This window comes from Benincasa hispida, chromosome 6 (assembly GCF_027475165.1).
Source record: "Benincasa hispida cultivar pf3 chromosome 6, pf3_genome.v1.1, whole genome shotgun sequence".
Taxonomy (NCBI): domain Eukaryota; kingdom Viridiplantae; phylum Streptophyta; class Magnoliopsida; order Cucurbitales; family Cucurbitaceae; genus Benincasa; species Benincasa hispida.
In genome coordinates, this window is record NC_143483.1 from 24,035,035 (window position 1) to 24,104,905 (window position 69,871).

At 34.9% G+C, this 69,871-nt stretch overlaps 1 protein-coding gene and 3 pseudogenes across 9 annotated transcripts; 3 read left to right on the forward strand and 1 right to left on the reverse strand.

Moving 5' to 3' along the window:
- The first annotated feature begins 13,374 nt into the window (after positions 1-13,374).
- On the forward strand, positions 13,375-15,325 carry LOC120079158 (protein FEZ pseudogene; annotated as a pseudogene). Its single transcript, XR_016529953.1, has 3 exons — positions 13,375-13,575; positions 13,665-13,954; positions 14,811-15,325. The product of XR_016529953.1 is annotated as a protein FEZ pseudogene (transcript).
- A 19,510-nt stretch (positions 15,326-34,835) lies between these two features.
- LOC150035524 (pyrophosphate--fructose 6-phosphate 1-phosphotransferase subunit beta-like) lies at positions 34,836-37,761 on the forward strand (annotated as a pseudogene).
- A 2,011-nt stretch (positions 37,762-39,772) lies between these two features.
- LOC150035525 (uncharacterized) lies at positions 39,773-44,181 on the reverse strand (annotated as a pseudogene).
- Positions 44,182-46,483: 2,302 nt separating this feature from the next.
- LOC120080373 (uncharacterized) lies at positions 46,484-58,364 on the forward strand. Of its 8 annotated transcripts, none has more exons than XM_090314510.1 (4): positions 46,484-47,068; positions 47,153-47,371; positions 47,456-47,519; positions 47,992-58,364. In XM_090314510.1, the coding sequence occupies exon 4, from the start codon at positions 53,266-53,268 to the stop codon at positions 54,496-54,498; it is 1,233 nt and encodes a 410-aa protein (XP_090170636.1). In that variant the 5' UTR covers positions 46,484-47,068; positions 47,153-47,371; positions 47,456-47,519; positions 47,992-53,265; the 3' UTR covers positions 54,499-58,364. The 8 variants fall into 8 exon arrangements, with proteins under 8 accessions (XP_090170636.1, XP_090170633.1, XP_090170632.1 ...); XM_090314507.1 differs by having other exon boundaries at positions 46,484-46,763; positions 46,871-47,068; positions 47,153-47,519; XM_090314506.1 differs by having other exon boundaries at positions 46,484-46,763; positions 46,900-47,074; positions 47,153-47,519.
- Positions 58,365-69,871: the final 11,507 nt, after the last annotated feature.

Consider the following 69,871-nt stretch of genomic DNA (forward strand, 5'->3'; position numbering starts at 1 on the left):
TGGGGACTTTATCGGATGCAGTCCACTCTGTAGTAGTTACAATTTGTTGTAAAGTGCTACAAACAAAATGATCCTGATTCGTTCATGTGGAGATATGAGGAGTGGAGGCATGTTATGTAAAGAGTTTTCATAAGATCAGACAAAGAAATAAGTCACTCTTACTTTATAATGTTTTTTACTATTTAAGACTGACTATTTCAAAGTGATGACTTAGGTAATTTAACCTTAATCCTGAGCTAACTATGAACTCATGTTTGCATGGGTGAGAGTTGGCTCAACAACGCCGGCTCAATAAGCCTCCCATTTCAAGGATTAGACCTGGTAGATAGCTGAAGGCATAGGGTGGAAGATGAAATTCACTCCTATTCGCTTTTAGGGATATAGTAGAAAGGTCGTTCACTTGAGTGCTGACTTTGGATCTTAAACAAGGGGTCCCACCCTCTCATTGGCCCGAGAGGGACTCGGTTTGATGATTGAATCACAAACCAATTGTTCATTAGATGATCAGTGGGACTTAAAGAACAAGAGGTAATCTCGGGGGTAAAACAAATATTGACCCAACCATTATTATAAACAACTTGTGAAGGGTTAACTTATGAATCATGGTTATATCGAATGGACACAATATATCTATAGTGAGAGGAGTGCATGACTACTAGGCTATAGTGGAGTCACTCGATAGTTAACAAATGATGGTTAATTAGGTTAAAGAGTTTGGTCGGTTAATCTTATATCGTTGGAGCCCATGATCAGTATAGGTCTATTAAGTCCCCTACTAGCTCACAAATGGAATAAACCTTAGAATAGTGTGATGAGTTAATTTGAAACGTTCAAATTCGAATTAATGGAATTAATAGTTATATGCGATATAATTACTTGTTTTAATTATTGAATTAAATAAAATTGGAGAACTGGTTGGTATTTAAATTCAATTTAAATATCAAATTATATGAATAGGGATTCATGGTTGTGGAATTGATATTTAATTAATTTAATACTTGATATTAAATTAATAGAATTGATTAAATTGTTGAATAATTTTAATTGAAAATTAATTATTGAATTAATTATTGTAAAATTAATAAAATTTCATTTTACTTATAAGAATTAATATTGAAATTTAAATGATTTTGAAAATGAATTTCAAAATTATAGGAATTGAATTTGAAATTAAAAAAATTCAATTTTTGTGGGAAAATCCATTAGTGGATTTATCCCACTTTTTGGTATTCTTCACTCTCAACAATCCACTCAATTCAGAGAAGTAGGAGCTATCTCCATGCTATGCAATTCAGTTGCATGAAGAAACTGATTAAAACTGGGTTTTATTGACCGAAGAATGCCATGCAATAGTGATTTTTGCTTTGATTTTCTGATGAAGAAGTGTTCTTCAACATAAGGATAAACCAATGTGTTCATATCCAAACTTTTCTCTAATTTCAGCTCATTTTGAATTTCACAACTCAATCTAAGATCTTAGAGAATAGTAAGGAAGATTTTTTGGTGGTCCACAAGCTTTTGGAGTAGTAATTGAAGCTGATTTCGTTGATCAAAGGAGCTTATCAAAACCATTACTTTTTTTACATGTGGCCATTTTTTATATGGAACTCCCAAATGGGTCATCCATACAAAAAAAAACCCAATATTAAAGTGGACTCGGTTAAGTATTAATGTAACATATATAAAGGCTGTTTGCGTGCTGTGTAATAGCCATAGTTTTGGGAACATGAATTTGTTGATTTCTATCTTGTGTAAATAATATAAACCAAGACATTGAAATAAATATGGGCTCTTTTTACATTCCATTTGTAGGGGTGTTCAAATAACTCATAATCCGAACAACTCGGACTACTCAACTCAAAATATAAGGGTTGGGTTAGTTTTATTTTTGGGTTGGGTTGGGTTGAGTTAGTTTTATTTTTGGGTTGGGTTGGGTGAATTTTTCTATTTTTATTGGGTTGAATTTTTCTATTTTCGTTGGGTTGTGGGTTCTAAAAAAAATTTGGGTTCACCCAACCTAACCCGAATTTTGTATATATATATATATATACACACCTTTTTGTTTTAAGTTTGATTTCTTTGTATTGATTAATTTTTGAATTTTTGATATTTTTCTTTTAAAATTGTTATGATATTTGTCTTTGTTTAAAGTTTACAATAAATATCGTAGATATTTAGTATTTAACATTTTAATTTTATGTGATTTTAGTTATTAATCATGTGTTGTATAAAAATTTACATATTTTTTTATTAAAAAAAAAGTTATAGCCCGATAATTCAACCCAATCCAGGGTTGGATTGGAAACTTTATTTGGGTCATTTGGGTTGCCAATCAAACAAAAAATATACTCAACTCAATCCAACCCATGTACATCCCTACCATTTTTTACATTAATGACCTATTGAGTTTCATTTTTTCACAAATGTTGGTGACTTTTTACTATTTTAGCCTTGTCCACATTTAAAATAAATAAATAAATAACTGTTCATATTTCATGTCCAAAATAGTCATCTCTCTCCCATTATTAAATAATCATTTATCTCCTACCATTGAAGCAAAAAAATCATTCACCTCCCATCATTGAATAATCATCTCTCCCATCATTAAAAAAAACCATTCCTCTCCCATCATTGTATAATCCTAAAAAATCCATCTTCATCTCTACGCTTCTTCACTCTCTTTTTCCTCTCTTTTTCCTCTCTTTTTCTTCTTCCTTCATTTATGACTTTCTCAAATCATAAAATCATTGTCCTCATTTGAATCAACGAGCAAAGGAGGTTGCAAAGCTAGTCGAAACTGGCAACGAATGGACGAAGTGGAGTCTAAGGTGTTGAGAATCCCACATTGGAAAAATCAAGGGGGCTCACACTCCTGATAACATAGATGGGTTACTCCTCACATAGCCAATTGGTTTTGAGATGGAACCCCATACTATCTAACATGAGGTTGCATGAACAGCGACACTAGATATGGATCTCGATATGATCGTTGGTATACTGTTATACTGTTATTTAAATATAGTTAAGTTAGTGATATAAATATACATTCCAGTATTTGTATTGTATGAAAAAAAGAAGATTACTAACACTTTTTAGAACACTAGCTTAAGAATTAGAACTTTACAAATTTGATTTATTTTATAAATAATTTAATGTTGCTATCTATTTTAGTTTATGGTCTAATTTGTAATATATAATATGAGGCATATATTTGCAAAATACATAAATATACATATGTATATATGACAAAGTATGTGGAGTAACTCAATAGAAATGAATCAATGATACTAAAATTAAAATTTGAAATATATATTATATAACAACCTTAAATCTGTATTTCTTCTAAATGTATTTGAAATAATCTTATATATTTGAAATATCATTCTATATATTTGAAATAAGTCTTGTACATATATATGAAAAGACGAAAAAGAATGAAGATTTGTAACCATAATTATGCAACAAATGCATCCACGAGGGATTCTGCAATAAATACAAGTCACCAAATCTAATAATTGTCATTTTGGAAAAGAAAATCTCATTAATCCCATATTAAATGCATTAAATAGAAATGTATATTTACACCAAATGGTTAAAAAAAACGACTAGAAAAAAATTGAATACATTAAAATAATTAAAAATGTTAGAATTGTCCAAAATGATGTCTAAGAACAAATTTTAGGACATCTATTGAATATATGTCTATAGTGAAGATCTTTTAAGTAGAAGTCTCGCAAACCAATTAACCAAACCCTTGGAGAAGGCCTAACTATCAATATGAAAGTGGGTCTTCTCAAATAATTGGGGAAAAAATGTCTTTCAAATTCTTACCGGTCTTATATTTGCTTCAAATCGGAGAAAAATATAATTTTAGTCTTTAAATTTTATGGAATAGGTGCATTTAGTTCTTACGTTTTTAATTTGATCATTTCGATTCTTCAATTTTGAATAATCTATCATATCTAAAAAGGCGATGAGAGATAAACATTCGTTTTCTTCATTTGCCCCTTTAGATGATAGTTATAGGGTTATTTTGAGTAATTTGACAATTAAATTAATTTAAAAAATCTCATTTTAAATAATTTACTTTATCATTTACTTGGATTTAGGTTCAAAATTGGGTTTTATTTGATTTTTTTTCTATAAAAGAATCTATTGAATTTGGTTTTTCACGTTTTTTTTCTTCTAAATTTAAAAGAAAAAAAAATCATTTTATTTAAAATCATTTGCAATTAATTTATGCAATAATTTCTTGCACCCTCTTGTTAAACTCGTCAATGGGATGCGTAAGCTCAAAACCAAATCATTGCCAGTGACCATATTCGCTGATTTCTCGAAGCTTCTCTGTGTTCATCATCCAACATTTTTTTTAAACTATCTTAATTATTGTTATTCCCTTTAAAATAATAAAAATAAAGGTTATTTTTAGATATAGAAAAATAAACTAAAATATTTATAAAATATAGTAAAATTTTAGAACTATTAATAATAGATATTGATAGACACTAATATCAGTAACGACATTGATAGATACTGATAGAAGTCTATTAGTATCTATCGACGTTTATCATTGATAGTTTTAAAATTTTGCTATATCTTGTAAATATTTTTAACAGTTTTATCATTTGAAATAATTTTTTAAAAATAATCTAATTAATGGAAATAACGACTTTAAAACCTATTATTCAAAACCAATAGATTAAAATAATCAAATTGAAAATATAGGAATTAAATGCACCTATTTTTTTTTCCTTTGAAACTATTCGGTGGTTCTTCAACTAAGGCATTTGTAGAAGTTGAGATGTGATAATGTCATACCCAAAACTGGGAGAGAAGTTTTTATACATTAGAGTTCAATATATATAGGAATAAATGGAAAATTAAACCCTAAATTAAGAGTAGTAAAATTATAATAAAGGGCAAAAGATAAGAAGCTGCAAAATTTATACCTATGACACTTAAGTTGGAGCATATATGTTCTCATACTCATTTTGTTACAAAGGTAACCTATTCGAACTCCATTTGAAGCTTTTAGATATTTGTTAATTGTTTTCAAAGTCTTCACAAAGGTAATCTAAAGCCAACATGTTGAAGGGTCTAATATGTTAGTTAGGAGGTAATACCAATTCACCCCTTATCGATGATATGTCATCGGTATCTCAGACATTTTGAAATAGCAAATATATATAACAATTTTTGTACACAAAATTTCACAAATGTCAATTGTTTCAAAATTATCGACTTTAGCATTTTTCAAATTCAGCTACAATATTATTCCATTATTCCCTTTAGGAGTTGTTTGGGAGGCTAGAACATGATCAGATTACAGGAAATCAAAAGAGTGTTGAAATGCGTGAGATATCGAGGCGATACGAAAATGAGATTGTAAAACATGAAAACAGTGAGTAAGAGAGTTGGGTTGAAAACTGGTGGGAACGGAATGAGTTTAGTATTACAACTCGGACCGAAAATGGGTTGGGTTGAAAACTGTGAAAACGGAATAAGTTTAGTATTACAAATCTAGCAAAAAATGCTTAATCAAAACATGGGTTTTGGTTTACATTCCATTCAAAACCCATCCCGTTCCAGCAAAACAAATAGCCCCTAAATATTTGGAACTATCTTAGTTCTGATATTTTGCATAATAAAATTTGTCACTAGAGGTCAACAATTGTGAATTTCAAAATTTATCATAATATTCTAATTATAATTTCCAAATGTATATGTTGGAAGAGAAACTTCGGACCAATCACGAATCGCCACGTCATTTACTAAATTAGTGACGAAATTCCAAATCATCAAAATTGAGACCAATTAAAAGTTGATATGTGTCCCAAATTGAAGTTAAAATAAATTCTGATGACATCACGAGTGTTGGATTGAGTAAAATTATTTTCGCCCAACTTGATGTTATAATTTGGGTTTTGGTACAGTTGCTTAATTTGGGTCTAAATGCCAAAGTAGACCTAAATCCAATTAATTGGGCTCAAAGGCCAGACTCAAGTCCAACTAATTCGGCCCAAAGACTAGGTCCATGGACAAGCACAAACCCATGGGCCAACCAGTCCCAAGCTCATGAAACCCATCAAAGAGTCCTATAAATAGAGGATCAACAATTATAGAGCCTAGAGAGAATCAACAAGCAGAAGATTTTGAGTCTCCTGATGCTCCTTGAAGACATAAGATCCTTAAATACGTCGCATCAAATCAACATCAACATTAACACCAACTCAAGTTCAAATCCACATATTAAGTTTCTCCAATCTCCAAAAACCTCGTGCGAAGAGTATCATTAAACGCATATTTTTCTTTCTATAAAATACTTTATTTGTCTTTTACGTTTTTAACAATTTTTGTTTAAATGGTTTAATTATCGAAATTTATCATTAAATGCTAATTATAATGGTTTATTTCCTTAATCATGTATTTCAATAATTTTGATTGATTTTCAATAAATTTGAAAATTTATCACATTTGTCGACCATTGACTTTTCAAAATTGAAATTTTAATTTATTATAAAGTTTAATTTTGTACCTTATTCAAAATTAACTTTATGTTATAATATATTTATATACATTATATTAATGGTATCATATATAATTAACGTTATTTCGTTTAATAATTTGAGTATTCAAATTCCTCCAAAATTATTGGTCATTGTTTACCCATTATGAGTTAGCCGTAGATGTAATAGACCTACAAATTAGAAGCTCCAATGACCCAAGGTTAATTAATTAAATTTTTTAATTAAATTAACCAACATTTATTAACTATGGGCCACTCCATTAAAGATTCATAGTTGCACTCATAAGTCTAATTACGTCAAATTATCGTTTTACCCCTATAATTACCTCTTATCTTTTAAGTACCACTGATTTCTCTAATCAATAATCTGTTTATGGTCTTAAAGTCCCTCTCAGACCAGTGAGAGAATGGGTACATTTTGTTCAAGATCCATAATCAGCGATTAAGGGAAGAACTCATCTATTTATCATAAAGGTGGGAAAGAGTGGATTTCATCTTGGTAACTATGTTTTCAGCTCACTACTCATACATGTCGCCAAAATGGTAAGCTTATTGGGTCACTTTCACCTATACAAATCAAAGAATAACCCTCATAGATAGGAGTTCATAACTCAATCAGTATTGAGATCAAGTTACATGATTATCCTATGAAATATTAATCTTTTCAATCAACAATATTGCAAAGAGGTATTAAGTATTTGTGGTTCGATTTTATACAACCTCATTGTATAGGATACCTTCCACTTATGAATCTTCACATGAACAGTTTAGACTACATCGTTTGTAATACTTACAACATTAGTATCACTTACAAAGCAAGTTGTATCCATAGTATTATCAGAATAAGGTACCAAGCCTCATCCATATATTATAGACCCTTTGGGGCTATTTGATGCGCTGAGTTGAGATAGTATGTCTAGAGTTCATATGTTTGTGTTTGGGGTGTAGAGTTATTTGGTCTGACTTTATATGTCTGTGTTTAGGATGCAGAGTTAAGTTCATATGTTTGAGTTTCTAATACAGTTTTTTGAACTCTAAATAATATGTTTTATGATTACTATTTTTGTTTTGAAACTTTTTTATTCAATAATTCTACCAATCTTTGTTTGAATAAAATATGGGTCACAATTTTTTTCTTTTAATTTTTAAAATTTTTCTTTCTTTTTTCTTTCTTTTTTGGGCTATGAATAACAATTAAACCATTACATTTTTTTTTTGTAGAAATATGGTTAAATAAAATGAAAAACTAAAGTGAAATCAAAACTTTTGATTTTAGCTAATTTTTCTTCATGAATTTCATTATTATCTTCTTTTTTTTTCTTCTTCTTCCTATTGTTGCTCTATATTTTTACTATGTCATGATTTTTTTTTAATTAAATCTCCCCCATTATCGTAACAACCAAAGGTATGTCACCACATTTCTTCAACAGTTTCACTTTTATTTCCTCTAAATTTGGAGGATCATTAAAGAAAAAATCCCTATTTATCATTCATTCTTGTTGGAAAATGTTCCAGGAAAAAAAAAATTCATTTTATTGTTTTTTTTATATGTTACATACTTTTCACCTATATACATACTTTTCATCTAAATATTCTTAACACTTGTTTGATATGTAAATTCATTACGTATAAATATTGTACTTAATAGAGACAAAATAATACTTTTTATATAATCAACAACCCTGCAACATACTTTAACAGTCATCAGTCTTATAGTAGTTGGAAGTAGTTGTTGAAGTTGCTTATCAAAGATGATTTTTGCTGGAGTTTGTAGTCGGAGGTGGTTATCGGAGCTTGAAGTTGGTCACATGAAGATGTATTGGAGTTGGTTGTCGAAGTTTGTCATCAGAGGTAGTTTTCGAATCCCAAAGTTGGTTGGGCAAAAGTGGTCGTTGAAGTTGATTATCGAATATGATTTTCGCTAAAGATTAAAGTTAGAGGTGATTGTCGGAGTCTGAAGCTAGTCGCATGAAGGTTGTATTAGAGTTGGATGTCGGAGTTTATCGTCGAAGGTAGTTGTCGAAGCCTCGAGTTGACCGTCAGAGTTGCTCGCTCAAAGAAGATAATCAAAGGTGATTTTCATCGGAGTTTGTAGTTGAAAGTGGTTGTCGGAGCCTACAAAGGTGGTTGTCGAAATTGGTCATCGGAGTTCGTTGTCAAAGCCAATTGGTTGTCGGAGTTGGGTCACCGGAGATGGTTGTCGGAGGCCAGAATTGGTTGTCACAATTTGTCACGCGAAAGTTGTCGGGGCTCATAGTTGGTCGCCGGAGTTATCATCGGAGGTGATTGTCAGAGTTCAAATTTTCGTCATCGAAACTGTCATCAAAGGTGGTTGTCGGAGCCTAGAGTTAGTCGTCGAAGTTGTCATCGGAGGTGGTTGTCAGAGTCCGGAGTTAGTTATCGAAGTGTGACAATGACCAATGGTTGGAGCCATTGAAAACATGGAAAGAAGGGAGAGTTGGGGTGAGTTGATAAAATATACCAACTCAACTCCACCAACATTTAAAGTTGGTGGGCCAAACACCCCCTTTAAGTTATTAATTGAACATGACCCACCTATATGTCCACTATATACTATTCAAGTTGTCATGAAATAACCTTGAATTTTTCTCGTAATGGATAACTCATTATTGCATATTTTAAATAATGAATTACTATATCAAATAACTAATTACAGGACTTTAGGGCATAAATCCCAACATGCATGTGCATAAATCTCAAATTTCATAATGCGATATATGGTGTAATCGAAGATGAGAGAGCAAATTACTAGTGTGGGAACAAAGTAAACCAACATCAAACTTTGTAACTTGCTAGACTTTAATCGTATAAAGAATCACCAACAGAAGTAAAAATCATGAAAAACACTAAATCTTGAGAAGTTTATATTATAGAAGGCCATTCATCTAAAAATATTAACATCTTCTAAAGTTTTCATCATGTCTGTAACCCTCCATGAATAAATAGAGCTCTCTTGAAGTAACTTGAAATGTAGTTCTATTAATTCATGCTTGAATTACCTTTGCATTTTTGTTTATTTAATGTAGGGTTAGATTAGGTTGGATTGAGACCGTTTTTTAGACCCATCCACAAATTCGAGTTGGTTGGGTTAGCAATCCCAAGGACCAAAATAAAGTCTCAATCCCAACCCAATCAAACCATTAAAAAATGTAATTGTCGGATTATGACTTAATTTTTCGTTTTAATTAAAAATATGTAAATTTATATACAACGCAAGGCTAATAACTAAAATCTCATCAAATTTCAAATGCTAAATACCAGATATATATGATATTTATTGCAGATTTTAAATAAAGACAAATAACATAACAATTTTAAAAGAAAAATATTTAAAACTCACAAATTAATCAATACAAAGTAATTAAACTTTATATATATTTAAAATTCGGATTAGGATGGTTCAACCCAAATTTTTTTGGCCAACACACGACTCAATTCAATTCAACAAAAATAGAAAAGTTTAATCCAATTTAACTCAAGAACAAAACTAATCCGACCCATTCTTTACGATTTAGGTTAGGTGTAAGTTCAAATTTTTGAAATGGTTGGGTTATTTGGTTATTTTGAACACCATTAATTTATTGCAACTTGACATCAACTTTAATGCAATATGACTTCATTAATTTAATGCATCTTGACTTTAACTTTTTAACTGGTTAAAAATGAGCTTGAGTGCATTTAAATACAACTCCATTTTAAAGTTCTTCTTGGCTTAACAAATTCAACTCCTTGAACTCCTTTGGAAAACCTTGTTGGATAATTCATATAAGTTGCTCATATGCATATGTGTCATGTCTTTAGAACCACTTCAGTATTTTCATTAAAGATTTAGAACAATTTATTTAGACCCTCTTGGGTAACAATTTTATTTTTTATTTTTTGTTTTGAAAATTAAACCTATTTTCTTCACATTTGTTATAATGATTTACATTTTTCTTAAATATAATGGTTGAATTCTTAGTCAAATTCAAAAAACAAAACAACTTTTTAAAAGCTACCTTTCTTAATTTTCAAATTTTGGTTTTGTTTTTTTAAACCATTGCTAAAAAGTAGATAACAAATGAAGAAATTTGGAGTTAGAACTTAATCGATACGCTTAATTTTCAAAAACAAAAACGAAAAATAAAATAGTTACCAAATAAGACCTTAGTTATACGATATTTTTTCCCTAACCATTTCCTTAAATAAAACTAAATTTTTTGTAGGTTTTATTTTGAGAACCATCACGCAATTCCTATTAAAGGTCTTAAAACAGTTTGAATCGTTACACTATTGCAATTTGATTAGAGTGAATATTTAAAGTGAAATAACTAATACAATTTTCTTTTGAAAATGGTTACGATTTACAAGTTTAGAGGTTAAATAGATTTTTTTCCCGAATTTCATGTATTTCAAGATTAATTAATTTTTATTTTCCCTATTTTAATACTTAAATTTTAAAACACTACATAGTAAAATGCAAATAATATTTCACAATTAGTTTAGAGTGAATATTTAAAGTGAAATAACTAATACAATTTTCTTTCGGAAATGGTTACGACTTACAAGTTTAGAGGTGAAATTGATTTTTTTCCCCAATTCTATGTATTTCACAATTAATTAATTTTTATTTTCCCTATTTTAATACTTAAATTTTAAAACACTACATATTAAAATGCAAATATCAAGTCATGTAATTAAAAAGACATAATATATATTCCCAAAAAAAGAAAAGATTAGTATATATAAATATATATTCTTAACATAAATACTAAACCCTAATAATTAGTAATTAATAATTATTAAAAAAATGTTACATATCACAATGTTTAAATGAACCATGCCCAAAATTACTCCTTGAATCCAAATGAACAGTTCTCAATGTATATATATATATATTTTTTTTTCTTTTGAATGAAACAATATAACTTTGTTGATATATTTATTAAATTTGAAATTAAAAAAAAAAAAAAAAGGTTAATATCTGACAAGTCAGTGGAATAGAAGCTGAAGGGGGAATGGAATAGAAACTGAAGAATACCAGCTAAGATTGCCAAAATTTACAGCTATAATTTATAACTTACAAAATTGAATTTGTATATAAGTGAGAGCTTGCATTGGAACTTGGTTCAGGTCAACGTTTCTATTTATTATGAATCGAAATATTATTATTATTTATTATTTTTGAAAACAGAAATCAAAATAAAATTAATTCATGGGAGAGCGTGGATTAATAACATAAAGGGGAAATGAAATAGTACAAATTTTTTAAACATCCCAAGAAACTGGCTGACTTGGTTGACGCTCTTGAGATTCTTCTTCTTCTAATAATAATAAATAAATAAATAAAAACTCTCCAAGTCAAATCAAAGATGGGTTTTTTAAGTTTTGTTGCTAACCTCAATTTTTCTTGACTTTGAGAGTTCATATATATTCCTTGGTAGTTGTTTTGAAATGAAGAGCTTTTATGACATGGATATTCAAAATGACCGATACTCTATGTATTTCATTATTATCATCTATATCAAGTTGAATTAAAATATTTTAAAAAATAAGTATGATAAATTATGATTGAACAATTAGGTATGATGTATAAAAATGAGTGTGGATCCATATCCGTAAGAGAAAAACTTAGAAGGTGTTTGGCCCCCAACTTGAAGTTGGTGGAGTGGATCTCCAAATATAATAGTTGATTTAACTATAATAACTAACTCAGCACCCAAAACGCCTTCTTAGGTGCTACTTTATCTCTAGACACAATTGTCCAATAAAAAATTGTCATGTGGCAGTTTTTAAAAACAAAGGTGTTGTAAAAGAAAGGAAAACATGGGATTAGGTGGGCGCTCACTCTATACGTAATTTTTGTATAGGTTAAAAATCACTTTTAATCCCTAAGCTTTCATAAAAGTAATAATTTAGTTTATGAAGTTTGGTTTGTAACAATTTAGTTCATGCACTTTTAATTTTGTAATAATTTTGTTATTGTACTTTAAAATTATAATGATTTAATCCATATAGTCGAAATTAGTTTTAAGATTTAATAAGATTTTTTTTATATAAATAAACCAACAAACTAATTAGACACTCAATATTTTTATAAAATACAAAGTTAACATAATAAAATAATAAAAATTGACATCAAATTTTGATAAAAAATTTTTAGGTTAGGGACTAAATTGTTACAAATTTGAACGTAGAACTAAGACCTCGTTTGATAATCATTTAGTTTTTAGTTTTAGTTTTTAAAAATTAAGTCTATTTCATCCATATTTCTTACAATGATTTGCATTACAATGGTTGAATTCTTAGCCAAATTTTAATAACAAAAAAACTTTTTGAAAGATACTTTTTTAAAAATTTGTCTTAGTTTTTTAAACATTGATGAAAAGTAGATACAAAAGAAGAAATTTAGAGGTGGAAGTAGTCGGTTTAATTTTCAAGAAAAAAAAGTTACCAAACGAGCATAAATTGTTACATATTAAAGTTCAATGACTAAATTGTTAAAAAACTAAATATACAGTGACTAAATCATTATAAACAAAAATTCGAAGACTAAATTATTATTTTCATAAATATTTAGAAACTAAAAGTAATTTTTAACCGATTCGTATCGAAAATGTATGGCTATATTCTTATATATATATGACGGACGTTTGTAGTTTGTGTAAAAAGGCAAAATAAAGGGGGTCCTCGCAAGACACAAAAGTTAGCATTAACACCCACCTTGAAACTCGGCTGATCCTTCGGAAGCTCTCTACACAAAATCAAAGGCCCATTAAAACATTGTATATATATTATATACTGTTGTAGGCCATATAATTAGAGAAAGTGAGAGAATAATTAGAGAATGGAATTAGAGAGAAATAATGAAATATTAGTTGGTAGTGAAGAAGAGGATGTGATGCTTCCACTTCCAGGGTTTAGGTTTCATCCAACAGATGAAGAACTTGTTGCTTTTTATTTGAAAAGAAAGATTCAAAATCACCCCATCTCCATGGAACTCATCAGAGAACTCGATATCTATAAATACGATCCATGGGATCTTCCAAGTAAGTTTAAGTTTTTAATTATGATTTTCATTTATTAAAACATAAGTAAATATGTATTATTGTTGATTTTTTTTCTAATGATTGTTAAGAGCTAGGTTGGACAGGAGAGAAGGAGTGGTATTTTTACTGCCAAAGAGATAGGAAATATAGAAACAGTGCAAGGCCAAATAGAGTGACAGGAGCTGGGTTTTGGAAAGCTACTGGAACTGATCGTCCCATTTATTCTTCTACAAATTATCTCTCCAAATCCAAATCCAAATCCAAATCCATTCTTATTGGTTTGAAGAAATCTCTTGTGTTCTATACTGGCAGAGCTTGTAAAGCCCTCAAAACTGACTGGATGATGCACGAGTTTCGCCTTCCCGATTCGCCACCGAATGTATGTATCCCATCCCGATTCGGTAACTATTTTGTTTTTGAAAATTAAGTTTATTTTTTTTTATAATAGTTTTTCATATTTTTGAAGTAAGAGAGTTGAGGTTTTAGCCAAATTTCAAAAACAAAAACAAATTCTTAAAAACTATTAGTTTTCAAAACTTTGCTTGGTTTTGAAAATAATAATAAAAAGTAGACGACAAAATAAGAAATTTTGGAGATGTTTGGGACATTGTGTTCATTATTATAGTTAATGTTTGGAGTGCAAGATTTTTTTAGTCTAGATAATAATAGTTTGTGTTTTGGTAGAAAATAGCAAACACGATAATAAATAAGAAAATAGATGAATAGTGAAAACACTAGATACTGTAACAAAGGGAGACTTTTAAAATAGTATATACTATATTTAATTGTACGTTATAAATAGTTTTACATATCACTATTATATTTGGTGACCTATAATATCTCACTCCACCGACTTCTAGTTGGTGTCTCATATGACCCTTAGAGATGTAAGTGGTATTTATTGTTTTAATTTTCAAAAAACTAAAAACAAAAAACTAAATAGTTACAAAATGGAGGTCTTAATCTCTAATTTTAGTTTTTGAAAATTAAACTTATAAAGACTTATTCTCCTTCGAAATTTCTTGTATCTTATCAACTTTTTACGAATGATTTAAAAAGTAGTTAAATTTTGTTTTTGAAATCTCACCACGAGTTCAACTTTTTTACTTAACAAAGATGCAAATCATTACATGAAAATGGAATAAAATAAGTTTAATTTTCAAAGATCCAAAATAAAAAAAGAAATAATTATTTTAGATTTCGTTTTTCATTTCTTTTTATGTAAAATTTTGCAGGACTCATGGGCGATATGTCGAATCTTCAAAAAAACAAATATTTCCGCAGCTCAAAGAGTTGCTTCTTCTTCCTTCCCAAAACAACATGAAAAATCGGAGAACAAAGACAGCACCACCATAAATGTTCCATTATCTACATACAACCCATTTGATTATTTGGAGGCAAAACTCCCTGAGCTTTCAATTCCAAATGAGCCCTTTGCCATTGCCCCGCCTCCCATGGAAATGTCCGACATTGCGAAATCCGCCATCGATGTTTCCTCCATCCTCTTCAATATGTCGTCTTCCTTGCTCGGCGACTTTGCTCCGTCTTCCCCCGCTCCCACCTCTGACCCATTCACGTCGTCATTTCACTCTCATAATCACGGTCACACCCACCACTCCGACATCTTTTCCTTGCCCACGACTTTACTACACCAACAGAACACGTTGTCGTTAGAGTATTCGCATCGGTCAGACTCGCCATTGAGTTCCATTTGGGATGAGTTGTTGAATAACTTGAATTAAATGTATTGAATATCGGGAAAATTTTTAGTACTACGATAGTATTTATTATTACGTTTATAATAGAAGTAGGTACTATGTAGTACTCAAAATTTTCCTATGCTTTGATTGTTTCATATGATGTGTGGAAATTTAACATGTTTTTTCTAATTTCAACTATGAATTGCACGTGATTGCTTCACTTAACGTATAGTGAAAGCCATAGTACTTTTCTGGTTTGTTTAGTTTTTTTTTTTTTTTTTTTTTTTTTTTTTTTTTTTTTTTTTTTTTTTTTTTTTTTTTTAACTCTCATTTTACGTCTTCCCACGTTAGAATTGCTTTGGAATGCGATTAGTATGTTGGGTAATTCAAGTCTTTGTACTGTGATTAGAAATTTATTTAAAACTGAATGGGAATTTTTTTTTCTATAATTTAAGTGAGTGTTATTTAAACAAAATTAATGTATTTTTCAACGTTCAGATTTAAATAGAAATTATTTTAAATGATAGGACTTTAAATATACGAAATGATTTCAAATTATTATGTACGTTTGGAACCTAATTGATTTCAAATAATTTAAATTTAAATTTCTTATTTGGATACCTACGAGAAATTAAAAGAAAATATGACATTTTACTTCTTTTTTTTTTTTTTTTCTCTTATATGTTGCAGGGAATTATATTAATAATTATAAATTACTTTTATATCAAATATCAATATTAGTTGCATACAATTTGAAGACATGTTATTTAATCAAAACAAATTAACTTATTGGATAAAAAATTTACAAATGTCATAATCATGGTCAAATGAAAAAAAAAAAAAGAAAATAAAAGAAAATAATGTAAAGGGAACAACAATTAACAAAGTAAAAAAACCAAATATGAAAAAAAAAAGAAATTAGAAACTAATCTGGTGAAATAATGTAGAGACAATGGAAGAAGAAGAACTGAAACAAAAATGATATAAAGTAGGAAGGTTGAGAGGGTTTTAGTTATATCGTAGTATAAAAATGTCTATAAAAAATATCTTGGAGTGTTCTAATTATAGTAGTATAAAAAAAGATCTTATGGGTTTTACTTAACGTAATATAAAAAAGATTATATAGAGTAAAATCGAAAAGAAATAATTTTTAATTTAAAATCCACCTAAATCCAATGGTTTTGGAACAATTTTTTTATTATTTTTTAAAAATAAGATTTGAAATCTGAGTTGATTTCAAATCAACACTATAGATGATTTTAAATCCTCCTTTACTATTTCAAATAGTTATGATTTGAAATCATCCTAAATCGTTGCATTTTATACAGCGTAACAATATTTAAGAAAATTTCAACGCAATCTTAAAAGTATACTATCGACCTCGAGATTTGAGGTTCGATTCTCCTACCACATATTTTAATTACAATACCTTTTCAAAAAAAAAAAAAAAAAATCTTCCTACCTTCAATTGTATTAAAAAAATATATCTTAAAAAAAGCATACATCGATCTTTCGTTATTTAATATTTATATTGACTCCTAACAAGTTGGGTTTATGTTTGAGCAAATAAATTGATAGATCGATTTGTTTATATTTTATTCAAAGACAGACAAATATTTGTTTAGTTTGGCGCAAGTATTTTCTAGTTGAGAAATATTTGAGTGCAAACTACAATCACATCGAAAAAGTAAATTAAAAAATATTTTTAAGAAAAAATTTTGAAATATTGTAATGGATAGATTAACAATATAGCACATTTTAAAAATAAATTGCAGATATGGCAAATTTGACCACTCAATTTATTAATGTTTTCATTATCCAAATATGCCCTTGTTTGACCGGTCAACACCTCAAAATTTTCTAGTACTGGATGTAGCGGAAGAAATTGACATTGGGCCAGTGAACATCGTGACACAGCATAAACCCAATATTAATCAACTAGGCCGCCGTAATGAGAATATTTTTAAAAATGATAAATATACATATTGGAATTACCAAATTAAAATTTTAAATATTTTTTAATCTTGTTGTAAAATTAGAGAGCACAATAGAACACGGATACGAAGAAAATATAATATAATGATAATATATGTCAGGATATTTATAATAGATAGAACAAAAAGATTAAAAAAAAAATCTAAAAATATAGAATCTTTTTAAAATATTTGCAAATATATAAGTGTTAACCGATCAACTTTTGATTTTTTTTCTAATTTTCAATTTTCCCTCCCTTGTCTTGTTGACTGCTTTCTTCTTTCCTTTCTTTTATTTTTATTTTTTATTTTCTTTCCTTTTCTCCAGTTTCTCTTTCCTTTCTTCTTCTTTTTTTATTTTCTTTCATTTTCTCCTTTTTTTAATTTTATTTTCTTTCTCCATTTTTTAAAAAATTTCTTTCATTTTTTCGATTTTTTAATTTTTTTAATTTTTTCTTTCTCCGATTTTTTAAATTTTCTTTTCTTTCCTCCGATTTATTTTTATTTTTTATTTTATTTTCTTTCTCCAGTTTTTTATTCCATCTCTCCAAATATTTTTCTCTCTTCCTCATCTTCTCATTTTCCACTAGAATCATTAAAAAAAGAATTACAAAACTAAGTTTCAAACTCAAGATTTGAATGTGTCTAACTCATAAATGACTTAATACCAATAAGCCAATTATCAAGTTTGATTATTTTAACAAAAGTTAAATATAGATAGAAAATGAAAACGGATTTGAAAGAAACTATTTTTTTAAGTCCTCAAGTTTGCACCATTTTTAGAAATATTTATTAAGAGTTTAAAATAAAAAATGATAATAGTTATTAAACAAGTTTAATGAGAAATGAGAACGTTATCAGACCAATAGTTTTTTTTTTCCTTTTTATAGGACTTAGTATGAAGTCTATTGTTATCAGTGATACTATGATATCATGCTATCAATGAAAACTTTTATACATCATCAAACAATCTCAATGAGTCATTTCATCTCAAATACTATATTACATAATACATAAATATTATCAGTGATATCCTTTACAATGATAGCAATAGAAAGATATCACTGATCGTAGCTATCAATGGTATCCTTTATGACTATCAATGTAGAAGAATATCATTCTATACCTATATGCATCTATAACGACATACAAACACACTACATATATCAACGAATTAATCAAAAGATCCAGATTATTTAGAAACAAGTATAACATAATATCAAATTCAAACAACAAAAAGCATCAAAACATTATCATTGATAGAAATATATCAGTGATAGCCACTATTTGGCTATCATTGATAAAAATATATCAGTGATAGCAATTGATAGCCCATTTCTCAAAATGAAAGCTATAATAACTAATAGCAGCATTCATAATAACAACTATCAATGAAAGCAACTGATAGCACATTTCTCAAATTGAAAGCTATCACTAATAACACTATCAGTTACTATCATTAATAGCAACTATTAGTGATACTCACCGATAACAACATCACAAATGGCAACTGATAGCAATTGATAGCAATTATTAGTCATAGCAACTGATAACAACTATTAGTCATAATAACGGATAACACATTTTTATATTGAAAGTTATCATTGATAACCGTATTACTGATTACAGCTATCAACGATAGCAACTAATAGCACACTTCACAAATTGAAAGCTATTAATGATAGCAAGTAATAGCACACTTCTCAAATTGAAAAGCTACCATCGATAGTAGCTATCAATGATAGCTACCGATAGTAGCTATCTGTGATAGGCATTGATGGCACATTTCTCAAATTGAAAGCTATCACTGATAGCTTTTAATTTGAGAAAATTAGAAAGCATCACGCAAAATAGTGGTTGTGCGTGGGATTTTTAGTCTTTTACCATTTTTTGTTTTATATATACAATTATTTTATTTTTCTACTACATATTCTATTATTTTGGGCTTGAATTCCATTTATACAACTAGCCCTATATAATATAAATAAATAACAAAGGAATATAAAAGAACATAAATAAATAACTTAAATAAAATAAAGATAATAAGAAAATTATGAAATTATGAAATTTTCTCTAATTTCTTTCCAAAAAGTTGGGATTTCTCACCAATCTTCACCACCTTTCAAAATCCATAAAATGATCATTATTTATAGAAAAAATGGCAAGTAGGAGGTGAAATTAGTTGGACACTAAGGATGTGTGTACTCATAAGACATGTTTAAAGACACATGGGGTAGTAGAAGAATGTCATTTGGTCTTCTAGGACACCAAACTTTGGCACTAATGGGAATCTATTATTATTATAATATTTATAATACTCTCCCTTAAATGCATATTATATATATGAAATATGACCCGTTAAAACCTTACTAGGAAAAAAAATCCATTGGGAAAAAAAATCCTAGTGAAGGAAAAAGAGTATATATTTCATATAATCTAATACTCTAAAAAAGAATACAATATATTTACTCCCAGTCATGGAAACATCACTTGAGATTTTTGAGTTGTCACATTCTAATATTGTGCACCAATTTCTGAAAGGTTGCGAGAGATAATGACTTTGTAAATAAGTCTGTCAGGTTATCCTTCGAACAAATTTGTTGTACAGTGATGTCACTAGTTTCTTCAAGATCATGGTGTAGAAAAATTTTGGTAAAATATGTTTTGTTCTATCTTATTTAATATATATTCCTCTGATTTAGGCTATACATGTTGTGTTGTCTTCATATAACATCGTTTGAAGATTTTTACTAGGAGATAAACCACATGTTCCACGAATGTATTGAGTCATTGATATTAGCCATACACTTTCTCGATTAGCCTCGCGAATTGCAAGAATTTCAGCATGATTTGATGAAGTAGCTGTTATGGTCTGTTTCATCAATTATCTTTGAGTTTTCGCATTCTAATATTATACACAAATTTCTGAAAAGTTGTTGTAGATAATGACTTTGTAAATAAGTTTGCTAGGTTATCTTTCGAACAAATTTATTGTCTAGTGATGTCACCGGCTTCTTCAAGATCATGAGTGTAGAAAAGCTTTAGTGAAATATGCTTTGTTCTATCTTATTTAATATATCATCCTTTGATTTAGGATATATATATTGTGTTTTCTTCATATAACATCGTTGGAAGATTTTTACTAGAAGACAAATTATATGTTCCACAAATGTGCTGAGTCATTGATCTTAGCCATACACATTCTTAAATAGCATCACGAATTGCAATAATTTTAGCATGATTTGATGAAGTGGCCGTTATGGTCTGTGTTTCATCAATTACCATGATATAGTAGTTCCTCCACATGTGAATAGATAACCTATTGAGATCTAGCTTTGTGTGGATCAGATAAATATCCAGAATCTCCATAGCCAACTAGATCAAAATTTGATTTATTTGAATAAAATAAACCTATGTCGATCGTTCTTTAGAGATAACAGACCATATCTAAAAACTGGGATACTCCTTCTCTATACTCCACTTATAACTTATTCCTTAGTTTAATTCATTCTTTATTCATCCTTTAAAATAAATCTTTTATGACCAACTTGTAATCTAAAATAATAACCTGGATTAAAGGACAAAGTACAAAGTCTTTATTAAGCATGAATTTTGATTAACTTAATACAAAATTCCAAGTTTGTTCGTAGTATTTAAAATTTTAACTAATTTATAATACGTGATTTGACTTTTTTTGCCCCTAATGTTATTGATTTTTTCCCTTAAACTAAGTTCAAAATTAAGTAAATTATAATATCCATATATAATCCAAAAAATTGCATAAGTTGAAACATCCACAATGCATGGCTTAAATAAAAGGCAATGCTAATTAAAAACAATCCACAATAACATCCATACTCCAAAAAATTGCATAGATTGAAACATCCATAATCCACAATAACATGCTATAAATTAATCCACAATAACATGCTATAAATTAATCTACAATCCACAAAAAGTTGCATAAATTGAAACATCCACAATCCACAATAACAACTCAAACCACAATAACGTGCTATAAATTAATCCACAATCCACAAAAAATTGCATAAATTGAAACATTACAATCCACAATAACAACTCAATCCATAAATTAATCCACATTTCACAATAACAACTTAATCTACAAAAAATTGTATAAATTGAAAAATAATGATTTAAATTAATATACAAAATAAGAGAAAATAAAATGGGAAGTTTATCGGCGGGTGGTTAAAGGAGGCGGCAGCGGTGGCTAGACTAGACGACCGCGCGCGAGGGAGAGGAACGAGGGAGGAGATCGGCGAATGGAAGGGAGAGGGCGGACGATGCGTGAATGGAAGGGAGAGGTCGGACGACGCGCGAGGGAGAGGAGCAGGGGAGGAGATCGGCGGGGAGAATGGGAAAAAGTGCGGTGGTGGGGACGGAGACCTTCGGGGCAACGCCTGTTAAGGTTAGAAATCGGGGAATGTGGAAGAAAGAAAAATGAGGAAAAAGGGATCTGGTTTTTACCAAATCCCATCTTCCGATGTCGCTCGACGAGCGTCAGGAGATCTGTCGGGATGGTTAATGGGGAACTTCCGACGCCTCTTTTATTCGTCGGGAGTTCTCGGAGAATCCGACGCCTCGATTATTCTTCTAGAGTTTCCCGAGAACTCTCGACGATCATTTATGGCGTCGGGAGTTCTTGAGGAACTCTAGACGTCATTTTTCGTCGTCGAGAGACACTATTTCTCCCGACGACCAAACTTCCGACGATCGATTTTAGGCATCAGGGGAACTCATTTTTCTTGTAGTGAGTATATGCTTAATTCCATTCCAATGTCTTTTTGTTGGAGAAAAACTATATCTTACTAATAAATTTATTGAAAATGCAATATCCGGTCGTGTATTATTAGCAAGACACATAAGTGCACCAATTGCACTAAGATATGGTACTTTAAGACTAAGAAGTTCTTCATTATCATCTCGAAGCTGAAATATATCTTTCTTCACATCTTATGAAATAACTTTCATTGGAATGTTCAATGGATGTGCTTTGTCTATATAAAATCTTTTCAAAACTTTTTCTGTATAAATTAGCCGATGGACAAATATTCCATCTGCTAAATGTTCAATTTGCAAGCCAAGGAAAATTTTTTGTTTTTCCGAGATCTTTCATCTTAAATTCTTTCTTAAGATATTCTATTTCCCTTGAAAACTCTTTAGAAGTCTCAATTATATTTAAGTCATCAACATATACAGTTATAATAGCAAATTTTTTATAAAAGCATATGGACATATTGGATTGTTTTGATATTCTTCTTTCAATAAATATCCACTCAGGAAATTGTACCTGTGACATCCCAAAATTTTGTTCGTAATTTAATTTCAATATTTTGTAATATTCGAGATTATTTTTGAATTTTGGAAATTTAATTGGATTACTAAGATTCAATTATTGAGAAAGGGATGTTTCAATTTAATTTTTTTAATTAGAGGGAAATTGTGGGAGTTGGACTTTATGTTACACAAATTTAATTTGAAATTAATGTCAAGAATTATTTACATTTTGGAAGGGGGTTATGTGACAGAAATTTAATTTGAAATTGATGTCAATAATTAATTTCATTTTGGAAGGAAAGGATGTTTCAATTTAATGGTTTAATTGGAGCCCGGAGGGAAGTTATGAAAATTATTTTAATGTCACACAAATTAAATTTGAAATTAATTTCTAGAATTAATTTCATTTTGGAAGGAAGGGGTATTTCAATTTAATGGTTTAATCGGAGGGAAGTTATGGAAATTAGACTTTTAATGTCACATAAATTAAATTTGAAATTAATGTCAAGAATTAATTTCATTTTGGAAGGGGGTTAGTTAAATTCTTTGTGAATTGAAAACTTTAAGGGAGAAAGGGATTAAAAGTTGGAAGCATGGTCTGATTGAAGAAAGATTGTGGAGATTGGAATCTTAAGGGTGGTTGTTGCTAAGGCTTTGTTGGGGTATTGAATTCAAAGATTGATCATTGAAGACTGCCACTTGGATCGATATCTGAATCTAGTATCGAGGTAAGTAATCTTACTACTGGAAACTGCCCACGGGTCAGACACTAGATGTATGCTAGCATGACAGATTGATATTATGACAGAATAATAGCATGATATACTGATAGTATAGTATAACCGATGTATGTTCTTGTATGAGGATTTGAAATATTAACTGTGCACATAGATACTTGAATGCTAACATGAGATTATACTTGATTCCATGAGGTTGTATTTGATATGTGGATATTGAGGCATATATGCATGTTATAGAGCCATGACGTTGAGGTGTATATATATGTTATAGAACCATGTTGTGATACTTATGATGTTGAGACTGTGATAGTGTCCTTACTAATTAGTTAAATGCCCACTAGAGGTTGTATTTCCTTCGAGATTCACCAGAGATTGTGTTTCCTTCGGGATTCACCAGGGGCTGTGTTTCCTTCGGGATTCACCAGGGGTTGTGTTTCCTTCAGGATTCACCAGGGGTTGTGTTTCCTTCGGGATTCATTAGAGGTTGTGGGTCCTACGGGACTTACTAGAAATAGTGGGCATACTTAACTATAGTAGGATAGAAATTAATTTTTCATGTATGTATGTATCCCATGAGGACTAGAGTTTATATATTCCACCAGAGGTAGGCATCTAGAGGACATAGATGCCTAGCCGCAGTAGTGGGGTTACTTACTGAGTATTTTATACTCACCCTTTCTCATGTTTATGTTTCAGATAAAGGTAGAGATGCACCGGCGATTGACAAACGGAATTCGTGATCACTGATAGCTTTTAATTTGAGAAAACAAGAAAGCATCACGCAAAATAGTGGTTGGGCGTGGGTTTTTTAGTATTTTACCATTTTTTGTTCCATATATACAATTATTTTATCCTTCTACTACATATTCTATTATTTTGCACTTGAATTTCATTTATGCAACTAGCCCTATATAATATAAATAAATAACAAAGGAATATAAAAGAATGTAAATAAATAACTTAAAGAAAATAAAAAAAATAAGAAAATTATGAAATTTTCTATAATTTCTTTCCAAAAAGTTGGGTTTTCTCACCAATCTTCACCACCTTTTAAAATCCATAAAATGACCACTATTTATAGAAGAATTGGTAAGTAGGAGGTGGAATTAGTTGGACACTAAGGATGTGTGTACTCATAAGACATTTGTTCAAAGACACATGGGGTAGTAGAAGAATGCCATTTGGTCTTCTAGGACACTAAGCTTTGGCACTAATGGTCATCTATTATTATTATAATATTTATAATACCCTCATTAGATGCCTATTATATATATGAAATATGACCTATTAAAACCTTACTAGGAAAAAAAACTCATTGGAAAAAAAATCTTAGTGAAGGAAAGAGAGTATATATTTCATATAATCTAATACTCTTAAAAAGAATACAATATATTTACTTCCACTCATGGAAACATCACTTGAGATATTTGAGTTGTCGCATTTCAATGTTGTGCACCAATCTCTAAAAGGTTGTGGTAGATAATGACTTTGTAAATAAGTCTGTCAGGTTATCCTTCGAACAAATTTGTTCTACAGTGATGTCACCAGTTTCTTCAAGATCATGAGTGTAGAAAAGCTTTGGTGAAATATGCTTTGTTCTATCTTATTTGATATATCTTCCTTTGATTTAGGCTATACATGTTGTGTTGTCTTCATATAACATCTTTGGAAGATTTTTACTAGAAGACAAAGCACATGTTCCATGAATGTGCTGAGTCATTGATCTTAGCCATACACATTCGACTAGCCTCGTAAATTGTAAGAATTTTAGCATGATTTGATAAAGTAGCCGTTATGGTCTATTTCATCAATCATCTTTGAGTTTTCACATTCTAATGTTGTGCAACAATTTATGAAAAGTTACTATAGATAATGACTTTATAAATAAGTCTGCCAAGTTATCCTTCGAACAAATTTATTGTACAGTGATGTCACGGTTTCTTCAAAATCATGAGTGTAAAAAAGCTTTGGTGAAATATGCTTTGTTCTATCTTATTTAATATATCTTCCTTTGATTTAGGCTATACATGCTATGTTGTCTTTATATAACATCGTTGGAAAATTTTTACTAGAAGACAAACCATATGTTCCACGAATGTGCTGAGTCATTGATCTTAGCCATACACATTCTCGACTATCCTTACGAATTGCAAGAATTTTAGCATGATTTGATGAAGTAGCCGTTATGGTCTGTTTCATCAATCACCATGATATAGAGTTCCTCCACATGTGAATAGATAACCTATTTGAGATCTAACTTTGTGTGGATCAGATAAATATCCAGAATCTTCATAGTCAACTAGATCAAAACTTGATTTATTTGAATAAAACAAACCCATGTTGATCATTCTTTGGAGATAACTGAATATATGCTTAATTTCGTTCAAATGTCTTTTTGTTGGAGAAGAACTATATCTTGCTAATAAATTTATTGAAAATGCAATATCTGATCGTGTATTATTAGCAAGACATAAGTGCACCAATTACACTAAGATATGGTACTTCAGGACCAAGAAGTTCTTCATTATTATCTCGAAGCTGAAACATATCTTTCTTCACATCTTGTGAAATAACTTTCATTAGAATGTTCAATGGATGTGCTTTGTCCATATAAAATCTTTTCAAAACTTTTTCTGTATAAATTAGCTGATGGACAAATATTCCATCTGCTAAATGTTCAATTTGCAAGCCAAGCAAAAATTTTATTTTTCCGAGATCTTTCATCTCAAATTCTTTCTTAAGATATTCTATTGCCCTTGAAAACTCTTTAGGAGTCTCAATTATATTTAAGTCATCAACATATACAGTTATAATAACAAACCCTTATTGTGATTTCTTTATAAAATCACATGGATATATTGGATTGTTTTGATATCCTTCTTTCAATAAATATCCACTCAGGCAATTGTACCACAATCGCCCTAATTGTTTCAATCCATATAGTGATCTCTGTAATTTTATTAAATACAATTTCCAGGAATTTTATTTATATATTTCAGGTACCTTAAATCTTTATGGGATTCTCATATAAATATCATTATCAAGAGATCCACATAAATATGTTGTGACTACATCCATAAGATGCATGTCCAAATTTTCATATACAGTAAGACCGATTAAATATCTTAGTTTAATTGCATCCACCACCGAAAAATGTCTCTTCATAATTAATACCAAGTCTTTGTGAAAAACTTGTGCAACTAGTCTTGCTTTATATCTTGCGACCTCATTATTTAATTTATTTTTTTCGCAAATACTTATTTGTATCCCACAGGTTTGACACCTTCTAGTTTCGGACTACTGGTCCAAAAACTTGACGTTTTGAAAGTGAGTTTAATTCTGCCTCGATTGCTTATTTCCATTGAAGCCAATCTTTTCTATGTCGACATTCTTCAATAGATTTTGGTTCAGGATCCTCATTTTCAGATATAATATCAAGAGCAATATTATACACAAAATTTTTTTCAATAACTACATTAGTTAGGTTCCATATTTTTCCTTTCATGACATAGTTTATTGAAATCTCATTATTATCTTTAGGTATTTCACCTTCCTCACTAGTCATGTCGAGGATTTTTCATGAGTATTTACATCCTCAACCAAGTCTTTTTTACTATTAATTATTTTTTATTTTTGAGGATTTTTATTTTTGGAACCCACTGGTCTATCATGCTTTTGGCGTGTTCCAGACTCATTAGTGACAACTTGTTGTGTTGGGATATCAATTTTTTATAGAACATTTGTAGTTGGTATACATGACTTAGTTTCTTTCTTTGTATCTATAAAAGCATTTGGTAATTAATTTGCTATATTTTACAAATGAATTTTTGTCTGAACTTCAAAGTTCACATTGATCTAAGTGAGACAATAAAGATACATCCATGTTTTGTTTTCTAACTTCTTCATTCCTCCTCCTAATATTGAAAAATTTGTCTCATTAAAATGCAAATCAGCAAATCGTGCAGTAAATACATCACCTTTGAAGACCCATCTTAGTTCAATTGGAACATATACTGTGCATCAAAAAATTCTCAGACGAGAAATATTTGGCTCATGACCATAAGCTAATTGTAATGGCGAGTACTTATAATAGGCTACTGGCCTAATGTGTACAAGTGACGTTGCATGCAAAATAGCATGTCTCCATACAGATGAAGGAAGCTTAGCTCTCATAAGTAATGGTTTGCAATTAATTGTAAACATTTTATAAATTATTATGCTAAACCATTTTATGTATAAACATGAATTACAGGATGTTCAATACTTATCCCAATTGACATACAATAATTATCAAAAGCATGAGATGTAAATTTACCAGCATTATCAAGACGAATGATCTTAATTGTATAATTAGAAAATTGTGCTCTTAACTTAATTATTTGAAAAAGTAATATTGCAAATGCAAGATTTTTACTTGATAATAAGCACACGTGTGATCATATGCTAGATGCGTCTATTAATACCATAAAATATCTAAATGGTCCACTTGTGTTGGGTTTTATCTCCTAAAAACTCGCAGTTTGTAAAATTATAAACATTTTCTATAATCAATATACTTGTTATTGATTTCATAAATTTTATGAAAGTCTAAATCCAATAAATTGTATGAAAGTCTAAATCCAATAAACTAAGACCCATGACTATTGTATGAGTACCTAAACTTTATGTGGAGACATAAGAGTAGATCGGATTCGAGTAAATAGTCAAAATGATCTATGGTACATGAATAAGGTTGGGTACCTTATTCTGGTAACACTATTGGATGTGGCCTACTCTGTAGTTGTTACAAAGAGTTGTAAAGTGCTATATACGATGTGATTCTAATTCGTACATGTTATGACATGAGGAGTGGGGGCGTCTTATGCAATGAGCTTACATAAGATCAGGACCAAGAAATAAGTCAAGACTGACTATTTCACCTAGATGACCTAGGTAACTCGATCTTAATCCTGAGCTAACTATGAACTCCTGTTTATTCAGGATTGCCCTTAGATTTGTATAGTTGAGGGTTGGCTCAAAAACACTGGCTCAATAAGATTCCCATTTCAAGGGTAAGACTGGATAGATAACTAGAGACATAGGGTGCAAGACAGAGTTCACGCCTACCCAATTTAGGTAGCACATTTTTTATGGAATTATGGATTTTGAACTTTGCGCCAGTGCCACCGTTGCAAACTTACCAATGCTTTTCTTCTTCGTCACCATAACCTTCAGAAACTTCGTTCTGTTCAATTGCCTCAGTGAAAGAAATGTTAATATGCAACTATTTCAGCATATCCATGAAGAGTTGATATTGTACCTCATCATTTTTCTTCTTTTTGAGTCTCTGAGGGAATGGCGGCAACTGTATTCTCACGGTCCCCTGTTCTTTTGGCTCTGAGGTGGACACAATCACTGGTTCTATCGCCTCCTTTTCTTCTGTTTCTCTTCGAGTCAATGCAATCTCCGGTTCCAACATAATTGGATCAGTCCGGCTAAGCTTCTTCTCTCCCGCCACAGTCTTTTTGCTCCGCAACACCACAATTTGACATTGTTTTTTTCTCGTACCCCTGGGTTGTGCGGGAGTTCCGTTGAACTCGACAGGGCCCCTTGTGGTCTATTCTTGAGTTCTTCCGGAATTTGTCCCATCTGAATTTCCAGATTGCGGATAGACATTGCTTGATTTTGAAGCATTATTTCATTCTTTTCAATATATTGCTTCAACAAACTCTCCAAAGATAAAGATTGCGACGCCTGCGAACTGTTGGCTTGGTTTTGCATTAAACCGTTTGTTCACGAGAAAAATCCTTGTGGCCCTTCTTTTTGCGCCACTGATTGAAAATTTTGTTGTTGATTTTTCCATGCAAAGTTAGGGTGGTTTCTCTACCCGGGGATGTACGTGTTGGAAAACGGATTATTTTTCATAAAATAGACTGACTGTGGGTTTCTCGGGCATTCCTCCATTGGATGGCCTTCATCGCAAGTAGCACAACTTGCGGTCATCTGGTTGATTGCGTTGACTTGCCCACTATGCGTTCCTGGGCTACTGATTGCGACTCCTTGAATCAAATTCATCATCGTAGTCATTTGGTTCTGAAGGGATGCGATGACCCCGTTATTTGCGTCACTATCTTTGATTCTCAATTTTTGATCGCTTTCTCTCCAGTCTTCACGATTTTTAAAAATACGATCAAGTATATTCTTGGCCTCATCGTAAGTCTTATGCAGCAGACCTCCAACTGCTGCTGCATTGGCAGTCGTCTGCGATGCAGGGTTTAGTCCGTGGTAGAAAATTTCTATTTGTAAGCAGTCTGGTAAGCTGTTATGCGAACAATCTCTTACCAGCCTCTTAAACCTCGTCCAAGCATCACTGAGCGATTCGTCAATTTCCTATTCAAAATTCGTAATTAACTTCCTCCTTCTGGCGTTCTCCATCGGAGGGAAGTACTTCTTCATGAACTTCTCAACTACTTGTTCCCATAATGTAATCTCCCCCGGTTCGAGAGAATAAGCTCATTTTTGTGCCTGGTCACACAAAGAAAATGGGAACAACGTTAGTCGAATCTCTTTAGTAGAGATATTTGGGAACACAAAAGTGTTGTAGATTTCAATAAAACTCCGGAGATGGGCGTGTGAATCCTCGCCACGCCTTCTTCTAAACTGTTCGGTCGTTTGAATCATCTGCAACATAAACGGTTTCATTTCAAACCTCGATCCGTCCAGAGCTGGCCTCATGATTCATAGGGAGAAATCATATATGTTGGGTGACGCATAGTCTCAAATGGGTCTATTGCGGTCATTCGCCGGGAGGATGGGATTGGCCATTATATTATTTGCGTTTGCGGCCCTCTCTTCCGGTTGTTCTGCTATTCTTGGGGTTCTGTCTTATTGTTGTTGGCAGTTGTTTCTCAATCTTTGTCGGAACGTTCTTTCAATCTCTGGGTCGTAATTCGCCAGTGATTGAAAGCTGCAAGGAAAATAAAAAAAAATACTATTTAGCACAATGTATTGCCGTAGTCCCTGGGAATGGTGCCAAAAACTTGATGCGTGATTAATGCGATGAAACAATGGTGTAGAATGCGATAGTGGAATATGCGTTGTGCAAGAAAATTTTCTCAGCAAGATCCAAGTATAAATCCTACTGAGTTGCCTGGTAAGCCCAGGGTCGAACACAGGGACTAAGGACACAGTATGCGATGGTAAATTTTGATTACTTTGCAGTAACAAATAAATCAAAGTGTTGGTTGGGTTGTTGTTTAAGGTATAAAGTGTATGCAGCGGATTCTAGAAAAGAGTTAATTATGCGAAAGATATGATGAGTATGCGGAGGAACGAGTTGAGAAGGTCTTTAGCTAGCATTTCCTGAGAATGCATTCAAGCTATACGATCATGCTACACTCATGCAACAACAATTCATTTTCCAATCAAATACGTTAGGTCCTAGTTCTAGGATGCGTGCGATGTATGCGATGATGTCTATAGAGCTTATTCCTAAGTCTCTACTTCTTTCCTATGCAATGATGAAAGATGCACACAAGTACAAGGTGACCGCATACAATCATATCCTATCTTTAGGGTGCATGCGATGTGTTAATAGCAAACATAACTTATTCCTAAGCTTTTATCTCTTGATTATGCGGTTCTAATCTGACTTTCCTGAGCCTAGATTCTAATTTGAATTTTCCAAGCCTAGATTCTATCCTTTGACTACCCTCTCAAGTATCTCTAAAGGGCGAATGACGCATACATAATATAAGATGATCTTATAAAGTGAAGATCCCAGGTTATGCTAGCTAAGTGCTTCTCAACCCATTCGACAGATTTAGCTACTCATGCGTAATGTAAAGAGAGTGGATAGATATAAAGATGCAATTTCTATTTTTATAAATAACTTCAGAATACAAAATGGCAATGGAAAAATAAGGGTAGAGAGCTTGGTAGCAATATCTTGCTTCCCAAAGCTTTTACACTGAGTTATCTTTATTCTGCCCAAAAGATATTCTTGCTTCCATAAGAGTTGGCCTTCTCTCTGTTTTCTACGCTTCCTGGTACTCTTCCGAGTTCATCAGGACGATCTCTTGGCGTAATCTCCCTTCACTTGCTTCCGCTTTCTAAATATGTAAAATTTAAGATGGTGAAGAAAAACTCTAAAGTCTGAGAAGCAGAATCGAACTATCCAAACTCCTTAAAGGAAGGTGGCTTTCAGTATTTATAGAACTTCAGGGTGAAAAGCTTTTTCTCTCGAATGATTGCATTGATGGGATGTCATTAATTCTCTATCTGATGCGCTGAATATTTGTCACCGAGAAGTTGTGTGTACTTGCTGTAGTATCTTGTTAACGGCTTGTCAACTTAATTCGAAATCAATCATCATCAGCTTTCTGTCCCATCCTGATTTATTAAGCTTTCACCTCGATGCGACGACTATATGCGGCCACCTTCCTGAACAGATTTTCACGAACACAAACGATCGCATCTCCTTATGGTTGCAATCTTTTATGCGCTCAGACGCTAATTTCCTTGGATCGCAATTTCGCCTTGCGTCAACGCATTTTCCTGCATAAAATACATAAGTTAGCTGTTTTAATGCGATGGACGCATGCGATCGCAATGTTGTAAACTTAATGCTTTTGGACGCAATATTATATATTTTTATCGTCACAATCCTGCATTGTTTTATATCTTTGTGCCATAATAACGTGCATTTCTGCCCATTATCATTAGTGTTACCAGAATAAGGCACCCAACCTTATTCATATACTATATAGATCATATAGACTATTTACTCGAACTTGATCCACTCTTATGTCTCCACATAAAGTTCAAGTACTCATGTAATAGTCATATATCTTTTAGTTTATTGGATTTATTTCTAAAACGAAATAAGCAATTCATATATTCAATACAACTTTATTGATTCAAACTTCAATAATAACTTTATTGAATTTATCATAATAAGTTTATTGTTTACAAACCACGAGTTTTAGGACATAAAACCCAACAGTGCACGCTCGTGTTACACACGCTGCCTAGCGCCTGACAGCTACCCACGCCCACTAGATTGCCTAAATAACCTCAAAAGCCGTGTTTTTGGGGATCAAACCTATTTTTAGATATTTTGAAGTGGGTAAGTTGGTTATTTTAAAGACCGAAATGGGTTTATTGGAGGAATTTCTAAACTACTCTTTGATTTCTTTGAAAAGAAGTAGAATTCTAGGGAATCAGACCAAGAACTGCTCGAGGAAGATTTTAAGGAAAATCTTCAAGAGGATTGTGAGTGGGATTTTATTATTTACGTATGTTTGTAATTATATATATATGTGTAAGGTTTTGAAAATTGATATGATCTGGAAATGTGTTTTCTAGATTTTATTTGTTGATTTGATTTTTGGTGTTTATGCATAACATGAATATTGGAAACTGGGATTGTACCTTGGGAAATTGTTAATGTGTCTCAAGCACGTCTAATGGGATATTATCGACATGTGCACATTCGATGGACTATAAGGATACTGGGATTATTTCCACAACATGTATAACGGGAAGTTCACGGGAACCCCCGGGGAATACATGATCATGTCAGGGTTAGCCAGTTATCAGACTGGGAAAGTTACATTTCTATGTGTGATGGTTGCTTGATTGTGGAATTGGTTTCCCAAAAATGAATTTCTTTCTTTTAAAAATACATCACTTTCTAGGCTTTTTAGTTTACATTTTTCAATGTTTTATTTCCCTCCTCCCCCCAGGTAGTAGAAGTGGAACATTCTGGGAAAAGCCACTCAAGGTCTGGAACTGCTGCTCTCTGACAGAACGATACTCGGATCGGGTTATCTTTGAAATTCATTAGAATTAATTAGGATTGAAAATGTATTTAAAATGAATGCTTGTAACCTCTGCTAAAATTAATTAATTAGATCGTACGTGTTGTGTTACTTAATGAATTGGTAGAAGTGGACAGTTGATATCACAAGGGTGACATTGGTTATCTTCACATCTCTTTCTGGATTTGGGAGATAAAACTCAGGAGGGGGTATGAAAAATTAAACTATGCATCTATTTTCTTACTTGTTGCCACAATAGAGCCATTAAGCATACTTGATTTATTGTTGTATATGAGACATGTAAAAGGAATGTTTAGATTTTTTTTTTTTACGAAAACATAGGAGTTTAACTTTCAAACATCAAGGGCAAAAATTTGCGAAATTGTATAGGCAGATTTGAGAAATAAATTAGACAATTATATCTTTAAATATAAGGTTTCATAAAAGTATCATAACCCATGACTTTGAATAAATATTAATGATATTGTATATACAAGAAAATGGATATTTATCATGGTTTATGTTAATGACATATTACTCATTATGAATAATATGCAAAATTTCAATATAGCATAATAGTTTGACTACCTAACCAATTTCAAATAAATGATCTGAAATGACTTGGTATATTTTATTGCCAAATAGAGATTAAGGACATAATGTAAATTATCTCAAGCATCTTATATTTACAAAATTGTTGTCAAATATTCGGTGAAAAACTTTAAAAGAATGGTAGTGTATAACTAATGTGAAGTTGATTAAGTTTAGAGAAGAGTATCCTTAGACACCGCAAATGTTGAGGGCAAACGACTAATTATCTTCTATTAGTAGAAGACAATTGATGTATAAATAAGACATAATTAACATTCAATATACAATTAGTTAGTTGCAGTGACCCAAATTTATACATTTATTTAACTAACTTATATTGAGATTATTACTCACAACACAAAATTTCTTTTTTTAAAAAATATATCTTCGGCTTCTATTAAAAATATATCTAATCATGCTAAATAAAACTTAAACTAAAGTTTAGCAATGAAAATCATAAAATAACAATATGTTTTTAAATATCAAGTAAACATAAAATAAACATGTGGTTCTAAATTAACTAGACTAAAATTTTGGAAAAATGTCTTATGTCTCTTCCTCTTCTATGTCAAGATCACCCTCAACGAACTCATCATCATTTATATGATTATCTGAAAAAGTAATTAAACTACGAGAGGTAGTATAAAAAATACTCTAAAAGAACCTCCATGCTCAATCACACACAACATGCTTGCATGCTTGCATATCCTAACCTAGCAAATATACCATGAGACACCTTAAATAAACATAGCTACACTGGATTACATAACCTTACATACATAACCGTCAATTCCGCGTGTAATAATTTTAAATAATTGTCCCTTATAAATACCATTAACATGAACTAGTTTGTTTCGTAGGACTCAACCCTTAGCAGAAACCATACTTATCATATCTACATCTAGCTCTATAATATATCTGCTTAATAAAAATACAACTATACAATTAATCTAGACAATAATTTAAAATCTAAATAACACTAAAGTGCACCTAGGTTTTCTATGAACAACCCCAAAAGGAAGTTGAAATCTAGAAAAAATGATCCAAGTACTGCTTGATATGTTCTCCTCTCTTGGATGGAGGAGACCTTAAGTAACTAAAGAGCTTGAGATAATGCTTATATAAGACGTACGAACACGCTTAGAGTCTACAAAAATGAATAGGGAAAGTGTTGAGAATGCGACCAAAGTCCCTCATTTGTTAGATGAGGGGAGGATCATAGGTATATAAGAGAGGACAACTATTGTCATTGGTATGGAGCCTCTTGGGGTGAAACCAAGAGTAAAGCCATGAGGGTTTATGCTCAAAGTGGATAATATCATACCATTGTGGAGATAGTTGGAGGGTCGTTGTCCCTATTAAGTGGTTTTAAAGCCATGCCCCTAACTTAGCTATGTCAGTAGAATCCTCAACTGCTGAACAAAGATGTATAGTGGAGCTTTGGAAGTAGTCATGGTGTGATCTTTGGTTGAACTCTATTGGATAGGCGGTAGGCTCGGATGAAGAGGTGCTAACCTAGATAATAGTTAAATGGATGGATGATTATTTGAGGGGAGGTTTGATAGTTCTTTGTTCAAGGGGATGATTGTTGGAAATGCGACCAAAGTCCCACATTGGTTAGATAAGGGGAGGATCATGTATGTATAAGGGAGGACAATCATTTTCAATGGTACGAGGCCTTTTGAGGTAAAACCAAAAGCAAAGCCATAAGGGTTCATATCTAAAGTGAACAATATCATACCATTGTGGAGATTTTTTTTCTTACCGATTGTTCTAAAAATAGTTTTGATGTGCTGACATGTTCATAATAACTGAATTATTGACATTACCAGTATTTCAAGTTTAGATATGTCCATTTTTTGAAAATATATATTTATAAATAAATAAATAATATCAATAATAAAGCCCATCTTGTTGCTTCATCTGTAAAAGACAGGGCACTTCTCTCTGCTCAATTTTATTAACCTCTCTATTTGATCTACCTAATGTGAGATTGTACTTTTTCTTTGTTGTGATGTTGATACCTTTTTGTTTCTCACTCAAGTTTCAAGTTTATTATCATATGGCATTAACAGTGTACATATATCCATAGTTGGACGGCTTATGGGTCGTGCTGCTTTTCACATCACACTGGAGTGTACTTTGCAAACTCATCCAAATATTACTATTATTGGAGAAAAGGTATCTGCTTTATTTAAACTACTTAAGATAGAAACCTTTGTCAAGGAGGACATTTATCTCCACATGCTTTACCATATAGAAATCTTTGTCAAAAAGGGCATTTACCTCCACATGCAACCCTAGGGTTGTTTATTCTCTTTGAGAACTAGATTTTGTCTCAGTAATAACTAATAATCTCTGCAACAGATACTCTCATGTAACCATGAAAATTGAAATTGTTGAGTTAGTTAATATATCCTGTTTCAGAATTTCATCTTCTTGCATTTTTACATGGAATGGTAAATATCAAACGAAACTTAAGGGTAAAGATGAAAATTTATGATAAACAAAGGATTCATGGAATTAGGTTGAAACTTTTAATATGGTGCAATGGAACTAAGTATTGACATCCCATATCGTATTCAATTGCCTAAGTGATATCGGATTCCTTTTTTGTCAGCTTTGAAAAATTTGTTCTTTACCATCTAATTATAGTTGACTCATGGAGATTTATTGGTTTTGAATGTATGCAGGCGAAAAAAATTTCAGACAAAAAATAATGTGTTTTGAATGTTGACTCATTTATTGATAGAGCCAGTTTATAGGGTACATCGAATTTACAATGTGTTTTGCAGGTTGCGGCTAAGAAGCTTACCTTGAAAAACGTTACAGACTACATTGTCGATGTAATTAGTAAACGTTCTGAGGTTATTAATTATGGTGTTGTACTTATTCTCGAGGGTCTGATTGACTTCATTCCAGAGGTATTTATCTTGTTATTGTAACTAATTGTGTTTATTTCTTTTGGTTGTATGCTCACTATCCACTAAACCCAAGATTCTTGAGATCAATATATCATTCTTGAATTGATATCATTTATAACCCGCTTTCTACAGGTGCAACAGCTTATTTTGAAACTCAATGAAATTCTTGCCCATGATATTATAGATGAGGATAGGTTATGGAAAAAGAAACTTACTACTCAATCTCATCACCTTTTTGAATTTTTCCCACAAGCAATTCAAGAACAATTGTTGCTTGAAAGAGATCCACACGGCAATGTCCAGATAATTGTTTTTTCTTTTTGTTTTATACATGTCTTTCCATGAAACTGAGTTGGAAAAGAGAAGGCAAGAAGGTGCATATAATGGGTGGCCAATTCAAGGGGCAGTCACATTTCTTTGGGTACTTATTCTATTCGTGCTTGAACTTTTGCTGTTTTACTTAAACGCTCATGTTTAATAATTTAGTGATATCATATATTATATTTAGTACTTGGGTAGTAGGCAAATCAGTTGAGATCTAAAAAACATGCATGTTGGTAAATGCATTAAGATCTTTTAAATTCATATTTGATAATTAGAGGTACCAAGTATCTAGACTTCCATAATGAACTCGTAAAAAAAAGGGCCAATCAAGTGATGGGTTAGGCTTACAGCTAATTGACTTTCAAATGTAAACTTACGAATGGTATGCGCGAATGGCCACGAGATGATACGAAAAAAATTGTACTTTGCTGGTTAGTGCTTTGTGTGTTATCTCTGTTTATTTCTTCTTTTGACTTATAGGTACGAAGGGATATGTGATTTACCCATGAACTTTGATTCAACATATTTCTATGCTTTGGGTTACACTGTTGGAGCTCTCCTCCAGAGTGAAAAAACTAGACCAATATCATCGATATGTCTGTCCCTTTTCTTGTACCTTCTGATCATTTTAGTCCCTAACCTTTTAATTTTTCATTCTTTTTCTTGTTATCAGTTTCCTCCATAGATTTTTTCCTTGTTTCTATTACTTATAAGTTAGTTATGCATACCAGGTAGGAAATTTGGTTGCTCCAGTTGAAGATTGGATGGTTGGCGGAACTGCATTGACTTCATTAATGGACATGGAGAGGAGACACGATATGATTTCTTCATAAAACGTGCATTTCTATTCTCATGTTTTCTTGAATAACACGTTAATAATTTTTTTTAGAATATTTTTTATGGGGAATAAGAAGGGAAATGACAAACAGAGTATCAATAATCTAGCCAACATGAGAACAATGGAGTTCACTAGAAGAAAAAAAATGTTGACTTTCTCTCAAATCAGGAACCAACAATCCTGACTCACACAACTCTCAAATCTCACTGGCACAGGGAACACAAAAGAGAAAAATTAATGTTGACTTCCTCCAATATCAATTTTGTAACATTCTTAAATCAACTTTATTTCATCAACCAATTCTTGAGTAATTTTGCATTCATATAGTAGGATATAACATCACATCAATCAATATGAAAGAAAACTAAAAGAAGCTTTAGCATAATTGAAAATTACTAGGAGATTGAGGTTCTTGATCATAGATATTTTGATATAGCACCTGCATCAAAGATTTAATTTGTTAATGTTCACAATTTATACGAGCTATGTGTTAATCACCTGTGGAAAGACAAAGTCAGATCGTCCAATCACGAGTGAAATATTTTGTCCGTACGTTGAAAGCTTCTATACGATTACATGTGCATCTAGTGCAGTGGCTTGGAAACAGACAAAGCAACCAAGGCTTTAGACACTCGCTCTGCTTTATTTACTTCTTCCTCTTCCTCTCCCTCTTGGTGGTTAGAGTTAATTTAATATACAAAGAAACTAACCAGACCTATATAAATTAACATTAATTAGCCAATATCGAACTCAATATATATATATATATGTAAACAAAACATTAGTTAGTCAAATTTAGCTTGTACTTAACAAATTTTATTTTGATCAATCCAATCAACAATAATTCTTATATGCATTTTTGTAGTAATAATTAAGATCACTTGCACGTTGTACCTAATTTTTAATAAATAATTCTCAACCAATTACCTTTTTAAATCATATGACTTTTTTAACTTTTCCATGAACAGCTCTACAGCCACCCTTTCACAAAAAATTCTAAACATTCATTCTACAATTGAACCTTCACTAATTTCTAGTTACCAATATTTGTTCAATGACCTATTGACTAGAGAAGCTAAGAAATTATAATTTATGAAGTGCATAGACTAAAAAAAACAAACAAACAAAATTTTATTGTCCAACTCATTTGCATATTATTTCTTTAAGCATTTTTAAGCTCCACCGCATTTCTGCATGAACCTTGTAATTAACCTCATCCACAAACTTCAAATAAGTAAATCTCCAACTCTTATTCAAAATTAAAGTTGAAAAAACTGCCAAAAATCCAATTATATATCCAAGTATTAATATAATGCTCCAGGTCCAGGATTCGGAATCCGGATTCGGCTTCTGATACAAACCAACACGAGTCCTTTCAACATGCTTTGTCCTCACTCACATACATTCTAGAAAAATTTTCAGGAGGTCACCCTCTCATTCAGATGTGATATCGGTTCATTCATGTATCCCTCCTGAACTCGGATCGTTACATGCCCACCAGCTTTCGATTGGTTCGTCCCCGAACCTCATCTTACTGGGAGAGGTTCCGTTCCCCAGGCCCAGGATTCGAACCAGGATTCAGAATCTAGATTCGACCCCTAATGGCCCCGGCATTCCCTTGCGACATGGTTATGTCATATGCTTTTTTAGAAGTGAAAGTTGTCCCCACAAACCAACACGAGTCCTTTCAGCATGCTTTATCCTCACTCACATGCATCCTAGAAAAATTCCCAGGAGGTCACCCAACATAGGATTGCTCCAAGCCACTGAAAAGGAAGGTGCACCTTGTTAGTATAAGTAGTAACTTTTAATTCTTTTAAGTATTTCTTAATCATACTTTCATGTCCTCAGGATCTCTCTCATTCAGATGTGATATCGGTTCATTCATGTACCCCTCCTAAACTCGGGTCGTTACAATTAATATAACGTAAAGCAGTCGCTTCTCCTATTTATCCTCCTCTTGATCTAGATTGTCAATATCTTTTAAGGGCGGCTTAGATGGTTTCTCAATCATACATTTTATTGGAAGCAGATCCCCACAAAGATATGGATTGCCATCAAACCTTGAAGCCTCATTGAATGTGGAGAGTTGATCCTCTCTAAAAAAATCTCTAGAGAGATTGTTTGAGATAATTTTAACACGTCTAATGTATTTAGTTATGATATGTTCCTAGAAATTGGTTCAAACAGTTGGTTGAAAGATAAGTCGCGTAATTTTAATGCCTCCATTTCTCCTATTTCAGTAGGAATAGTCCCGATTAGATCATTGTGAGACAAATTCAATCCAAATAACTTTTTAAGTATAGTTATCTCTCTTTGAATGAAACTAGCCAAATAGTTTTTGGAGAGGTTTGTATTAACCATCAATGATCTTAGTTATTCCATAGAGTAATTTAAATCATATGAGATTTTTTTTCACCATTAAAGCATAATCAATGACCATTATGATTACTATTCGTACAATAGAAGGATAGATCACATGTTCTTTTTCTTGTCATTGCATCGGAGTTGTGAGATTTGGTGGAATTCCTCCTTCTAATTGATTGTGTGCAAGATCCAATGTTTGCAAGTTAGTGAGTTTACATTGACTTTGAAAGCATGGTAACATTGAACAAATTATCTCGTAGTCTTAAAAAATCCAAAAATTTAAGATGATTGCCTACCCATGTAGAGATATTTCCGGAGAATTTGTTTTTTTAACAATCTAAAAATTAATTTTTAGAGTTCTTCAATACAATTGGCATGGATCTCTCAAAATTATTGTTTCTCAAATATAATTGTTCAATATTAAAAAGATCCTTTCCACGTGAATATGAAAAGGTCCCTAAAAAATTGTTAGAAGACAAATCCAAAATAATGAAGTTTGGAGTCAACAAACGATCTTCACCATTTCAGATATTCTACTGTTTGAAAGATCCAAAATGAACAAATTCTTCCATTTGCAGAGTGAAGATAGTAAAGAATCATTGATAAAATTATCATTGAGAAACAATTGTTGTAATTTGAATATTTGATTGACAATGCTGATAAAAAGTGGTCCTGTCATTTTGTTGTTGGAAAGATCCAAAGTATTGAGATTTTGTGGTGTGAACCACGTTGGTGTAGCACTTGAAATGCTCATATTGGACAAAAACAAACCACCCAATGATTTTTGGGTCTGAAGCTACCGAGGGAACTCACTTGCAAAATAACTACTACATGAGTTTACAACAAGAAATTTTAATTGAAAAGAAGGAACCCAAAGGCTTTATGTCCAATGAAAGAAGCTCACTGTGGTCAATCAATAAGGTACCCAAACGAGAGAGATTTACAAAACCAGCTTCTGTAAAAACACCTTTGAGCTAGTTTTGTGACATGTCTAACAACTCCAAATTTTCAAGTTGGATAAAACATTCATCGCTCATCCCTTCTAGTCTATTATATGATAGATATGATTCTTTCAAGTTCAATAATCTTCTAAATGAGGTTGGAATTGTTCCGGTTAAAGTATTTCTCGAAAGATGTGAATATTTAAGGCTTGATAAATTTCTAAGTGGGATGGAATTGGACCATAAATGCTATTGTTTCGAAGATAAAGAATCTTCGAGTTTTTAAACTTTCCTAACCAATCTCGAACTTTGAATCTCATTAATGTGGCTGTTAAATCAAGAACTTGAAGATCATAACCATTATATGTATATGTGTGTGTATAACCATATGTTATATCATATATAACATATAACCTATGGTTTAATATTGTATCACATACAATATAATCTATAGTTTTAATTCTCTCAACAATGATATTTAATATAAATCCAATTTATATTAAATTTAATTGTATGAATCCAATTCACATAATTAATATTTGAATCATATTCAATATTTATTTTCTCTCAAATAAACTTTATATTATAATGTATCGAATACTTTATAATAATTATATAATATATAATTATATTAAATTAATTTTATTACATATAATTAATTCCCAAACAATTCAAATTAATTCAAATTTGATTCTTATTTAATCCCTTGTTGAGCTACAAAGGGGACCTCATAGACCTGTAACTTGAAGCTCCAATTGTACTTGAATAATTAATTAAACTCCTTTAATTATATTATTCAACATCCATTAACCGCCGGACACTCCACTAAAGACTGATAGTTGCACTCTTCGCTCTTTCGCTCTACATATATATTTCTGTGTCCAATGGATGTAACCAGTCATCAGTTCAATGACCCTTCATAAATTGCTCGTAAGTACAAATAACCAAAATTACCGTTTTGCCCATGTAATTACATTTAACTCCCTAAGTACCACAGATCTCCCTAATGAACCATAAATCACAGTCCAACTATGATCAACCCCTTTCGGGCCAGGAAAGGGTGTGGCGCCATATTATTCAAGCCCTGAAATCAGCTCTGCAATTTATCTACTTACTGCAACCTCGGGGAAGAAGTGAATTCCATATTGTGTAGCTGTGTTCCCAACTCCCTAATTAGACGAATCTCAAAGTGGTAGGCCTGTTGAGTCGACGATCTAACCACTTCCACCCATACAAATCAAAGGATCACCTTCATAGGCAGGAGTTCAAAACTCACTCAGGAATTAAGTCATGTCACCTATGGTCATCCTAGTGAAATGTAAGTTTTTATTACGAATGGTGTTATATAAGAAGACTAGTCATGTGGTCTCGTTTTATACAAATTTCTTTGTATAGAATATCTCCGCTCACATGTCTCCACAACTTTGCTATATCTGCAAATTCTTTTATATTGTGTTATATGTGTAATTACTTTGAGCGAGTGCTATATTTGAAACTATCTCTTCTCTTTAGGACTTATCCATCTACCATTATAAATCTCCTTAATTATAAATTATAAATTTAACTATTTTCCACTAATATATGTCTCTATAGAAACATCTTTTGTCTTTTTATAACTAATATTTTTTTCTCTCAAACTCCTCCTTCCTCATCTAGCTTATCATTCTCAAGCTTTATATTTGATATTTAGGATTAAAAAATATATATATTATATCTAGATAAAAGAGAAATATTATATATGATGTGATATTCTCAAGCTTTATATATGATTTATATTAAATAAAGGAGAAAAAAATTATGGTTTAAATATTACATATGATGTGATATTAAAACTATAGATTATAAATATAATATGATAAATTAGTTATTATTTTATTATAAAAAAAATAATTATGAGTTAGTTGTTAGTTGGTCATTTTCTTTTCTCCATTAACCGTGCAAGTGGGAGGTTATTTTCAGTTTTAATAAATGAAGAATAGAATGAAAAGGGTTTTTATTTTTTGAGGAATCGGATTATTGCATACCGATCGATCGAGTGAAAAGAGAGAGCTATATGATAGCCCCTTAGAGAGTGAACGACGAGCAAGTTAGCTACACAATTGCCTCATTTACTAAATGATCGAGTACCCTTTTTCTATACCATAGACTTTCTATTTCTCCTACTTACTCGATCGTATACATCCTTCGTCCCTTTACCAAATTCACACAGAACCTACATCTCCTAGATTCTCACTCTGAGAATACCAAGGTAACCTTCTGGTGGTGTCTACATATTGTTCGAGGGACGAGTGTTGTTTTGTTCTTGATCGAGGAGATTGCTGAGGCGTGACGTTCATGTTGGTGAACGATCATGCTGTTACGTTGAGGGAACGAGAAGAGTAGTTCTTCAAAGGTAAGTTCTCTTGATCCATAATATCTTTCTTTTCTAGCATGCTGTAATTTACTCTAAGATGCATAATTATGGTTGTATGTTTGTAAATGTTTTATTTTTTCACAATGGGCTTGGAAAGATCTTGCTTCCGCTCATTGGTTCTTTTGAATAAGAGATCATTCACTCCTCATTAGTGTTCCTTCACAATACTACCTACTAAAATAGACTGAAGTAAAGAATCCTCCCCCTTCCATATATGTTCTTGAAGGTCACCCGGTCTCGGCTTTGGTATTTCACCCATTAGGTATCCGAGTTTATGACGACCCTCGGGTTCCATTTTACTGGATTGAGATCATGAAAAATAATTATGACCATTTAATTTCTCCCTTACAATAAAGCTTATAGAATTTTCCATTTCCTTAGAAAATAAATTTGTTGTAGGTACCGTAGGGAAAGAGGTTACCAAATTTCTAGAGTAAATAGGTAAATTTAAATGGAGGTCTGACTGGACATTTGAGGTCGTTCCAAGCGCTTTTCCAAGAACAGTTATCTGTTGTTTAATATACTTGTTCTGTTGTATAATCTGGAGTTGGAGTTGAGTAAATTGGTCTTGGATTGTATTGCCTTGACCTCGAGCCTCGAGGGTAGTGTGATGACAACTCCCCAACTTCAAATCTACTACCCACAAGAGCTTCTTGACTAAGGCTGCCACCTTAGCTCGTCTGGAACAGGGCATGGTACGATTGGGATCAGTGGAAACTAGTTGGGATTGGGCAACTAGGATCGAAGGGATATGGCTGAAACTAGTCTGGAGGCTCCGACAAGTTGAATGCCGGATGGATCAGGCTGAAATTCTTCGATCGACGTGTTGCTGAAACCGGTCCAGAGGGTCTCGATGGGTTTGGCTGGGAGTGGTCATCTAGCTAAGGAATGCCCGTGGATGGCTCCGCGCGACGCTGGAAGTCGCTGACGTTCACTAAATATTTAGTCTTGCATACAATAATTAAAATGTATTTAGATATATTATTGATAAACTAAAAATGTACATAAAATGAATTTTTAATGATCCAGATATACTATTTATATATCAAATATTTAGTCTTGCATTTTAAACTTATTAAGATATACTATTAATACACAAATGAAATAGAAGGATTCAAATAAAATACAATCCCAAAATAGTGTTGCAAAAAAGATATGAAGAGCAATATGGGGAAGAAAGAATAGGAAGAGGAACTCACCAATTTTAAGGAGGGGAGGGAAAGAGAGAAGAGAAAATGGTGCAGAGATGTGGCGATGGCAGCGAGGGAATAAATAAATATGAAAAAGTTGAATTTTGGATTTAGGATTTAGGATTTAGGATTTAGAGTTTCCTAAAATAGAATGATATTGTTTTAGGTCAAAATTGTTTGCTACAGAAATTTTAGTAAGTTTTCTTTCATTAAATAAGACAACCTCAATGATTCTGTAGTACCATAAAAGCTCAAAAAGTTGTATTTACAACTCATATATTAATCAATGTACTTTTACACTAATATGGTCTATCACCTATAGACTATTTAATTTTTTCATATTTGTAATTTTTTCTACATTACTATCTAATTTTGTCCTTCAGTCCAAAACCATTGAATTCCCCTTCCCAAAGAAATGTACCTTTCAACATACCTTTATGAGTGAAAAAGAGATCAAACCTTCCAAAATATGAAACCATTTAATTTTCTTCGTATGCCCTTGCTACTTAATTCTATCATTTTATTTGTCTTTTATATATGTAAACTAGTCTATTTTCTCTCTGTCAATTCAGTGTGTGTTTTTTCTCCCTTCTTGTTTGTTTTAGGTTTTAAATGTTTTTAATTTTATTTTAGTATAATACTTAAATAAAAAATAAACGCACACATATAAAATATAATCGTAAATTTGATGCGAAAAATTCAAATCAAACATCCAAATTAAATAGATACACATTAGAAGTTCAAAGGGAAGAACAAACACAGATGATGTTAACAATTAAAAAAACTAAATATGGGCATGTAGCAACAAAACAATTCCATATTAAAAGAAATTAAAGCAAAAGAATGAAAAATTGAAAATTGAAAACAAAAACGAAAAAAAGAAGAAGAAAATGAATAGATACGTAATGGTATACAATATTTTATTCTATCTATTTATAAATGAAATTAGATTTCAAATAGTAATTTGATTTTATTTTGAACAAAATCTTTTGAATTTGTTAATGTAATTGTTGTCAAAAGAAAAAAATATATTAATACGAGATTAAAAATAAATCCAAAAATGATTAAAAATAATAAAAATCAAGACTTTTAAATCAAAGATAATAGATGGTTGTTAGGTGTATCAATTATTCTTAATTAAAGTAAAATTATCTTCCATAGCAATATAACCATATAAAAATAAAATAATATTTTATTTAATCAAAATTATTAGATAAAATTATTTTTTTTTAACAAAAAGTTTTTTAATCAAAATTAGATAAAATGATTTCTTTTAAAAAAACTGTTATTTTGTCGTTATGTGATGTAGAATTAGACAAAAATGTTTTTAAAAGAATGTCTTATTATTTAACATGAGCTAGAATTAGATAATATATATATATAATTTTGAATTTGTTATGAAATTACATCATATAATCGTATGATCAACAACGAAAAGAGATAAAGAGAAAAACAATAGTATTTCCCTTCCCTATAGCCTTTTTAGATAAGATAGAATGTTGTTATTATTATTATTATTATTTTCCATTTTTTATAATAAAACTAATTAAAGACACAAATCCCTAAAATCGTAATTAAAAGATCCCAACAAGTTATCCATACCAAAATAAAAAAAAAGGCAATAACATTAATTGTACATTATATACTTTATTTATTATTATTATTATTTAGATGCTAAAAATGTAACTTCCTCCTCTATGGTTAAATTATTTTTTAAAAATTAATATAACAAGCCACTACAAAGTCGTTAATATTATTTTGATAATTCATATTATCTCAAAAGCTTTCTAGTTCGTATAATTGAAGTTGTAAACAATGCAAATGGTAATCATAAAAGCATTTGGGGCCAACACAAAGAAAGAAGGAAAAAGGAAAAAATAAATTATGAATTATGATTTTAGAAAAAAGGAAAAAAAAATCATTTGGGAGATTCTTAGTTAAAAGCAATAAATAAAAAAGGAAAAAAAATGCTTCCTTCCATTCCAGTTCTCCCTTTTTCTTTTTATTTCTTCTTCCGTCCTGCCATCACCGCATCTGTGCACCATTTTCTCTTCCCTGTTCCCCTCTTCTCCAGGCTCCAAGATTGGTGAGTTCTAATTGTTTCTTCTCTGCATATCTTTTTTTGAGAACAGTATGTTGAGTTTGGATTTTATTTGAATCTCTCTATTTGTTTTTCTGAGTTAGGGTTTATAGGGTTTTGATGTTTGTTTGTGAGTTGTTAGTTTGAATTAGGTGAAATCGTTTGTATTGACGATGGCTGCTTCTTCGTCGTCTTTCAAACCCTGCCGCCTGCCTATCTCGGAGTTTCATCCATCAGACGAATCCCGGATGACCCTAACTGGGAGTCTGAAACTACGTTAGAGTTCGAGGACGACGATGAACCCTGGGAAGGTGAAAGTGAGGTCATCATTTTTATTTTAAATTCTGGGATTGGGATTTTTTGGGAATACTACTAATAATTAATAACGGGGGCAGGGGTTCGATATTCCTTCACTTCCTGATAATGGTATGTGTGGTGGACTTGAACGGGTTTCCAGACGCTGCCTATCTAGCGATTATCTTCGAGAATGTGCTGAAGTTGGCATCAAAGATTTCAACTCTCAGAATGTGTACTCCATCTCTCTAATCTAATCTTACAGATTTTGAAAGGGTACCGACTTTGAGTTTGTGGAGATTGAAAAGGCTTGCAGTCAGGTTGTGTGTGGTTGTATGTTCTATCTCACTCTCAAGGTTAGGCCTCAGGGGATGCCTTCTGATTACCCAACCACTTCCCTTCAGGCCAAAGTTCTGTACGGAATTGGGGAAAACAATATTACTACTGAATTCTGCAGATATACAACTGGTAATTATCATTGGTTTTCTATGTTATTTGATTAACCAATCCCTTTTACTACTTGTAAGCATCATTGGCCATTGAGACGTTAACCCCATAACTTGGATTTTTGATCTTCACCCACAAGGTGATATGACATATATATTATTAAACGCCTATATGTTAACTGTTTTCTTAGGTTTTAAATCTTTATTCTTCAACTTCAACACGCCCTTCCCTGTCTATCTCACACGCCCTTCCCTGTCTAAACCCTAGTCTTCAAATTTATCTTTCCCATCATAAGTTTGTTGGAAATATCTATCTACTATTGTTTGTGAATCTTTTGAACTTCTATCAAGGCCAAATAATAATAATAAAACTACAAGTGATCGATTGCACAAGTAGCCTCCTTCTCATGTTATTTTATTAACCAACCCCTTTATTACTTCTTTAGCATTGGTCATTGAGTTGTTCAACCCACAAATGTTCATTTATTTTTCAGAAGGAAAGTGACGCCTCTTGCTCTTCATCTTGCTGCTACTGCTGCTGGTTTCTGATCCTCACTCACATGGTGATGGCTTTATATAAGTATTCTCATACTACTATGTTTAATATCTGACTTCTATGTTTAATGTTTTCTTATCATTTAAATCTTCAATCTCGAAGCTGGCATTGTTCTCTCACTTTTAAGCTTATAATAAGGATCATGTATCAAATGCTACACGATCGTGTAGCATTTGCTACAAGATCGCACAACAAGTTTGCTACACGATCACTGCAGAGAGTTTGTTGAAGGTGTTAGAAAAACAATGTGGAGGACAAATATGAAAAATGAGACATAACCATAGGAATGCCAATGGTTTAAAGCTATAAATGTCATCAAATGCTCATAACTTACATAACTTCTATAATTCAAAAATCACTATTGGTTACAAAAAATTAAAAGTCACAAAACCCAAAAGTCACACTAAATGCCACAAATAAAGTTTAATAATGACAAACTTTTCAACACTACATTAAACTTGATTTGTTACATCAAGTAAACTCCTCATTTTGATAAAAGTCTCCAACTTGAGGGGCTTTGTGAAAATGTCCGTCGCTTGGTCTTGTGACTTGATATATTTGAGTTTCACTTCTTTCTTCGTAATGCAATCCCCAATGTAGTGAAATTGGGAATTAATGTGCTTGCTCCTCCCATGAAATACCGGATTTTTGGCTAAGATAATGACTGATTTGTTGTCAACAAAAATCTCCATTGGACCTTCCATTTGAAACTTCAACTCCTTCACTAAGTTTCTTAGCCAAATTGCATGACATACACATAAAGTTGCTGCGACGTACACATAAAGTTGCTGTGACGTACTCTGACTCGCATGTTGATAATGTGACTATGGGTTGCTTTTTTGACATCCATGTGAACGCCATTTCACCAATAAAAAAACACAAATTCCGTAGTGTTCTTTCCATCATTCAAATCACTACTCCAATCATTATCACAATAACCAACAATATCAAAATTGCTAGAAGAGACATAGGAAAGATCATACCCAATCGTCCTTTTGATGTAGCAAAGTATCATTTTTGCCATTTTGCAATGTGTTGCTGTCGGTTCCTCCATAAATTGACTAATAATTCCAACCGAATAAAGAATATCCGGTCTTGTACATGTCAAGTATCTCAAACTTCCAACCAAGCTTTTGAAATATGTAAATTTTACCTTCTCTCCTCCATCTTGCTTGGTGATTTTGACACCACATTTCATCGGTGTTCCAACTAGATTAGCGTCATTCATATTAAAATTTTTGAGCACTTGTTTAATATAGCCCTCTTGCGATATATAAATCTCATCTGCACCTTGTTTGACCTCAATCCCAAGATATAACTCATGAGACCAATGTCTGTCATTTCAAACTCCTTTGCCATCTCTCTTTTGAACTCATCAAACATGTTAGGATTGTTTTCGGTAAATACTAAATCATCAACATATAAACAAATGATTAGTATGCCTTCACCTTGCATTTTGATGTAGAGAAGGAGATGCTGTCGGATCAAGTGGGCACGCGTTGATAGCAAGACCATGCGTCGATCAAGTGGTTCCAAGAAAAGGAGATGCTGTCGGACAGTGAGGTCGACCTAATTTTGGAAATTTCGATCAACAGCCCAACACCGCAAACTGGGCAAGTAAACGCAATTAATCAGAACGTCATAAGGTGTGCGACTTGCAGTGACGGACACGCAATGGAAGAATGCCCACAGAACCCACATTCTATTTACTTTGTGAAAAATAATCCATTTTCTAACACCTAGAACCCCGGGTGGGAGAAACCACCTCATCTTTGCATGGAATGGAAGAATCAACAGTAGAATTTCCAATTTGTGGTGCAAAAAGAAGGGCCACCTAGATTCTTCCTGCGCAATAATGGTTAGGCGAGCAGTCAAGCCAATAGCTCGCAATCGCCGCAATCTTCCTCCTTGGAAAGTTTATTGAAGCAGTATATCAAGAAAAATGAAATTGTGCTTCAAAGCCAGACGACGTCCATCCACAATCTAGAATTACAGATGGGCCAGATTGCGAGCGGTCTAAAGAACAGACCGCAAGGGGCCCTGCCGAGTTCAATAGAATTCCCACGCAACTCGGGGGATTAGGTAAAGAGCAATGTCAAGTCGTGACATTGCGGAGTGGAAAAACTGTGGAGGGAGAAAGGACAAAGCCTAGCCGAACTGCTCCCATTACGATGGAACCTGAGATTGCGGTGACTAGAGAAAAAGAAGTGATAGAGCTAGAAGTTGTGTCCACCTCGAAACCGACAGAAAAAGGGATCGTGAGGGCGCATTTTCCACCTTTCCCATAGAGACTCAGAAAGAATGATGAGGTATAGTACCAACGCTTCATATCTATGTTAAAACATTTACATATTAATATTCCATTTAGTGAAACGATTGAGGAGATGCCTGCATACGCGAAGTTTCTGAAGGATATGGTAACTAAGAAGAGATATGAATATTAAGATCGAAATCAATATTAAGAGATATGAATATTAAGAAGAGATATGAAGGATATGGTAACTAAGAGAGGCACTGGTAAGTTTGCCACGGTGGCTTTAACGCAAAGATCGAAATCAATAATTCCACCGAATATGAGCGATTCTGGGAGCTTTACTATACCTTGCTCCATTGGAGGATTGTACATCGGGCAAGCCTTGTGTGACCTTGGAGCCAGCATCAACTTGATGCCTCTGTCAATCTTTAAGCAGCTGAATGTGGGGCAACTTGTGCCCACGACCGTGACTCTTCAACTTGCAGATAGATCTTTGGTGCATCCAAAGGGGAAGGTGAAGGAAGTGCTGGTCACCATCGACAAATTTATCTTACCAGCCGACTTCATCATCTTAGATTACGAAGCCGACAAGGATGTGCCCATCATCCTGGGGCGACCATTTTTATCAACAGGTCGTGCCCAGATTGATGTGCACAAAGGAAAGATCACTTTGAGCATAAATGGACAGAAGCTCAAGTTCAACATCATCCGTGCCATGAATTTTCCTGATGAAGAAAACCTGCATGAATCTGATGATGACCAGAATTGGACTGAAGAAGAAAAGTTTGACGAAGAGAATGAAGAAGATGATGCAAGCGCATCTATTGTGACATGCAATGCGATCATAGAAAAAACAAGCAAGGAAGTTGAGATGAACGCAACCCAAGAAGAAGAGCCAATAGTAAAAGAAGAAAGAAAAACAACGCAACCGTCCTTAGTAGAACCACCGATAATGGAATTGAAGATCCTGCCGAATCACCTAAAGTATGCATTTTTGGGGCAGAATGAAAAGCTGCCAGTCATTATTTCCTCTAAACTTAATGAAGACCAGGAGAATGCGCTGATGAGCATTATGAGGAAACATGTGCGAGCAATTGGTTGGACGATCGCAGACATGCAAGGAGACGAATCTCGTTCTTAACTGGGAAAAATGCCATTTTATGGTGAAGGAGGGCATTGTACTGGGGCATAAGATATCTCCGGACGGGTTGAAGGTGGATAAAGCAAAAATAGAAGTAATTGAAAAACTCCCACCTCCAAAAGTGTGAAGGCTGTAAGAAGTTTCTTGGGGCATGCCGGATTTTACAGATGCTTTGTCAAAGACTTTTCGAAAATAGCATGACTACTGAGTGCGTTGGTGGAGGTTGATAGAAAATTTGAATTTGACGACAATTGCCTCAACGCATTCAGGATTTTGAAGGATGCATTGACAACCACGCCTGTGTTAATCGCACTTGATTGGACACTTCCATTTGAATTAATGTGCGATGCAAGCGGGTATGCGATGGGAGTAGCTCTGGCATAGAAGAGAAAAACAATCTTACATCCCATCACATATGCGAGTAAAACGTTGAATCCTGCTCAGACTAACTACACCACCATAGAAAAAGAGCTACTTGTGGTAATTTTTGCTTTGGAAAAATTTAGAGCGTATTTGCTGGGAACAAAAGTACTCATCCACACTGATCATTCGATGATAAAATATTTAATGACAAAGAAGGATGTAAAGTCGAGGTTAATCAGATGGGTTCTCCTCCAGGAATTTGACATAGAAATAATTGATCGCAAGGGGATGGAGAATCAAGTTGCGGATCACTTGTCCAGATTGGAAAACCCAGAGGTTAACCGCAATGAGTCAAAAGTGAGTGTGGTGTTCCTAGACGAGCAATTGTTCCATATTGAAGAATTACCATGGTATGTTGACATAGTCAACTATCTGGTTTGCGAGCAATTTTCAGAGGATTATACTGACCACCAGAAGAGGAGGCTCAAGCATGAATGCATATCATATTTTTGGGATGAGTCGAATCTATATAAAAAGGGGCAGACCAGATTCTACGACTATGCGTACCAAATGCTGTTCAACAACGCATATTATCGCAATGTCATGACTCACCATATGGTGAGCACTTTGGAGGACAACGCATCGCAGCAAAAGTATTACATAGTGGATTCTACTGGCCAACATTGTTTAAGGATGCAGTTGACTACGTGATGAAGTGTGATCGGTGCCAACGCATAGATAACATTTCATGGAAACATGCAATGCTTATAAACACCATCTTGGAACTTGAGTTGTTCGACGTATGGGGTATCGACTTCATGGGACCATTCCCTCCATTGAATGGTAAAAGTTATATCTTGTTAGCCGTCGACTACGTATCCAAATGGGTAGAAGCAGTGGCGTGCGCCGTGTAACGGTTATGCTTGTCCAGGGCCTGTTGCCCATGCCCGCATGCCCAATCCAACCCCCTTCTAGCATACTTTCATATCTTGTATTGTATTAGCTTAGTTAGCTTGCTTTCTTTACATTTTCATTGTAAGTGACCACTCGCCCTTTTGCATATGCAAGGGCGCCAGTTAGCTTTTTGTTCAGAATGCACTATATGGGGATAAGACTAACCATCACTTCCTCATACCCGGAGTAGTACTCTATAAAGCTGTTGTTGTTGCTTATTGCTTTCTAGTCTACTACAATCTTTCTTTCTTTATTCACACTCACAAAACTTCTTACGAAAACCTTTTCTCTAAACCCGTTTTTTAAAACCGTTTTCCCTAAAACGGGGGTGGAGGTTGCGAGAGGCATTCGGTGTGCCATCGGTAGTCCGTATTCGAGTTGGCTGACTTGTTCGTGAGCGGGAACAAGTGCTGCACAATCGCTAAGAGAAGCTTTCGAAAGAGCGATTGTGACAATTGGTATCAGAGCCAGGTTGGCTTAAAGAAGGAAGATCAGTGATCATGTCGGCGACGAAGAACCTGAACAAGTCCCATGTGGACAGATTGGTAGAGATGGAAGAACAAATGCTCTACCTGAGAGAGGTCCCAGATAATGTCCGTTTCCTTGAGACTCGGCTACAAGAAGTTGCCGAGAAAGCCGATGGAATTGATGCGGTGGTAGGCTGCCTAGACGGATTACCCGTCAGAGAATTGATGATAAGGGTAGAGACCATCGAGACCAAAACAGTACGGTCCGACAGCTTTGAACGAGGCGATAGCTCCTCGGGCTCTGTTGCCCACATAGAGGAGCGTGTCGAAGAGCTGGACAGCTCCCAAAAAGCAATACTTCAGATGGTAACCGATTTATCTGAAGACTTTCGGTCGGCCCTGGATGTCGTCAGAGCCGAGATAGCGGATGTGAGTGCTAAGGTGAATCTCACCATCCGAGCGGTAGGGAACCAAGCCCCATCTGGGGAAGCAATGGCAGTGAGCAGAATAAAAATCCCAGAACCGAAACCCTTCTGTGGGGTGCGAGAAGCGAAAGCCCTGGAAAATTTTATCTTCGACCTTGAGCAATACTTCAAGGCGACGAACACAGTGACTAAAGAGTCGAAAGTCACACTAGCAACGATGCATCTAGCTGAAGATGCGAAACTGTGGTGGAGATCACGATTTACAGACATACAGGAAGGACGCTGCACTATTGATACTTGGGATAGATTGAAACAAGAACTTTGTTCGCAGTTCTTCCCTGAAAATGTCGAGATCTTGGCTCGACGAAAACTCCGAGAGCTAAAGCAAACAGGTAACATCAGGGACTACGTAAAACAGTTTGCAGGACTCATGTTGGACATACGAGATATGTCTGAAAAAGACAAGGTCTTTTGCTTTGTGGAAGGGCTGAAACCGTGGGCGAAATCAAAACTTTATGAACAGAGAGTACAGGATCTCCCCTCTGCCTATGCGGCAGCTGAACGGCTATATGACCTTAGCACTGACTCACAAGATGTGAGGAAGCAATCAACTTCCTCAAATGGGGGAAACAGAAACAGCCGTTCCAGTCCTCCCAGACCTGGGGGAGGAGACAGGAACACAGGGGGGGACCGTAAATCATCCCAACCGAGATCAGGAAACAACTGGCGGGGTCCGCCACAACAGCATAACAATTACAATCGCCCCCTGTCTTGTTTCATATGTAGAGGGCCACACAGGGCAGGCGAATGTCCAAATCGAACCGCGTTTAATGTTTTTTAAGCCACGTTAGCATCTACCTCCGAAGACAAGGCTGAACTGGAGGAGACGGTAACCGAGCCAGCGGCAGAAATTGAGAATCCCAGGATGGGGGCATTGAAATTCTTATCTGCACTCCAGAAGAATATGGGAAAGGCGACGGAGCCACTAGAGAAAGGTCTCATGTATGTGGACGCTTGGGTCAACCAAAGATCGGCCAAAAACACTATGGTTGACTCTGGGGCTACCCATAACTTCATGGCTTAAACGGAAGCTCGCTGCCTGAACTTGATTTGGGAAAGAGATGCAGGGAAGATGAAAGCTGTGAATTCCGCAGCCCTACCGATTACGGGGATAGCGAAGAGAACTCCGGTGAAGTTAGGAGATTGGAAGGGCTTCGTTGACTTTGTGATTGTCAAGATGGATGATTTCGACGTGGTACTGGGGATGGAATTCCTACTTGAACATAAAGTCATACCAATGCCCCTCGCCAAATGCTTAGTCATTACCGGATCTACACCGATCGTAGTCCAAGCCAGTATCAAGCAGCCAAATGGGGTGAGAATGATCTCAGCCCTCCAATTAAAGAGAGGCCTGGCCCACGACGAACCCACGTTCATGGCCATCCTGTTAGAATCAGTTGAGTCCACTGAAGAGGAGATCCCCCAAGACGTTCTATTTGTCTTGGAAGAGTATTGGGACGTCATGCCGAAAAGCTTGCCCAAGTCCTTACCCTCACGAAGGGGGATTGACCATGAGATTGAGTTGTTACCAGGGGCAAAGCCGCTTGCCAAGAATGCATATCGGATGGCCCCGCCAGAATTGGCTGAGCTTCGGAAACAGTTAGACGAGTTGTTAGATGCGGGATTTATCAGGCCGACGAAGGCTCTTTACGGAGCCTCAGTACTGTTCCAGAAGAAGAAGGATGGGAGCCTCCGGTTGTGCATCGACTATTGGGCCTTGAATAAGCTCACAGTCCGCAACAGATATCCCCTTCCTATCATTACTGACTTGTTTGATCAGCTTCACGGTGCTAAGTATTTCTCGAAGCTGGACCTACGGTCTGGATATTATCAGGTTCGAATTGCTGAAGGAGACGAACCTAAGACGACCTGTGTCACGAGATATGGAGCCTTCGAATTCCTCGTGATGCCCTTTGGCCTCACCAATGCTCCAGCAACATTCTGTACCTTAATGAACCAAGTGTTTCACGAATACCTCGACAAATTCGTCGTAGTGTATCTTGATGACATTGTGGTCTATAGTGCCTCGCTGGAGGACCATCGACATCACCTCCAACTAGTCTTTGAAAAGCTGAGGAGAAATCAGTTGTATGTAAAGAGAAAGAAGTGCTCCTTTGCCCAAGAACGCATAAATTTCCTCGGCCACGTGATTGAGTGTGGTCGGATTGGTATGGAAGAGGGCAAGGTCGCCGCGATTAGAGACTAGAGGGTACCATCATCCGTGACCGAACTACGATCCTTCCTCGGACTAGCCAACTACTATAGGCGGTTCGTAGAAGGATTCTCGAGAAGAACAGGGCCATTAATCGAACTGTTGAAGAAGGATAGCCAATGGAGCTGGACTCCTGAATGTCAAGCCGCCTTTGAGGGCTTGAAGAAAGTGATGATTGAGGGGCCGGTCCTCGGAATTGCCGACGTGACCAAGCCATTTGAAGTAGAGACTGATGCTTCTGACTTCGCGTTGGGCGGTGTCCTCCTCCAAGACGGACACCCCATCGCGTATGAGAGTAGGAAACTAAATGATGCCGAACGGAGGTATGCCGCCTCCGAGAAAGAGATGTTAGCAGTAGTTCACTGCTTGAGGGCCTGGAGACAGTATCTCTTGGGGGCCAAGTTCGTGGTCAAGACCGACAACAACTCCATTTGTCACTTCTTCAACCAACCGAAGTTGTCGTCGAAACAGGCACGGTGGCAGGAGTGTCTAGCGGAGTTTTGACTTCCAATTCGAACATAGACCGGGGAAAAGTAACCAAGCGGCTGATGCTCTTAGCCGAAAGAGCGAACATGCGGCCCTGTGCATGTTCGCCCGCCTACAAGCAAGTACGTTGAGTGCAACAGTACGAGAAACTGTCAAAACTCACTTGACAAATGACACAGTGGCGCAGGCCATCCTACAGTTGGCCAGAGAGGGGAAGACACGCCAGTTCTGGGTGGAAGATGATCTACTATACACTAAAGGCAATCGCCTCTACATCCTCAGATCCGGGGAGTTACGTAGGTCGCTGATGAAGGAGTGTCACGACACACCGTGGGCAGGACATAATGGTTGGCAGAGGACTTATGCCCTTCTGAAACAAGGCTACTATTGGCCAAGCCTTCGAGACGATGTCATGTAATTTACCAAGACTTGCCTTGTCTGCCAACAAGATAAGGTCGAAAGGGCGAAATTAGCGGGTCTGCTGGAACCCCTATCTGTGCCCTCTAGACCATGGGAGAGCGTGTCTCTCGACTTCATCACCCATTTGCCCAAGGTGGGAGAGTTTGAATCGATCCTTGTTATCATCGACCGGTTCTCAAAATATGCCACTTTCGTCCCAACGCCGAAAATGTGCACAGCCGTGATGACTGCTCAGCTGTTCTTCAAACACATCGTGAAATTATGGGGTGTCCCCGCGAGCATTGTTAGCGATCGGGACGGAAGATTCACTGGGACATTCTGGACAGAATTGTTTAAAATATTGGGGTCAACACTGAATATCTCCTCTAGCTATCATCCCCAAACTGATGGCCAGACGGAACGCTTCAATAGTATGCTCGAGGAATATCTGCGTCACTTTATCGACGCTAGGCAGAAGAATTGGGTCCAGTTGTTAGATGTGGCTCAGTTCAGCTTCAATAGCCAGCAGAGTTCCGCGACCGGAAAAACGCCCTTCGAAGTGGTGTGCGGCAGACAGCCACTCATGCCACACTTGGTGGACCACCCTTATGCAGGCAAATGTCCTCAGGCACATAACTTCACTAAAGAGTGGAGCAAAACCTCTGAGATAGCTCGCGCCTACCTAGAAAGAGCATCGAGGAGGATGAAGAATTGGGTTGATAAGAAGCGGAGGGCCCTTGAGTTTCAAGCTGGGGATAAGGTCCTGATCAAGCTACGACCGGAACAGTTTCGTTTCCGAGGCCAGAGAGACCAACGGCTAGTAAGGAAATATGAAGGTCCAGTGGAGGTAATTGACAAAGTCGGGAGAACCTCATATAGGGTTCAGTTACCCTCATGGATGAAGATTCATCCTGTCATCCATGTGAGTATCCTGAAGCCCTATCATCCCGATCCCGAGGATGAACAACGAAACATGCTAAGGCGCCCACCGGTCACGATGAAGAGTTCTGCTGAGAAAGAAGTTGCACAAATCCTGGATAAACGTACGCGCCGTATTGGAAGACCCAGACGAGAACTGACAGAGTTCTTAGTGAAATGGAAGGATCTCCCCGACGAAGAGATCAGTTGGGAGCGGGCCGAAGATTTGAAGAATGCAGCTCCAGCCATCGCAGGTTTTGAACAAGGTCAGTTGACGGGGACGTCAACCAATTAAGTGGGGGAGAATGTAACGGTCATGCTTGTCCAGGGCCTGTTGCCCATGGCCGCATGCCCAATCCAACCCCCTTCTAGCATACTTTCATATCTTGTATTGTATTAGCTTAGTTAGCTTGCTTTCTTTACATTTTCATTGTAAGTGACCACTCGCCCTTTTGCATATGCAAGGGCGCCAGTTGGCTTTTTGTTCAGAATGCACTATATGGGGATAAGACTAACCATCACTTCCTCATACCCGGAGTAGTACTCTATAAAGCTGTTGTTGTTGCTTATTGCTTTCTAGTCTACTACAATCTTTCTTTCTTTATTCACACTCACAAAACTTCTTACGAAAACCTTTTCTCTAAACCCGTTTTCTAAAACCGTTTTCCCTAAAACGGGGTGGAGGTTGCGAGAGGCACTCGGTGTGCCATCGACAGTCCGTATTCGAGTTGGCTGACTTGTTCGTGAGCGGGAACAAGTGCCGCACAATCGCTAAGAGAAGCTTCCGAAAGAGCGATTGTGACACGTCGCAAGTGATGCGGCGGTAGTCTCTACATTCCCGAGGAAAAACATTTTCACACGTTTTGGCAATCTACGTGTCATAATAAGTGATGAAGGGTCTCACTTTGTCAACCATACTGTCAAGGAACTTTTGCGTAAATATAACATTGTCCACAAAGTGGCCACTGCATACCATCCGCAGACGAATGATCAGGCCGAGGTGTCCAATCGGGAGATCAAGCTGATACTTAAGAAGGTGGTAAGGCCTTCGCAAAAGGATTGGGCAATAAAGCTCAACGATGCGTTGTGGGCGTACCAGACTGCATTTAAAACACACATAGGTATGTCCCTGAATGCACGTATTTGGTAAGGCGTGTCCTTTGCCTCTGGAGCTGGAATACAAATCATTGTGGGGGTGAAGAAGCTAACTTTGACTTGAAGAAAGCAAGAGAAGCGATAAAATTTCAACTGGTCAAGTTGGAGGAATGGAGGACTAACGCATATGAGAACGCAAAGATTTACAAGGAGCGCGCAAAACGCTGACATGACAAACACATATGCGGCAAGAACCTCTAAGTCGGGCAGAGGGTCTTACTATTCAACTTGCGACTACTGCTCTTTACTGGGAAATTAAAGTAACGTTGGTCCAGACCATTCATAGTTAGAGAGGTATTTCTGTATGGCGCGGTCGAATTATCTAATGATGACGGAACCAACATATTCAAAGTTAATGGGCAACGAGTAAAAGTGTATCACGGAGAAGGTTGGCATCGCCAAGTCGACTCCGTAGAATTGAGAAACTTTGAATAAGAAAGAAGTAGGTGGTCCCTGCGCTATCAGACGATCGAAATTCATCAGGGATGCAAGTTTTGTGAAGTACCTATTGGAATCATGAAATCTTCGACTTTTCTCTACTACTTAGAATTTTCATTTCACTATATCTTTTTAGTTCTTTACCTTATTCTATAAAAAAAAAGGTTTGCGGTAAAAGAGTTTGTTTTGTTTAATATTATTTGACCCTCACTGTTTTTCTTGCAACGATTGAGGCAAACGATTGCGGAGGTGTTACACGAAGAAACAACTTATCTTATTCTGTCACTGCAATCCAAAGAAGATAGATCGTCGCATAGCAGGATGTGTCAACAAACAATGCGGGTGACAGTGTAAATTTGGGGGTTGTATTCTTTTCTTGATTTTATTCCAAATCCTGCACTATCGCATTGCATTTTAATTTCGAAATTTTATCACTGCATCCTCTTTGATTACCGTAACCATTTAATATTGATAAGTTTAGTAAGTCTCCGCATAATTTCTCTTTGCCAATTATGGTTTCAATGATGAAACACATGCTTCTATTTTTTTCATATATACTAGAGCCAACTTAATCTTAGAAAAGTCACCTCATGAAATATTTCTAGAAATTAGTGGTCTGCTAGCTTTCTTTCAAACTCTCTTTACGTAACTTCCTAAGAACATCGCATGACTTCTTTCAATCTTTTGGCAATGAGGATATTGCCACATTTTAAATTTGGGGGTGAGGTATTTATTTTCGACCTTGCTATTTTTAGCTCTATGAAAAAAAAAAAGATGAAAAAGAGGAAAATTTCGAATAACAACTCCACTGTCAACGTAATGAGGAAACCCATGTTGATAAGAGTTAAGTTGTGAAGGACACTTATCCGTAGTTGAATGTTTGCATGACACATGTGGGGGCAAGCCAAAACGAAAGTAAGTCGCCAGGATCAACGCATAAATAAATGACGTTCATCCCTGTTTCACCACAGAGATGTGGGAAACACGACCGATCACCGAGAGGTGTACGCCAAGGGAAAACGGAGTCGTAGTTATATCTTTAACGTAATTAATGAACTTGCGATGTTTGTATTAATTATCTTTTCTCTTTTTGATTCATACATAAAGTCTTGCCACCGCATAACACGATTCTTTGTATAATCTTCAAAGTCAGTCTCAGTCTCAATCTCGGTATCATGTATCATGTATCCTGTATCTTATATCATAATAGCTTAGGTTTATTTTATCGCACTTTATTTTATCGCAACTTTACTTTACAGCAAAATTTTACCTTATCGCATTTTAAATACCTGTACACACAATCTTTTATTAATTGAAAAACCCCCGATCGCATATATCACGAATGTAACGCATTAACCTAAAACAATCCCTGTGTTCGACTTCGGGTCACACCGTACTTGCGATTGAATTATACTTGGTTCCAACGCAAGGAAACTTGTTACAACGCATAGCATACTACAAGAACATTCAGTAATAACACATATCTAGAAGTAGTATCACATAAATAAAATGTGTCTGAACAAGCACAACACAGCATCCACATTCCATTTCCATTCCAAGTCATCAAGTTTATGGTAACATGAGTTTGTATGATCCATTAATCATCACTATCCACATGCTTATTTAGCATCATCGCATTTCAAGAGTGTCAATCTGTCCTGCAAAATATCACAAACGTATTAAACACTAACCGTTACCAATCCCCGGCAACGGCGCCATAAACTTGTTGACTCGAGTATTGAATTGGGTAATGTGCATGCATGATATTGTGTTACAAGCTCATGTTGCCATAAACTTGTAACTTGGAAATTGTGTCTTATGCTATGTTTGCTCATGCACACTTTATGCGATACTACTTCTAGATGTATGCGTTATTTAATGAAATGCTTGTAGTATGCTATGCGTTGTCACAAGTTTTCTTGCGCTGGAACCAAATATAATTCCAACGCAAGTTTCTAGAGTAATTCAAAGTCGAACACATGGATTGTTGTCGTTAATGCGTTACGTTCGTGATATATGCGATCGGTTTTACAATTAATAAAAGATTGTGTGTTTGTATAGGAAATTAAATTGCGATAAACATAAAATGCGTTGATAAAATAAAGTGCGATACAAGTAAAGTCTTAAGCTATTATGATACAAGATACAAGATACATACATGATACTGAGTTGGAGATTGACTGTGAAATTTGTACAAAGGATCATGGTATGCGATGACAAATCTTTATGTATGAATCAGAAATAGAAAGAATAACTAGTAAAAACACCGCAAGTTAGTTAATTGCGTTAAAGATGTAATTAAGGTTCCGCTTTCCCTTAGCATACACCTCTCGGTGATTGGCCGCGTTCCCATATCTATATGGTGAAACAAGGATGAACGTGATGAACGCAAGGTTGCTTCCATCTCTAGAAGTACTTCTCGCTTTAGTTAATGCATTCTTCCAACCTTCTCTCGACAGGCGGAATGACATCTTTACTTCTGCTCTCACAGGTGAAGATGCCGTCTAGCATGCTTTAGCTAAACATAACTATTTCCTTAATACAGATTAATTTACTTGCTTAATTCTTACTAATTACCTAGGGAATTAAGAAAACATCGTGGAGAAAGTGTATCATGGATGAACGAAAATAGGCAGAGAGATGATGATGGAAATGATCAATACAATTAATACTCAGATTAAGCGTCTGATACATGGTGTAAATGATAGAGATTAAGAAAATGAGTACAAGTGATAAAAAAAGATAGAACAAATATAGAAGAGTGTGAACGTCTTGACACAAATCTGGATGGTGGATTTGCTTGCCAGCGTGTGGAGTGGATGAAGAGAAGAACTTCCCTCTCAGGCTTGCTCGTTTGGTAGAAGTAACCTTTGTACAGAGCTTCAATGATGGGGATTGAAAGGATTCTTTGTCCGGAGACTGACCTCTCGGCCTTGTCTCTTAATTCTTCCTGGATCTACTCTGATCAGCTCTTCAGACCAGTCTCTCTCTCAATATTCAAGTATCAAAATATGCCCGTATCAAGTATATCTTGCAATAGAATTGCAGAGGCCATTTATAGGTGAAACTTTGACTCTTTGCAGTGTGGTCTCTACTTTATTGTTAAGGCAGTTCTTGAAATGGTGGATTGAATATTCCTTCTGTTATGCAATCAATCTCGTCAGAAATGCACAACGGTCAGCTGTACACGTGTCTGAATCCTCTGCAATTGCGTTGCTTTTTTGCTTCTTCAATCGTTTGCCCGCATGTGTTGTTTTTTATTACCGCATGCGGTTGAAGTTAAGCTCTGGATCGATTGTCACATGTGCCGTCATTGCGTTGATCGTCTCTTCATTATTGATTGACGGGCGCAATGTGACGTAGATGCGTTGTTCAGTTCATCTTTGAGCCATGAACGCATGCGGTGATGTGAGTTCCTGCAAAACAGAATTGAAACATCCTTTTCTACCATCGCACTGTGTTAGTGGATGTATAGAGTCAATTTATAATTCTCGCATTTCTTAGCCAATTTTCATACATTCGACGCAACTTTTCTTCCTTTTAGTCGCAATATCTAAATAAAACAGTATAAATAACTTATATTTATACAAGTTATCAGCGAGGACCCGCACACCCACGTCCGAAGTTTTATCGAAATCTGTAATACTTTTGTGTTCCTGAACATGTCTGTCGAAGAAGTTCGACTAATGTTGTTCCCATTTTCTCTCTATGATCAGGCTAGGAAATGGACATATTCTCTCGAGCCGGGAGAGATCACTTCTTGGGAACAGGTAGTGGAGAAATTTATGAAGAAGTATTTTCCACCTACCGAGAACACTAGACGAAGGAAACTTATTAAAAATTTTGAACAAGACATGGACGAATTGCTCAGCGATGCTTGGGCGAGGTTTAAAAAGCTGGTCCGGGACTGTCCACATAATGGGTTGCCAGACTGCCTTCAAATGAGGATTTTCTATCATGGTTTGAATCGAGCTTCGCAGACCACTACCAATGCGGTAGCCACTGGTGGTTTGCTTGACAAAACATATGATGAGACGAAGAATATCCTACATCGCATCTCTAAGAACCATGAAGATTAGAGAGAGAGTGATCAGAGATTGAGACTCAAAGACACCGACGCAAATAATGGTTTATTGCTTCATTACAAAACCAAATGACCGCAATGATGAATTTGATCCAAGGAATTGTGATCAGCAGACCAACACCGCAAACTGGGCAAATCAACGCAATCAGTCAAAATACCGCGAGGTGTGCGATTTGCAATGATGGGCATGCGAAGGAAGATTGCGTGCAAAATCTTCAATCTGTATACTTTGTAAAAAATAATCCCTTTTCAAACACCTATAATCTCGAGTGGAGAAACCACCACAATTTTGCTTGGAAGAATCAACAACAAAATTTTCAACATGTGGCACAAAAATAAGGGTCACCAGGATTCTTCCCTCGCAACAACGGTCAATCGAGCAATCAAGCAATCAGCTCACAACCACCGCAATCCTCTTCTTTGGAGAGTCTATTGAAGCAATACATAAAGCATAACGAGACCGTGCTTCAGAGTCAGGCCACGTCCATCCGCAATCTCGAATTACAGATGGGCCAGATTGCGAGTGAGTTGAAGAGTAGACCGCAATGGGCTTTGCCAAGTTCAATTGAACTTCCACGCAACTCGGGGGATCAGGTAAAAAGCAATGTTAGGTTGTGACATTGTGCAATAGGAAGACTGTGGAGGGAGAAAAGAAGGAGCTTAGTAGAACAACTTCCATTGCAGTTGAACCTGAGATTGGGTGACGCAAGAAGAGGAAAGGGAAAAAGAAGCACTAGAACCGGAGGTTGCGTCGACCTCGAAGCCAGCTGAAACGGGAACCGTGAAAGTGCAGTTACCCCCTTTCCCCAAAGACTAAGGAAGAAAAAGAACGAAGAGGTACAGCACCAATGCTTCTTATTTATGTTGAAGCAATTACATGTTAACATTCCTTCTAGTGAAGCGATTGAGGAAATGCCTGCTTACGCCAAGTTTCTAAAGGATATGGTAGCTAAGAAGAGGGGAGCTGGAAAATTTTCCACGGTGGCGTTAACGCAAAGTTCAAAATCCATAATTCCACCGAAGATGAGCGATCCTGGGAGCTTTACCATTTCTTGCTCCATAGGAGGACTCTACATCGGGCAAGCCTTATTGCTTCTGTCAATCTTTAGACAATTAAATGTGGGGCAATTTATGCCCACATCAATGACTCTCCAACTGGCTCTAGTTCTTCCAGAAGGAAAGGTGAAGGATGTGTTGATAACAATTAACAAATTCATCCTGTCAGCTGACTTCATGATTTTAGATTATGAGGCCGACAAAGATGTGCGCATCATTCTGGGGCGCCCTTTTCTATTAACGGTTCGTTCTCAAATTGACGTGCATAAAGGAGAAATCACTTTGAGTATTAATGGACAAAAGCTCAAGTTTAATATAATTCATGCCATGAAGTTTCCGGATGAATGACTCGGATGATGACCAGAATTCAATTGAAGAAGAAAAGATTGATGAAGAGTATGAAGAAGAGGATGCCAGCGCATCTGTTGCTACCTGTAATGGGATCACAACAAAAACAAACAAGGAAGAAGAAATGATCACAAAGTAAGAAGTGCCAACAGAAAAAGAAAGAAAAACAACACAACCTTCCTTAGTGGAGCCACCAACACTTGAATGGAAGACCCTACCAACCCATTTAAAGTACACATTTTTGGGGCAGAATGAGAAGCTGTCAGTTATAATTTTCTCTGCGCTGAACGAAGACCAGGAAAATCTGTTACTGATCATTCTCAAGAAACATGTGCGATCAATTGGCTGGACGCTCGTTGACATCAGAGGAATCAACCCGCGTACTGCATGCACCACATTAACGCAGACTCAACCCTGCGATGTAGGAGGTCGTCAAGAAGGAGATTATTAAATGGGTAGATGCGGGCAGTATCTATCCCATAGCAGATAGCACGTGGGTCAGCCTCGTGCAATGTGTGCCGAAGAAGGGCGGAATGACGGTAGTCCCAAATGAGAACAACGAATTAATACTGCAAAGGATCATCACTGGATGACGCATATGCATGGACTATCGCAAGCTGAATGCGACCACAAAGAAAGATCATTTCCCTCTGCCATTCATTGATCAAATGCTAGACCAACTAGCAGGGAATGATTTCTACTGCTTTCTGGATGGTTATGCCAATTACAATCAAATCATGATAGCTCCTGAAGATCAAGACAAGACCACATTCACCTGCCCATATGGGACATTTGCTTTTCGCTGCATGCTGTTTGGCCTCTGCAATGCGTCGAGCACGTTCCAAAGGTGCATGATGGCTATCTTTTCAGATTATCTCGAGAACGCCGTGGAAATATTTATGGATGACTTCTCCGTTTATGGGAACACTTATAAGTCTGCCTAGCCAACTTAGAGAAGATTCTGAAGAGATGTGAAGAGACGAATTTGGTGCTCAACTGGGAAAAATGCCATTTCATGGTTAAGAAGGGCATAGTGTTGGGACATAAGGTCTCCCGGGATGGGTTGGAGGTGGACAAAGGAAAAATTGAAGCAATTGAAAAAATTCCACTTCTAACCAGTATGAATGTTGTGCGAAGCTTCTTTTTACAGACGATTTGTCAAGGATTTTTCTAAGATAGCACGACCACTGAGTGCATTGTTAGAGGCGGATAGGAAATTTGAGTTGGACAAAAACTGCCTCAACGCATTCAGAGTTTTGAAAAATGTGCTGATTACCGCACCCGTCTTGATTGCATCGGACTGGACACTTCCATTTAAAATAATGTGCGACGCAATCGGGTATGCGATGGGGGCAGCTTTAGTGCAAAAGAGAAAAACAATTTTGCATCCCATTGTATATACGAGTAAAACATTAAACCCTACTTAAACAAATTATACCACCACAGAGAAAGAACTCCTGGCAGTGTTTTTTTGCGTGGGAAAAATTTCGGGCATATCTGTTGGGAACAAAGGTACTCATCCACACGGATCATTCGACAATCAAATTTAATGACAAAGAAGGACGTAAAGCCGAGGTTGATCAGATGAGTTCTCCTCCTTCAAGAATTTGATATAGAAATAATTGATCGGAAGGGGAAAGAGAATCAAGTTGCGGATCACTTGTTTAGATTGGAAAATCCTGAGGTTGACCGCAATGAGTCTAGGTGAGTGTCGTATTCCCGGATGAGCAGCTATTCCACATAGAAGAATTGCCCTGGCATGCGGACATCGTCAATTATCTGGTTTGTGAGCAATTTCCTGAAGATTACACCTACCACCAACAGAAGAAGCTAAAGAATGAATGCAGACACTATTATTGGGATGAGCCATACCATCCACAAACGAATGGTCAGGCTAAAGTGTCCAATCGAGAAATTAAGTTGATACTTGAGAAGGTAGTAAAGCCTTCACGGAAAGATTGGGCAACGAAGCTTGACGATGCATTGTGGGCATACCAGACCGCATTTAAAACACCAATAGGTATGTCCCCATATCCGTTGGTATTTGGCAAGACGTGTCATTTGCCTTTGGAGCTGGAATATAAGGCACTGTGGGCGGTAAAGAAGCTGAATTTTGACTTGAAGAAAGCAGGAGAAGCGCGAAAATCGCAATTGGTTGAGCCGGAAGAATGGAGGATTAACGCATATGAAAACACAAAGATTTAAAAGGAGCGCACCAAACGTTGGCATGACAAACGCATAAGCGGTAAGAACCTCGAAGTCGGGCAAAAGGTCTTACCCTTCCATTCAAGACTGCGGCTTTTCCCGGGAATATTAAAATCACGCTGGTCCGGTCCTTTCATCATTAAAGAAATATTTCCACATGGTGCGGTGGAGCTGAGCACTAAGGATGGCAGTTGGACATTTAAGGTTAATGGACAGCGAGTTAAAGCATATTGCGGAGGTGATTACCAGTCAGAAAAAGCCTTAGTGAACACTTATCCCTTCGTCACTTTACTATTATTTAAGCTTTCTGCATCTTACTCATTTTTACTTCTAAAAGAAAAAAAATTGTTGTTTTGTTGTAACTCATTTGACCCTCTCCTTGTTTGTTTACAACGATTAAAACACAGGATTGCGAAGATGTTACATGACGAAGCAAATGATCTCACTCCACCACCGCAATCCGCAGAAGAGTGATCGCCGTAAAGATGGATGCGCCAATACATAATGCGGGCGACAAAGCAAAATTTGGGGGTGTATTCTTCCTTATCTTTATTCCAAATTTTGCGCTATCACATTGCATTTTAGTTTTTAAAGTTTTATCACCGCATCCTCTTTAATCATCACAATCATTTGACATAGATAAATTTAGTAAGTTACCGCATGCTGTTTCTTTGCTGAGTATGATTTCAATGGTGAAAAATATACTTTTATGTCTTTCATATATACTCGAGTCAACTTAATCTTAAGATAGTCACCTCATAAAATATTTCTAGAAGTTAGGGGTTTGCTAACTTTCTTTCAAACTCTCTTTACAACGCATTCTATGACAATCGCATGACTTATTTTAATCTTTTGGCAATGAGGACATTGCCGCATTTTAAATTTGGGGTGAGGTATTTATTTTCGACCTTGCTATTCTCTATAAAAAAAAAAAGAAATCTTTTTAAGAATAACAACTCCACTATCAACATAATGGGAAACCCATGTTGATAAGAGTTAAGTTGTGAAAGGTAAATACCCGAAGTTGGATGTCCGCATGGCACACGTGGGGACAAGCTAAAACGAAAGTAAGTGACTAAGATCAATGCATAAATAAATGACTGCAGCTCCACTGCCAAACGGGTATGAGTTTAGTCTGAGAAAGAGTGCATTGCTCGTAGTTGGATGTCTGCATGACATCCGTGGGGGCAAGCCAAAACGTAGGCAAAGCACTTGGATCAGCGCAAGGTCAGAAAAAAATAGCAATGAAGAAAATTTTTATGCAAGGATAAAATCATTTGACACCCTAGAAAAAATTTTCTTTTTGAAATAAATCATGCAATGTTCCGGAATTTAGTAAATTATTTTTGAAAGGTAAGCTTGTAGTCCCTAGGTCATAGAGATATTTTAAGAAGAGACTTGAATAAGACTTAAAGAAATTCTGGTATATAGGATTTGAACGGAGTATTCTTGAGAAATCTAGGAAAAGAACATTGCGGTTAACAGATAAAGGAATCTTTAGCTTATGCTTGAGGACAAGCATTGTTTAAGTTTGGGGGTGTGATAACGGGTAGAAATGCACGTTATCATAGTGCTAAGTTCTTAAACAATATTGGATTGCGTTGATGAAATATGTTAACTTGCGTCCATTAAGCATCAATTTCATAATATTACGGTCGCATGCATTTAGCGCATTAGAACAGTTGATCTTTGTATTTTTGTGCAGAATATGCGTTAATGCAATGCAAGAATTGTGATCATAGGAAATCATTGGTCGAGCGCAACTTTACCGCAAGGCTTTGCGTTGATCGTGCTCGCAAAAATTCGCCCAAGAAGGATCGCCATAACTTGGTCAGCGCAACATGGTGGGCGCATCTGGGTGAAAGGCCAAGTAAGCACGATGGGACAGAAAACTGATGACAGTCAAATCCAAAATAAGTTGATAGGCGATGACGGTCACAAAATACATTCAGTTTTTTCGGTGATAATTATTTGGCGCATCAGTCAGGAATTAAAGTTGTCCCATCTGTACAATCAGGAGAGAGAAGCCGCCTTTAACCATGGATGCTCTATAAATACCAAGGGCATTCTTCAGAGAAGGGGTTCACGAGTTCAGCAGTTAAAGATTTTATACTTCAGTTCGCACGTCTTTGTTCTTAGTTTTCTTTCATTTTAACGTGGACGCGAGGGAAGAGGTTGTGCCAACAAATCGTTCCGGTAAACTGGGGAGAGCGTCAGAAGCTTCAAGGACAGAGAGAGGGCCGACGCCTGCGAAAGCGGGAACATCTTTAGAACATAATAGAGATTTCAGTGTAAAATCCTCGGTCAGTAAGGAATTGCTACCAGACTCTCTACCTTTAACTACCATTGTCATTTTGTACTCAACTCATTTAGAAGAATGAAATTTCTTTCTCTATATCTATTCACTCTCTGTTATTCACGCATGAGTAGCTAAATCAGTTGAATGGGTTGAGAAGCATTTAGCTAGCACAACTAGGAAATTTTCATTCTTGCGATTATCTGGTAATGTATGCTTCATTTGTCCATTAGAGATACACGAGAGGGTAATCTAAGGACAGGATCTAGATTTGAGAAAGTCAAGTTGGAATCTAAGCTCGGAAGAACCAGATTAGAACACATAATCAAGAGATAGGAACTTAAGAATGAGCACTATTGGTTATCAATGCATCGCATGCATCCTAGAGATAGGATATGATTGTCTGCGGTCACAGTGCTTTCATGCATTTTGCATCATCGCATAGGACAAGAGTAGAGACTTAGGGATAAGCTCTATGGACACTTTTACATTCAACACATGCGTCCTAGACTTAGGAGCATCAGATTTACATTGGAAAATGAGTCGCTGTGCATGGT

Bases quoted from the DNA above. Each gene is read 5' to 3' on its own strand.
- LOC120080373 (XM_090314508.1), top strand. From the start codon at position 53,266: ATGTCGGCGACGAAGAACCTGAACAAGTCCCATGTGGACAGATTGGTA.